We start from the raw sequence: 72,089 nt of genomic DNA on the forward strand, positions 1-72,089 counted from the left end.
ATTTTTCTCGTAGAAAAGCGATAATATTCCGACAGGGAATCTCCTTTTCGGCAAACAGAGGAAAAAATCCCAAAGGCGGGGGCGGTCGGGGTCACGAGCATAAGCCCAGTGTCCCTTGATCGGCCACTTGAGAAAGGCGATAATATGTTTCAGCCTGGGGCTGGAATGACGACATTCAGTTTTTTCCCGGGCTCTGAGCGGCTATGGACGACGTGGGAAGTGTCACGTTAGAGCAGAGATCCTTAATAAATGATAGAGATGGAAAAGAAGTTCAAGAAATGGTCAGACAGGCCACTTCCTGTAAAGGAATCTCTCAGGTTTTGACCTGCCATTTGAGTTCTGTTATACTCACAGACACCATTCAAACAGTTTTAGAAAATTTAGGGTGTTTTCTATCCATATGTAATAAGTATATGCATATTCTAGTTACTGGGTAGGAGTGGTAACCAGATTAAATCGGGTATGTTTTTTATCCAGCCGTGTCAATACTGCCCCCTATCCTAAACAGGTTAATCATATAATTTCCATTACAGTCCACCCTATTGGCTAAATATTTCACATACACTATAACACATCTATTATTATTGGATTCAGAAATTTCACACAAAATCAAACTAATTCAGAAATGTCACACAAAATCAAACTAATTCAGGACATCAAAGAAAACAAATGCATATACTGTCAACACAACTTATCAATGACTTTTCTAAGCCTATCTCCAATCATAACTCTTCGGATTAGGATGTTTGTTATGACCTTCATTTAAAGAAAAAGTCTTCCTAAACACTAAAGATGGTGTCATCTAACATGGGCTCCTCATAATTGAATGAATCCTCCACCAGGCTCAGCGGTAGATATTTGTCGTCCCACTGGTCTGAACTTGGAATCGGTCCGTATCTCACCATCTGCTCCGTCATCGATCTCTCCAGAGCCCTGGAAATGAGACCTCTCGCACAAGGGACCAAACAACCACACAATACTAACACACTCATACAGGTGAAAGCAGCCCACAACACAGTGATTACAAACCTGTCTGACAATTTCTTGCCCTTCTTGATTATCTCTATCCATTACAGAGGATCTCTGAGGTTACGTGACACTTCCTACGGCTCCCATGGGCTCTCAGAAGGCGGCAAAAAGCTGAATCGTGGCTTTGCAGGCTCTGTCTGAAAAAAAGTAGCGCAAACTTTTGTAATAGTAAATCGGAGTTTGGTCAGGGCTAAACTTGGTGGGTGTCTAAATAGCTAGCCGTGATGGCTGGGCTATCTACTCAGAATATTGCAAAATGTGCTTTCACCGAAAAGCTATTTTAAAATCGGACACCTCGATTGCACAAAGGAGTTCTGTATCTGTCATTCTTAAAATAATTGTTATGTTTTTTGTGAACGTTTATCGTGAGTAATTTAGTAAATTCACCGGAGGTTTGCAGGGGGTATGCTAGTTCTGAACGTCACATGCTAATGTAAAAAGCTGGTTTTTGATATAAATATGAACTTGATTGCTTGAAAAATGGGTGTCTGATTATTTCTGGCTTGGTACTCTGCTGACATAATCTAATGTTTTGCTTTCCCCAGCAGGCCAAACCCTCCCCTAACCCGGACGACGCTGGGCCAATTGTGCGCCGCCTCATGGGTCTCCTTGTCGCTGCCAGCTACGACACATCCTGGGATCGAACTCGGGCCTGTAGTGATGCCTCGAGCACTGCGATGCTGTGCCACTCGGGAGGCCAATTTTGCATTTCTATTAGGATATTGAATTTGAAAATAATATTTATTTATTTGTAACGCATGTCGTGACATGACTCATGTGATGACTGTTATTTATCAAATAATTACCAAATGGTCCTGTTTAATTGCTACTAATGTCACGTCCTGACCAGTACAAGGGGTATTTGTTATTGTAGTTTGGTCAGGACGTGGCAGGGGTGTGTTTGTTTAGAGTGTTTCGGGGTTTGTTGGGCTATGTTCTGTTTTGAGAGGGGTGTTTGTTTAAAGTGTTTCGGGGTTTGTTGGGCTATGTTCTAGTATGTCTATTTCTATGTGGTGTTTGTTGGGATGACCTTCAATTGGAAGCAGCTGCTCCTAGTTGCTTCTAATTGAAGGTCCTATTTAAGAGGGGTGTTTTTCTATGGGATTTTGTGGGTAGTTGTTCCTTGTTTAGTGTTTGTTGCACCTGACAGAACTGTTTCGTTTTGTTCTTTTTTGTATACGTATTTAGTTGTTTCTCCTTCTTCAAAATAAAAAGAAGATGAGTATACATATTGGTCCAATCAATATGACAACCGTTACAGACCTACCCACCACAAACGGACCAAGCAGCGGAGGAAGGAGAAACAGGAGAAATACAAGGAGTCATGGACTTGGGAAGAGATCCTAGCTGGAGAGGGACCATGGAGGAAGACTGGAGAGGACCGGGAACATGGGGATTGGAGCACCGGGGAGAAGGATGGACATGGGCGGATGAACAAAGATTTTGGGAGGACAAATGAAGGGAGCTGCAGGAAACTGAGAGGCAGCCCCAAAAATATTTTGGGGGGGGGGCACACGGGAAGATTGGCTAGGTCAGGCGGTAGACCTAAGCCAACTCCCCGTGCTTATTGTGGGGAGCGTATGGAGTGGAGAGCGCTGGTGTATGCGGAAGTGCGCACAATCTCGCCCATGCGCACGCACAGTCCGGTGCGAGCGATCCCAGCCCCTCACAAGTGCCGTGCTAGAGTGGGCATCCAGCCTGGAAGGAGGATGCTTGCGCAGCACATCTGGCCACCAGTGCGCCTCCAAGGCCCAGGCTACCCTACGCCTGCTCTACGCATGGCAGCCATCAGGCCTCTGCACAGCCTAGTTCGCCCTGTGCCAGCACTCCGCACGTGCAGGGCTACTATTACCATCCATCCAGGACGGGTTGTGCAGGAGGTGCACTCCAGACTTCCAGTGCCTACTTCACGGCCCGGTGTATCCAGTTCCTGCTTCTCGCACTGGCCCTGAGGTGCGTGTCTCTACTCTGGCGCCTCCAAAGCCAGCACCACGCACCAGGCCTCCAGTGCGTCAGCCCAGTCTAGTATGTCCTGTTCCCGCTCCTCGCACTAGCCTTGGGGTATGTGTCTCCAGTCTGGTACCTCCAGTACCAGCCCCACGCACCAGACCTCCAGTGCGTCAGCCCAGACCAACTCGTCCTTCTCCTGCTCCTCGCACTAGCCCTGTGGTGCGTGTCCCTAGTCTGGCACTTCTTAAGCCAGCCCCACGCATCAGGCCTTCAGTGCGCAGTCCCCGTCCAGAGCTTCCGGCAACAGTGCCCCGTCCAGAGTGTCCGGCAACAGTGCCCCATCCAGAGTGTCCGGCAACAGTGCCCCATCCAGAGTGTCCGGCAACAGTGCCCCGTCCAGAGTGTCCGGCAACAGTGCCCCGTCTAGAGACTGCCCACAGTCTAGAACCGACAGAGACGGCCCACAGTCCGGAACCGACAGAGTCGCCCTCCAGTCCGGAGCTCCTGGAGTCGCCCTCCAGTCCGGAGCTCCCAGAGTCGCCCTCCAGTCCGGAGCTCCCAGAGTCGCCCTCCAGTCCGGAGCTCCCAGAGTCGCCCTCCAGTCCGGAGCTCCCAGAGTCGGTCTCCAGGCCGGAGCTCCCAGAGTCACCCTCCAGTCCGGAGCTCCCAGAGTTGCGCATCAGCCCGAGGTCTCCAGAGACGCACATCAGCCCGAGGTCTCCAGCGATGCGCCTTAGTCCAGAGACTTCGGGAAGGGTAAAATATAATAAACAGTTAGCGGGGGTGGACAGGATAGGTTGGGGAGTAAGGCCGGAGCCTGAGCCACCTCCGTAGGCGGAGGTTGGGGAGGGGGGGGGGTGTAGCACAAGAACCGTCGGTGACGGTTGCCACCCTCACTTCCCCCCCTTTAGTTTGGGATTATTTTTGTTTTGGGTTTATTATTGTGTTTTTGATTAATAATCCATAGTTATGTGCAAATACCCCCGTTTTGTTCATGCGTTCAGGTCACTATCCAAAGGGTAATGCGCGAGCGTATTTCGAGACAAAAAATTCAAAATGTCCCATTATCGTACTTAGAAGTATGTCAAACGCTGTTTAAAATCAATTTTTATGGTATTTTTCTCATAAAATAGCGATAATATTCCAACCGGACAATAGTGTATTCATTCAAAGAGGAAAAGAAAAAACAGCGCGGTCTCGTGAATGCGCATATCCAACCTCTTAGTCACCAGGCAGACCACTGACAAACTGAGCTCCCATTTTCTGCCCAGAGACAGGAGATGCCTCAATCCGCTTTCTGAAGGCTTTAGAGAGCCAGTGGTAGCCATAGAAAGTGCTATGTAACAGCACAGATTCTGTAGTTTCGATAGAGAATCAAAAGAAGAAGTACTAATTCTCAGACAGGCTGCTTCTTGGTTGGAATTTTCTCAGGTTTTTGCCTGCCATATGAGTTCTGTTATACTCACAGACACCATTCAAACAGTTTTCGAAACTTCAGAGTATTTTCTATCCAAATCTACTAATCATATGCAGATATTTGACTCTGCCCCCGAGAAGTAGGCCGTTTAACCTGTTGGGGATCTTATCCCGATATCGGGATTCATTGTCAAGAGACCACGGCGGGAAATTCAAAAACTGCAAGAATCTAATAATTTCAATTTCTCAAACAATCAACTATTTCTCACAATTTGAAAGATAAACATCTCCTAAATCCAACCACATTGTCCGATTTCAAAGAGGCTTTACGGCGAAAGCATAAAGTTAGGTTATGTTAGGAGAGTACATTGAAAATAGCTGTGTGTAATGTTTTGTCAATTCAAACACAGGCGTCACCATAAGCGGATAACCAGCTAGAATTATACACCAACCTTTGACAATCTTCCTCAGATGACACTCCTAAGACATTATGTTACACAATACATGCATTTTTTGTTCCATCAAGTTGATATTTATATCCAAAAACAGCATTTTACCGAAGCGGTGAAAATCAGATTTTTTTTCTCTCAAATGCTTCCGGTGAACAACGTTACAAATCACAAAATTACTATTCGATAACATTGGTAAATTATATTATTGTCATTCAAATATTCATAGTTTAACATTTCGTAAATGCTACTGCAATGCCAGATTTCAAAATAACTTTACTGGGAAATCACAATTTGCAATAAACCGGGTGCTGTGCTAAGAACAATAGGCTAGGCTATACAGGTTAGCACCATATGTAACCATGTAATATCAAAATTACTATTGTCAATATTCCCTTACCTTTGATTATCTTCATCCATTGGCACTTCTAGAAATCCCAGGTCCACTACAAATGTGGTTTCTTTTGACAAAGTTCATAATTGATGTCCAAATAACTCCAAGTTGTTCCATGTTGTTAGCGCTTCGGTAGGCTACTAAAAAGTAGCGCGGGGGGAGTCACGGCGAAAAGTAAAAAAAAATAATCTATTTACATTGTTCAAACATGTCAAACGTTGTTTAGCATCAATCTTTAGAGCCATTTTTAACGTGAAACATCAGTAATGTTTCAACCCGACCTCTCCTGTGTCTTGAAAAACGTCTTTGAAAAATGTATCGCATCACATGATTGCGCAGGTGCAGCCAATAATGAAGTGACGACATCCCAGGGAGGTCAACTTCTCTTCATTGCCATCCGGTCTCTGTTCATCATAGACGCTTCAAACAACTTTATAAAGATCGTTGACATCTAGTGGAAGCCGTAGGAGTTGCGAAATGAATCCTTTCTCACTATGGTATCTATAAAACAATGACACTAAATAGTACAGTCACAAAATTCAAAATTTTTTTTATCTATTTTTCACAGGTTTTTGCCTGCAATATGAGTTTTGTTATACTTACAGACACCATTCAAACTGTTTTAGAAAATTCAGAGTGTTTTCTATCCGAATGTGTTAATAATATGCATATCCTAGCTTCTGAGTTGGTGTAGGAGGCAGTTAAAAATGGGCACATATTTTTTTCAAAATTTCTCAATACTGCCCCCGAGCCTCAACAGGTTAATTTGGGTACGTTTTTCATCCGGCCGTGAAAATACTGCCCCCTATAGCGAAGAGGTTAACCTGTTGGGGCTAGGGGGCAGTATTTTCACGGCTGGATAAAAAAACGTACCTGATTTAATCTGGTTACTAATCCTACCCAGTAACTAGAATATGCATAAACTTATTATATATGGATAGAAAACACCCTAAAGTTTCTAAAACTGTTTGAATGGTGTCTGTGAGTATAACAGAACTCATTTGGCAGGCAAAACCCTGAGACAGATTCTGACAGGAAGTGGATACCTGATGTGTTGAATTACCTTTAACTCAACCTTTTATACCCTCGGGTAAAATGGGGCCTTTCCGTCATGCTGACATGCTCTCTGAGCTCCCTGGGGCATGGCTAGTTATGAGGCAAAGTATCATCATCACTATGATCTCATTAGAAATCCAAAATCACATTCCCATCTTAACAAAGATATACTCTTCATCCTTGATATTTCCTACACAACGTAAAGGATGTAAACCTGATATACACAGTGTGAAACCTCTTCAAGTTACAATGTTTCCGTTATAACGTCTGTATCACAAAATAGACATACATTTTCCATATTCCATCTCTCATCATCCCCCCCATTCAAATGTTGAAATATTTTGTCCCAGAGTTCATTGTTGGATGTTGACGTTTTTGGGTAGCAAAACCTTCTGTAACAAAGGTATAGTTATTTCCCAATACTGTCCCCTCCTGCCTAATTTTCAACCGAGTGTTAAAACCTGTTGGAGCTACGGGGCAGTATTTTCACGGCCGGATAAAAAATGTACCCGATTTAAACTGGTTACTACTCTTACCCACAAACGAGAATGTGCATATAATTAGTAGATTTGGATAGAAAACACTCTAAAGTTTCTAAAACTGTTTGAATGGTGTCTGTGAGTATAACAGAACTCATATGGCATGCCAAAACCTGAGAGGATTCCATGAAGGAAGTGCCCTGTCTGACAATTTGTTGTCCTTCTAGGGCATCTCTATCAAAAATACAGCATCTCTGCTGTAACGTGACATTTTCTAAGGCTTCCATTGGCTCTAAGAAGGCACCAGAAAGTGGAATGAGAGCTCTGCAGTTTCTGGGCGAAAAACAGCAGGAGTGTTTGTGAGTGGTCAGGCAGGGAACACTGACACTGGAGCTCTCGTGCACAAGAGGACTCCATTTTTTTCTTTCTCTCTTTGAACGAATACAACTTTGCCCGGTTGGAATATTATCGCTATTTTATGAGAAAAATCACATAAAAATTGATTTTAAACAGCGTTTGACATGCTTCGAAGTACGGTAATGGAATATTTTGACATTTTTTGTCACGAAATGCACCCGCGCGTCACCCTTCGGATACTGACCTCAACGCATGAACAAAACGGAGGTATTTGGATATAACTATGGATTATTTCGAACCAAAACAACATTTGTTGTTGAAGTAGAAGTCCTGGAGTGCATTCTGACGAAGAACAGCAAAAGTAATCACATTTTTCTAATAGTAAGTCTGAGTTTGGTGAGGGCGAAACTTGGTGGGTGTCAAATTAGCTAGCTGTGATGGCCGGGCTATGTACTCAGAATATTGCAAAATGTGCTTTCACCGAAAAGCTATTTTAAAATCTGACACCGCGATTGCATAAAGGAGTTCTGTATCTATAATTCTTAAAATAATTGTTTTGTATTTTGTGAACGTTAATCGTGAGTAATTTAGTAAATTCACCGGAAGTTTGCGGTGGGTATGCTAGTTCTGAACATCACATGCTAATGTAAAAAGCTGGTTTTTGATATAAATATGAACTTGATTGAACAAAACATGCATGTATTGTAAAACATAATGTCCTAGGAGTGTCATCTGATGAAGATCATCAAAGGTTAGTGCTGCATTTAGCTGTGGTTTTGGTTTTTGTGACATATATGCATGCTTTGAAAATGGCTGTGTGATTTTTTTTGGCAGGGTTCTCTCCTGACATAATCGAATGTTTTGCTTTCGTTGTAAAGCCTTTTTGAAATTGGACAGTGTGGTTAGATTAACGAGAGTCTTGTCTTTAGCCTCTCTGGGCTAGGCGGGACGAATTCGTCCCACCTACGTAACAGCCACTTGAAGCCTGTGGCGCGATTTTCAAAACCTTAAAAATCCTATTACTTCAATTTCTCAAACATATGACTATTTTACAGCTATTTAAAGACAAGACTCTCGTTAATCTAACCACACTGTCCGATTTCAAAAAGGCTTTACAACGAAAGCAAAACATTAGATTATGTCAGCAGAGTACCAAGCCAGAAATAATCAGACACCCATTTTTCAAGCTAGCATATAATGTCACAAAAACCCAGAAGACAGCTAAATGCAGCACTATCCTTTGATGATCTTCATCAGATGACAACCCTAGGACATTATGTTATACAATACATTCATGTTTTGTTCAATCAAGTTCATATTTATATCAAAAAACAGCTTTTTACATTAGCATGTGACGTTCAGAACTAGCATACCCCCCGCAAACTTCCGGGGAATTCGCTAACATTTTACTAAATTACTCACGATAAACGTTCACAAAAAGCATAACAATTATTTTAAAAATTATAGATACAGACCTCCTCTATGCACTCGATATGTCCGATTTTAAAATAGCTTTTTGGTGAAAGCACATTTTGCAATATTCTAAGTACATAGCCCAGGCATCACGGGCTAGCTATTTAGACACCCGGCAAGTTTAGCACTCACCATAATCATATTTACTATTATAAAAGTTTGATTACCTTTTGTTGTCTTCGTCAGAATGCACTCCCAGGATTGCTACTTCAATAACAAATGTTGGTTTGGTCCAAAATAATCCATCGTTATATCCGAATAGCGGCGTTTTGTTCGTATGCGTTCCAGACACTATCCGAAATGGTAAAGAAGGGTCGGCGCATGGCGCAATTCTTGACAAAAAATTCTAAATATTCCATTACCGTACTTCGAAGCATGTCAACCGCTGTTTAAAATCAATTTTTATGCAATTTTTTTCGTAGAAAAGCGATAATATTCCGACCGGGAATCTCCTTTTCGGCAAACAGAGGAAAAAATCACAAAGACGGGGGCGGCCAGGTCACGCGCCTAAGCCCAGAGTCCCTTGATCGGCCACTTGAGAAAGGCGATAATGTGTTTCAGCCTGGGGCTGGGATGACGACATTCAGGTTTTTCCCGGGCTCTGAGCGCCTATGGACGACGTAGGAAGTGTCACATTAGAGCAGAGATCCTTAGTAAAAGATAGAGATGGCAAAGAAGTTCCAGAAATGGTCAGACAGGCCACTTCCTGTAAAGGAATCTCTCAGGTTTTGACCTGCCATTTGAGTTCTGTTATACTCACAGACACCATTCAAACAGTTTTAGAAACTTTAGGGTGTTTTCTATCCATATGTAATACGTATATGCATATTCTAGTTACTGGGTAGGAGTGGTAACCAGATTAAATCGGGTATGTTTTTTATCCAGCCGTGTCAATACTGCCCCCTAGCCCTAACAGGTTAAAATGGTGTAAAATAGTCATATGTTTGAGAAATTGAAGTTATAGCATTTATGAAGTATTTGTATTTCGCGCCACATGATTCCACTGGCTGCTGACTAGGTGGGACACAAACGTCCCACCTTGCCCAGGGAGGTTAACGTATCAAAACCGCCCCATCCTTCTCCTCTTCTGTGAGGAGAAGGAAGAGGGTCTGGTAGTTGTCAGCTTTTTACCAACCCGATGTGAGGCCTTTGATCCTCACCCAGGAGAGTCATGACAGTGCCCCTCTGGTGGGTTCAACCTTGGAAGGATTCTGCAAGTTGCAACCCACAATAAAAGTGACCACTGGATGTCCCGGTTGTGGATCATCGTTGCGGTCCCCCTCTGGTGGTTTACCCTGGTAGGATTTCTGCAGTGGTAGAAAAAGTACTAAATTGTCATACTTGAGTAAAAGTAAAGATACCTCAATCGAAAATGAGTCAAGTAAAAGTAATAGTCACCCTGTAAAATACTGCTTGAGTAAAAGTCTAAAAGTATTTGGTTTTAAAAATATTTAAGTATCAAAAGTAAATGTAATTGCTCAAATGTACTTAAGTATCAAAAGTAAAATTAAAAGAAAATATCTTATCAAATTCCTTATTTTAAGCAAACCAGACAGCACAATTGTATTTTTTATTTATTTACGGATAGCCAGGGGCACTCTCCAAAACTCAGACATTATTTACAAATGAAGCATTTGTGGATAGTGAGTCTGCCAGATCAGATGCAGTAGGGATGACCAGGGATGTTCTCTTGATAAGTGTGCGAATTGGAGAATTTTCCCATCAAAATGTAAAAGTACTTTTTGGTGTCAGGGAAAATGTATGCAGTAAAAAGTACATAATTTTATTTCAGAATGTAGAGAAGTAACAGCAAAAGTTGCAAAAATATGAATACTAAAGTAAAGTACAGATACCCCCCCAAAGTATTTTTACATAAGTACTTTACACCAATGGTATGTATAATGGTGTGTTTCCCTACAATAGCAGATGTTTTTTTATGGTATTTTGTGATGGATGATGAATAATGGTGTGCAAGGGAAGGGGATACCTAGTCAATAGCAAAACTTAATGGATTCAACCAAAAAGTGTCTTCTGCACGTTATGCGGAACCAAAGAGTTGGTGTCCTTAATCGACGTCCGGGGAGCAATTGTTGTTGGTACCCTGCATCGAAGAGCTGTTATTTAGCTAACAGATTAAATGGCTGATATTTAAAATGTAGAAATATAGAAACTTGTGCTTGCTTATTTAATTAAAATGCAACTTTCAAAAACCTATTCCCCTTGTTTGGCTTACTGTAGAAGTGCACAAACAACGTCTTTAAAAGATTAGCTTTAAAAAGATGTACCCCCTACTCTGTTATATCTGAAGAATCACTACTCTGTTCTATTTTAAGTATCACTGTTCTATCTGAAGTATCACTACTCTGTTCTATCTGAAGTAGAAATAGTCTGTTTTTTAAGTGTCATTGCTCTATCTGAAGTATCATTACTATATTTTATCTGAAGTAGTACTGCTCTGCTCTATCTGAAATATCACTACTCTATCTGAAGTATCACTGCTATGTTCTAACACAACAGACATCCTGTTAGTACAAGTATAGCTCTGAAATATGTCAGTGAATTATAATTGAGCTGAGCTTGACACCTCATCTTCTACTGCGTGACTGTGTAGTGTGTTCACCAAGAGCTGATGATGAATTGTAAATAAGTTGCTAAGTCAATATTTAGTCATGTCCTGTTAATGCTTCATTAGCGATCTGAGAACTTAGAAATGACGGAGCGGTTGAGTTGATGTAACAACATTCCCTCCAACCAAAAACAAATAATCTGTAGACACAACCCAACGCTTGAACAACTGTAGGACATCTATGATGCGTCCCAAGTGACACCCTTTTCCCTATATGGTGCACTACTTCTGACCAGAACACTATGGAGGCTAGTGCGTAGGGTGCTATTTGGGATTGATCCTACAACTTTGTGGTCCAGTAGTGAGGCTTGGCTGTGAAGCAGACTGTGTCCCTAATAAGAATAACACAAACTTTCATCCCTCTTTTCCGAGAACAGGCCATGAAACATGACAAATTAGTAAACCACAATTGAAGTTTTAAAGGTTTATTTGAACATCTTTGTACATATGCAGAACATACATAAAATGTGATGTCATACAATATATTAAAAAACCAGGTAAAACCTTAAAATCAGCATAAACAGATGGACAGCGCATCATCAATTAGTCATACAAAGGCCCGACTCCTTCATTTGAAAAATAACTAAACGGCAGCCCCGTCACTTGGTTTGCTATTAAAGCTGAGGGATAGGGCTGGAGAAATGTAGCCACTCAACCACGTCTATGGTATAAATGGCTGTAAATATCACAGACTGGCCCTTTAAAGATTAATGAAAGATTCTGTAGAATGTTGATGAGTCTGTCCATTCATCACAGTTTAGATAAGGGTTTACTGTAATCAATATGTGCCCAAATGGCACCCTATACCCTATACCATACACAAAGACTCTGTTCAAAGGTAGTGCACTAAACACTGAATGTACAAAACATTCCTAATATATAGTTGCACACCACCTTTTTGCTTTCAGAACAGCCTCAAATCGTCAGGCCATGTACTCTACAAGGTGTCGAAAGCGTTCCACAGGGATGCTGGCCCATGTCGACCCCAATGCTTCCCACAGTTGTGTCAAGTTGGCTGGATGTCTTTTGGGTGGTGGATTATTCTTGATACACACGGGAAACTGTTGAGTGTGAAAAACCCAGCAGCGTTGCAGTTCTTGACACAAGCCGGTGCCCTGGCACCTACTACCATACCCCGTTCAAAGGCACTTAAATCTTTTGTTTTGCCCATTCATCCTCTGAAAGACACACATACACAATCCATGTCTCAATTGTCTCAAGGCTTAAAAATCTTTCTTTAACCTGTCTCCTTCCCTTCATCTACACTGATGGAAGAGGATTTAACAGGTGACATCAATCAGGGATCATAGCTTTCACAAGGAGTCTTAATGTTCTGTACACTCATTGTATAGGGAACACTTTTGGGATGTACCCTACTTATCAGGAATATCGATAGTTACCTAGGGATTATTATGATTAATACATTACACAATGTCAATGACAGGTAATCCTACCTCTGACAGACAGACAAACAGAACAATGCTAACACCTAAAGTTTGATCAGTCCCCTCCTTAGATACAGAATCAACTATCCCAGCATCATCAAGGTACTTCCTTGAGTGTAGTAGTTTAAAAGCAGGCACCTGGTGCCTCACAGTATCAGTAGGAACAGGGAGAATATCTGTTCAGGTGGACCAGGAGGACTCGTTAGAAGAACCATCATGGCACTCCAATGGGTGAAGCCGTGGATCGCTCTCGTCTTCGGACTATCTGCTGCACATTCTAACACTGGTAAGAAAAGACAAGACAAGATATGATGAAATACAATTTAATATCACCTTTGGATAACCCATGTAGCATAGTTTAGGAACTAAAGAAGAGCTGGATTAGAAGCAAAATAAGACTTGTTCCCTGTCTATTTCCAGTTATGATTCCAGATATGACTTCCATTGGGAGTCTATATGATTCCAAACTGCAAATCTTATCAGGTAATTTGTGTTGTTGAATATATTTCACCTAATATTCAAATATCTATATTCTACTGTACTGTTATACTATACATCTTATATTCAGACATGGATGGTGCAACTATACTGTACATTTCCCCCCATGCAGCAGGAGTGAGTCCCACTCATAACGGGCAGGTCTGCAGCACATGGGGTAACTACCACTACAAAACCTACGATGGAGACTTCTTCCAGCTGCCCTACACCTGTAACTACGTGCTGTCGTCGTTGTGTAAGAGCAGCAGTGGCTACGAGGCCTTTAACATTCAGCTGCAGCGCGGGGAGGTAGATGGGCTGCCCACCATCACCAAGGTATTCCTTTGTGATCAGTCTTTTAATTATTTTTAAATTTCACTATTGATTAATTGTTTTAAATTTCACTATTGATTAATTGTTTTTAAATTGCACTATTGATTAATTGTGTTTATTGCTCTATGATCTTAATGTAAGGTGACCTTGAGGGTCCTGAAAGGCGTCTGTCAAATAAAATGTCCTACCGTTATTATTATTATTAAGGTTTCTTTGAAGCTGGATGGAACCTTCGTGGAGCTGGCCAACGGTAACGTCAGCGTCAACGGATTAAAGTGAGTTCCCAGTCTAGTCAACAATGGATCTCAGATGTGTAAAACCATTGGCTCTTAGATGTGTAAAATATATAGTAATACAGGAAGCAAATGATACGGGTATGTTATGTTATCACGTAACTACATCCAATGGGATTAATTTTATTCAGAGATCAAACTTTTTTTTGTTTCGTTCAATTGCATTTATCATATGTAGGAAAAAAAAGAATGGGAAGTATTTTATTTTTCACTTCACTTGCATTCAGTTGCTACTTTTGCATAAAGACTTGAGGTAAAATTCAGAATTTAAAAAAATGGATGCAGTGCTGCATCATCATTTAACTCTCCTTGAGATCAACTTTTTGCTGTATTAATAATCTACATAATGTCAGTTTCAACGAGCAACAGTGAGTTCATCAGCGATCTAAAATCATTCATTGTACAGCATTCAGAGGTAAAATTCATATTCTGAAGTTTAGTTGATGTGCATTTACAGATGAAAGTTATCAAGCTGAAATTCCATTTGATGAAATCCTACTGTATACAGACATGTTTACCTAGTACAGTCTCAATAGGGGAGGAAGAAAAATACAAAGAAAATACTTTAAAGGACAATTTCGACCCTTGTTGAAATACCGACTCTCCTCTCTGATGAACACTTTATTGTTTGTCCCCCTAGGGTCACCATACCATTTGGTCAGTTTAACATCTTCATTGAGAGGACTGTTTCCTATGTGAAGATCACAGCCAAGCTGGGGTTAGTCGTCATGTGGAATGAAGATGATTCCCTCTGGGTATGTGTTCAGTATGCTTACTCATTTCCATACGTCTTCTGTTAAACTACAGTGATATGTGGTTGTTTCACCTGCTTTGGTTCAATACACTGATTTTAAATCATTCTGGATGAGAGTGTCTGCTAAATGTCAAATGTAAATGTGATGCTTTGGTGCAATATTCTGGTCCTGATGAAAACGGTCTGTAGTTAGCTAGTGACTGTTGGGAACATCAGTGTTAGAGGAACTGTTGGGATAAGAGTGGGAACATCAGTGTTAGAGGAACTGTTGGGATAAGAGTGGGAACAGAGTGTTATTAACCACTGATGGGACAGGACAGACCAATAATCAATCTACCTCCTGGGTTATATTTCTGCACGGTGACATACAACATTCTTACATTAAAAGTTGTTTTATTCAGTCTAACGATCATACCAACAGTTGTGGTCTCTTTAGTAAGGCCACAGATTTGCAGGTAAAGTGATATTAGAATAGGCTTTGCTCCAATCAAGGATGTGGACCAATGTATTTCCTCCAACAACCCATCATCTAGGCTTCAGTGAAAAAAACTCAGAAAATTGTTGTCCTAAATGGCACCCTATTCCCTTTATAGTGCACTACTTTGGATTAGGGCACATAAGGCTCTTGTTGAAAGTCGTGTACTATATAGGGAATAGGGTGCCATTTGGTGGGGACAGTATGGAAGAACATATTATTTTAATCAGTTCCAGAGTGTGATTAGATCAGAAGTCACGATATTGTCTCAATATCTATTGACATTGCAGTGAGTAAATACTGTATGTATCATCGTTCCCCTTCGTGTGTACGTAAATAATCCCAGTGTACTCAAACATCCTAACCTCAGACTAAAACTAATTTGCAAAGCAGACAGACCAGTTTCCAGACAACTCACATTCAATTTAATGAGGAAAACATCATGAATATGATGCTTCATTTATTATTATTCTAAATGCACGCAGGAAAATACAAAACAACATGTTGAGAGTTTAAAAGGTTTTAACAGCATGATGAGATTTTAAAAGTTTTTAATAACATGATGAGAGTTTAAAAGGTTTTAAAGGGAAGAGTGCATGTGCAGGAGAGGTAAAAACAGAGTGGATTGTAAGACACCTCCCCCTTTCAGATGTTTATAGAACACAAACCAACAAAAAATAGAATCCTGATTATTAAAACGGAGAAACAAATAGTTGGGAAGATTCATACAGTGAATGTATTTGGTATTGATGTTCAGATCCTATCCATTTCATGTCAGACCAGAATAAAACTACATTGAAACAGGTTTCCTATTGTAGACATATTGTAGACGTGATCCCTAATCCACATAATTCACTTTAATGAACAACCACTTGGGTATACAATACATTAAACATTGAATAATATTAGCAAAGTCCTGGGCACACTTTTGTATTTGTTTTAGGTATCCTAATGCTCTGTATTGATCCTATCTGTACATACCTAACCTGAAACACAGTGCCTGTTTTGTGCTCACATTCCACTCCTTGTACTCAGCATCATATGCCAAACATAGGTATATCAAATCAAATTCTACTGGTCGCATACACATATTAAAAAGATGTTATTGCGGAAGTAGCGAAATGCTTGTAACACAGGTACAAGGAGTGGAATGTTAGCATAAACTGACTGGTACCCAGGCTAGAACAAGGAGTGGAATGTTAGCATAAACTGACTGGTACCCAGGCTAGAACAAGGAGTGGAATGTTAGCATAAACTGACTGGTACCCAGGCTAGAACAAGGAGTGGAATGTTAGCATAAACTGACTGGTACCCAGGCTAGAACAAAGAGTGGAATGTTAGCATAAGCAGACTGGTACCCAGGTTAGAACAAGGAGTGGAATGTTAGTATAAACAGACTGGTACCCAGGCTAGAACAAGGAGTGGAATGTTAGTATAAACAGACTGGTACCCAGGCTAGAACAAGGAGTGGAATGTTAGCATAAACAGACTGGTACCCAGGGTGGAACAGTTGATGCATGTGAAATGTCAGTACATATGAACTGCTGTAGCTGCATGGCCAGCTAGCTGTATGTGTAATCTACATATTTGCGATGCATTAACCCTCAGTTATCTTCCATTGGTATTATAGGTGGAGCTGGACTCAAAGTTCCAGAATCAGACTTGTGGGCTGTGTGGAGACTTCAACGGAGTCCAGATTTACGACGAGTTCATTAGTCATGGTAAACAAAATCACCAAATGTCTTAGAGGGGCGGATTACGCTCCTGTTCTGCTTATGAATGTATAGGTTCAATCTATGGGTTAGGAAGGGGTTATAAAGTATTTTTCTAGGTACCATTTTAAGAAAGGGTTATCAAAAACACAAAACACATGATGACAGAGACTGTTTGTTAGGGGAAATAAACAGCTAAGATAAAACTATGTTTATTTTCCTACAGGTGATCATCTGAAGACAATCGACTATGGTGATATTTGGAAGATGAATGGCCCAACAGAGACCTGTACAGAAATCCCTGGTCACACTGAACAGTGTGAAGAACAGGTATTTACAAGCCTAGATCTGAGCTGAACATTTAAGATTTCTAATTCATTACATTTAAACATGACTGTTAGTTTAAAATATCAATATCAACATCATCATGGCTGACATTTGATCAGTTCATTATCCCTCTATGTTGCCTCTAGTAATTCTTCTTCTTCTTCATCCTTTCAGACCGAACTTTGTGAGCAGCTTCTCACCAGTCTTGCCTTCAGTAGCTGTAAGGACCTGATTGCCACAGACTCCTTCATCAAGGCCTGTGCAGAAGACATGTGTCACTGTGGCAACAGCAGCAGCAGTTCCTGCGCCTGCCCCACCATGTCCGAGTACTCCCGCCAGTGTGCTCACGCAGGGGGGAAACCCCAAGAGTGGAAGACCGACCAGTTCTGCAGTAAGGGAATCTATTTTGCATATCCTTTTTGTTTTCATTTTGGATTGTTTGTTTGTATTTCTCTGTTGGTAGTTTTGATGTGGGATGGGAAAAAATTCCTCAGCCAGAGCTTTGTTGTAACTCAAAGTAAACACTTTTGACATGCAATAATGCTTTGCCTTAGGTAATCTATAGTGTCTTCTTCTTTGACATGCTAGTATTTACATTTATGTGACTGAAAACTGAGGAGCAAATCCCAATTTTCACTTAGTCTTCCAATGATTTCAATAGAAGAATATGTGAAAATGTGAAATAATGAAGACTCAGAAACAGATATGTGACCAGGGTTATTTGTCTGTGTTGAGCAGTGAAGACGTGTCCTTTAAGCATGCAGTACCAGGAGTGTGGTAGTCCCTGCACTGATACCTGCTCCAACCCAAAGAGGAACCAGCATTGTGAGGAACACTGCACCGACGGATGCTTCTGCCCTGCTGGTACATGCACTCATTTACTGAATACAACATCATATGTCAGCTATGTAACTATTTTAAAGTAGCTGAACAAAACATCATATGTCAGCTATGTAACTATTTTAAAGTAGCTGAACACAACATCACATGTCAGCTATGTAACTATTTTAAAGTAGCTGAATTCAACATTATATGTCAGCTGTGTAACTATTTTAAAGTAGCTGAGTACAACATCATATGTCAGCTATATAACTATTTTAAAGTAGCATTAAAAATAAACAAATGCAATCTCACCGACGGATGCTTCTGCTCTGCCGGTACTGCACACTCACTGATTTTAACAGAGATGAAACCAAGTCTCAATTTTCTCAAGTCCTAAGCAAGTCTCAAGTCTTATTTTTCGAGTTAAGAGTCAAGTCCCAAATAATAGTGGGTAAGTACCAAGTAAAGTTCAGTGATTTTGGCCCCACATTTTACAAACTGCACCCCCCCCTCCCAGACAGGTTTACATGCGCAAGATGACAAATCGAGTCATACAGCTCAAGTCCAAGTTAAATTACGAGTCATAGATGCTCAAGTCCAAGTCTACTGGGAAGTGTTTTACTTTTTGTCAAGTCTCAAGTTGCAACATGACTGGAGTCAACATCCCTGGATTTTAAACCAGGAAGACTGTATTAAAACTCATAATGGTTACGTGGCTATTTAAACCAGGAAGACTGTATAAAACCCTGATATCAGTTATGTGGCTATTTAAACCAGGAAGACTGTATAAACCCTGATATCAGTTATGTGGCTATTTAAACCAGGAAGACTGTATAAACCCTGATATCAGTTATGTGACTATTTAAACCAGGAAGACTGTATAAAACCCTGATATCAGTTATGTGGCTATTTAAACCAGGAAGACTGTATAAAACCCTGATATCAGTTATGTGGCTATTTAAACCAGGAAGACTGTATAAACCCTGATATCAGTTATGTGGCTATTTAAACCAGGAAGACTGTATAAAACCCTGATATCAGTTATGTGGCTATTTAAACCAGGAAGACTGTATAAAACCCTGATATCAGTTATGTGGCTATTTAAACCAGGAAGACTGTATAAACCCTGATATCAGTTATGTGGCTATTTAAACCAGGAAGACTGTATAAAACCCTGATATCAGTTATGTGGCTATTTAAACCAGGAAGACTGTATAAAACCCTGATATCAGTTATGTGGCTCTTTAAACCAGGAAGACTGTATAAAACCCTGATATCAGTTATGTGGCTATTTAAACCAGGAAGACTGTATAAACCCCTGATATCAGTTATGTGGCTATTTAAACCAGGAAGACTGTATAAACCCCTGATATCAGTTATGTGGCTCTTTAAACCAGTAACAGGTTAAAGGTTACATAGATTGGAAGAGTAGCCTTATTGTAGGACTGGAGATTTCATTATTTGACAAAAGTTCTGCAACAGATGTACCGTAGTAATTAAGATATTGAACTACATGGATCAATGTATTTTATGAGATAAGGAAGGACTAAATTCATTGAATGTCATTTATGGGATCAGGTGACTAAATATATTTAATGTAATTTATGGGATCAAATTACTAAATGTAATGTATTAAATGTAATTCATGGGATCAGCTGACTAAATGTAATGTATTGAATGTAATTCATGGGATCAGGTGACTAAATGTGTTGAATGCCTTTCTCATAGGAACCGTGTTTGATGACATCACTCAGACTGGCTGTGTAGCTGTGAACCAGTGCTCTTGTCTCCACAACGGACAAACTTACCAGCCTGGACAATCATTCTCAAGAACATGCCATGAATGGTAAGAGCTGCATTGTGTTTATATACACTGAATTATTGTGTGTGTTGAGGCGGATGTGTTGAGGCGGATGTGTTGAGCTGGATGTGTTGAGGCTAAAATGGATGTGTTGAGGCTAAACTGGATGTGTTGAGGCTAAACTGGATGTGTTGAGCCGGGTGTGTTGAGGCGGATATGTTGAGCTGGATGTGTTGAGCTGGATGTGTTGAGGCTAAACTGGATGTGTTGAGCCGGATGTGTTGAGGCTAAACTGACTGTCTCTCTATTAGTACCTGTAACCAAGGCCAGTGGAGTTGTGTGGATCTAGATTGCCCAGCTACCTGCTCCATAGTGGGAGGTTCCCACATCACCACCTACGATGAGAAAGCCTACACCTTCCATGGAGACTGCTCATATGTCCTGTCCAAGGTAAGGATCTAACCTACTGTATGGAGAAATACTGAATAAAAATGTGATTTTTTTTCATACAAATTCACAGTGATTCAATTCAGATTCCATGTCAGTTGGCAGTAATATGACTCCATGCTGACACGTACTGTATGTTTAGTAGATTTAACTCCTAACTCGCTAGCGAACATGTACTGGCCCACGAACGGGCCACATCAAGCATAGGTTGCGGCTGACAGCTGGCAGTCACTTGCATTGGAGGTGCTTATAGATACCATTGCTATCACTATCCATATTAATCTCATAAATAACATCAGACTTTTCAATCAAGTTGAATCATAATGTACAGTGCCTTCAGAAGGTATTCACACCCCTTGAAATTTTCCACATTTTGTTGTGTAACAAACACTAAACAAGGAACAACTACCCACAAATCCCATAGAAAAACACCCCTCTTAAATAGGACCTTCAATTAGAAGCAACGAGGAGCAGCTGCTTCCTATTGAAGGTCCACCCAATAAACATCACATAGAAATAGACATACTAGAACTAACATAGAAATAGACTAATAAAGAACATAGCCCAACAAACCCGGAAACACTCTAAACAAACACCCCTCTTAAATATGAACATAGCCCAACAAACCCCGAAACACTCTAAACAAACACCCCCTGCCATGTCCTGACCAAACTACATTAACAAATAACCCCTTATACTGGTCAGGACGTGACACAAATACAATACAAGACATTACTGAGTACCACTCTTCATATTTTCAAGCATTGTGGTGGCTGCATCATGTTATGGCTGCTTCATGTTATGAGTATGCTTGTAATCATTAAAGACTGGGGAGTTTTTCAGGATAAAAGATAAACAGAATGGAGTTAAGCACAGACAAAATCCTAGAGGAAACCTAGTTCAGTCTGCTTTCCATCAGACACTGGGAGACAAATTCACCATTCAGCTGGACGATAACCTAAAACACAAGGCCAAGTATACACTGGAGTTGCTTACCAAGATGATATTGAATGTTCCTGAGTGGCCTAGTTACAATTTGAACTTAAATCAGTTTTAAAATCTATGACAAGACTTGAAAATCGCTGTCTATCAATGATCAACATCTAACTTGACAGAGCTTGAAGAATGTACAAAAATAAATAATAGCAAATATTGTACAATCCAGGAGTGCAAATCTCTTAGAAACGTACCCAGAAACACACACAGCTGTAATCACCGCCAAAGGTGATTCTAACATGTATTGACTCAGGGGTGTGAATACTAATGTAAATAAGATATTTCTGTATTTCATTTTCAATAAATTAGCAAACGTTTCTAAAAACATGTTTTCACTTTGTCATTATTGGCTATTGTGTGAAAAAATATATGTTTAATCCATTTTAAATTCAGTCTGTAACACAACAAAATGTGGAATAAGTCAAGGGGTGTGAATACTTCCTGAAGGAACTGTAATTCCCTAGAACCGAAAGTAGGCAAGTAGTAAGTAGTGTGTTACAAAAAATTAGTTCCCTTAACTTTACTGTCATACCATAACTTAACTGTCATACCTTGTACCAATTGTCCCCAGCAAACCAACAAGACTGCTTTCACAGTCCTGGGTGACATAGTGAAATGTGGGAAGACGGACATTGAGACCTGCCTAAGATCTGTAACCCTGGTGACTCCAGAGTCCATGGTAAGTTAGCCTTTCTGCAGTGACACACCCACCTGATAGTGTCATATTAAAATATATCAACATCAAACCATGTTGTATATGTTCAGGGGAAAAAAGCTCAATGTTGAGACTTCTGCTGCTGTCAGTGACTCGTATCACCACTTCAGGGTTGGAGTAAATTCCATTTAAATTCCAGTCAATTCAGGCAGTCCACTGAAATTCCAATTCCAATGCTCTTCATTGTTTTTTCAGTGAGGAACATTTGGAATTGGAATTAGGTTTACTCTCTGAATTGACTGGAATTGACTCCAACCCTGTTCCACACTTCTTATCACCAGTGGAGTTGTTTTTACTCAAGTTGTAATTTGTCACTTGCAGATTATCGTCATCGAGGCCAGTGGAAAGGTCTTTGTCAACAAGATGTTTTCTCAGTTGCCGCTTTTCATGGGTGAGTGACTGATTGATGGCTGCTTGAGAAAAGGGATACAGAAATGTGATATCTGTCTATTTTTTTGTAGTTATTAATCAGTATAAACGTATGTTTGAAACCCTTCCCGTGCAGTACGTACCGTACCAGAAGTTGTCTCTTTTTATTGTCTTTCTTTCCTTGTCTAGCAGCATGTAACACCATAAGCATCCCACAATAGGGAAGTGGGAGCTAAAAGTTCATGGTAAACCAGATTGTGACTAGAACTTGTGTATATTTTCCACAGCGGATGTAAAGATCTTTCAGCCCTCTACGTTCTACATCGTTGTGCATACCTCTTATGGGCTCCGACTAGAGGTGCAGATAACACCTATAATGCAGGTCTACATCGTAGCTAGCAGTTCACACAAAGAAAAAACCCAGGGTATGTTTCTCTCTGTTCATTTAACGTCTTTGTGAAAAGATAAGCGTTTTTGGGTCTTTGAAAAGCGCTATATAAATCTCATGCATTATTATTATTATACAAGCTGATTGGTTATCAAACTATTGTTAATGTAATGTGTGTCACTATACCAGTTGTTTGAGGGGTTCGGTCAAACCTCACCTGAAACAATTATTAATAAACTAATGATACTTGATGTATTGCATCTTTAGTCAATTTTAGTTCAAACCACCTGTTATAATGTTTTGTACCTCTTATCCAGGTCTTTGCGGAGACTTTAACAGCATCCAAGCTGATGACTTCAGAACCATCAATGGACTCGTGGAAGGAACCGCTGAATCATTTGCCAACACGTGGAAGAACAAAGCAAGCTGTCCTGATGTGGCACAGAGCTTTGAGATCCCATGCAGTCTGAGTGTAGAGAATGGTACTCCTTCAACCTCTTTATAACCTCTCTGGGGTATGTGGGACGTGACCGTCCCACCTGCGGGACACACTATTCAACAGCCAGTGAAATAGCAGGGCGCCAAATTCAAAACAACAAAAATCTCATCATTCAATTTTCTCACACATACAAGTATTTTACACCATTTTAAAGATAATCTTCTCGTTAACCCAACCACATTGTCTGATTTCAAAAAAGGCTTTACGGCGAAAGCATAGCATCAGATTATGTTAGGACATCACCTTGACAAGAAAAACCACACAGCCATTTTCCAAGCAAGGAGAGGCGTCACAAAAACCAGAAAAACAGCTAGAATTAATCACTAACCTTTGATGATCTTCATCAGATGGCACTTATAGGACTTCATGTTACACAATACATGTATGTTTTGCTCGATAAAGTTCATATTTATATCGAAAAACCCCATTTTACATTGGCGTGTAATGTTCAGAAATGTTTTGCTTCCCAAAACTTCCGGTGAATTAGCACATCAATTTACAGAAATACTCATCATAAACGTTGATAAAATATTAAACTGTAATTCAAAGAATTATAGATACACTTCTCCTTTATGCAACCGCTGTGTCAGATTTAAAAAAAACTTTACAGCAAAAGCACACTTTGCAATAATCTGAGTACAGCGTTCAGACACAAAACCAAACTCGCCATTTTGTGGAGTCAATAAAACTCAGAAATAATATTATAAATATTGACTTACCTTTGATGATCTTCATCAGAATGCACTCCCAGGAATCCCATGTCCACAATAAATGTTTGTTTTGTTCGATAAAGTCCATAATTTATGTCCAAATACCTCCTTTTTGTTCGCGTGTTGACTACTCTAAATGCAGGAAACGCGCGATAATGTCACGACGAAAAGTCAAAAAAAGTTCTATTTAGATTCGTAGAAATATGTCAAACGATGTATAGCATCAATCTTTAGGACGTTTGTAACATAAATCTTTAGTAATATTCCAACCAGACAATTCCAATGTCAATTCCAATGTCACTCACGTGAGTGCGCGCCTCTGAGCTCATGTCATTTTCTCACTCATCTGACTCCAGGCCCTCTTGTTCGCTCCATATTCACAGTAGAAGCATGAAACAACGTTCTAAAGACTGTTGACATCTAGTGGAAGCCTTAGGAAGTGCAAAATGAACCCTAAGTCACTGTGTACTGGATAGGGAATCACTTGAAAAGGGTTAGGGTTAACCCTAACCCTAACCCACCCCACAGACACTGTAGCTTCGATAGAGAATCAAAAGAAGAACTTCAATTCTTAGACTTTGCACTTCCTGCTTGAATTTTTCTCAGGTTTTTGCCTGCCATATGAGTTATGTTATACTCACAGACATCATTCAAACAGTTTTAGAAACGTCAGAGTGTTTTCTATCCAAATAGTCGTAGAAAAAGGATCACTCTGTTCATAGATCAGAGTTTTTTTTCTAACTAACCATTTCAATTGTTTCATTATGTTTCGGCATAGAGAGCCTTTATCAGAACCTTGGAATACTTCTTGGGGCTTACACTTACATATGTCTACTGAGATGCCTAGATTTTTTTCTTTGTACTTTGTGAAATGTTGCTAAAATCTCATATGTTTTACAGAGAGATATGCCAAGCACTGGTGCTCGATGCTGTCAGATCGTGCAGGAATATTTTCCCAATGCCACACTGAGATCAACCCAAATTACTACAAGGAAGTAAGTGTGATGATGTTAATTAGTCAATTGCTCTTTAATTACAGAGTTATCCCAAAAGCTCTATGAATATATATTTAAACAATTATTTAAGAAGTTCTATATCAAAATGATATAATATTAATTTTATTTATCTCAAAACATCTAATCAGATTTGTATGATACTATTGTCCTGTGCTTGTGTGTGATTTCAGAAAACAGTAGTTTTCTTCATTAACACATCTTATAACTGAACCTTCTTCTTCTTCTGTTTCTTCTTCTCTCCCTATAGATCTGCCTATATGACAGCTGTAACTGTGAGAGGAGTGAGGAGTGCATGTGTGCTGCGGTCTCCTCCTACGTCCATGCATGTGCTGCTGCAGGCGTCCTGCTCAGTGGATGGAGAAACACCACCTGTGGTAAGATAAACATCAGATACTGAATTTAATTATTTATTTATTAATTAAAGAAGGGTTTCCCCTTTTATTAACCCACAGTCTCCAGGGTTTACCCTCCTATTTACCCACGGTGTCCAGGGTTTCCCCTCCTATTAACCCACGGTGTCCAGGGTTTACCCTCCTATTTACCCACGGTGTCCAGGCTTTGCCCTCCTATTTACCCACGGTGTCCAGGGTTTAACCTCCTATTTACCCACAGTGCCCAGGGTTTACCCTCCTATTTACCCACGGTGTCCAGGGTTTACCCTCCTATTTACCCACGGTGTCCAGTGTTTACCCTCCTATTAACCCACGGTGTCCAGGGTTTACCCTCCTATTTACCCACGGTGTTCAGGGTTTACCCTCCTATTTACCCACGGTGTTCAGGGTTTACCCTCTTATTTAAAAACAAAAAACCCAAAACATGTAATTAAATGTTGAATCACCATACTGTTTTCCACAGGGAAGTACTCCTCTAGCTGCCCTGACACGATGGTCTATGACTACACCATGACCAGCTGTGACCGCACCTGTCGTTCACTGAGCCAGCCAGACTTTACATGCCAGGTGCATTTACATGGACAACTCATTTCTATTAATGTAATTTATTTAATATTATTATTGTTATTATTATTCATTTTATTAATGTCTTGTTGTCGTTTTCTTGTTGTTGCTGTTTTGTTGTTGTTGTGTATGTTGTTGTTGTCTTGTTGTTGCTGTTGTTGTTGTCTTGTATCTTCTTGTTGTTGTGGATGTTGTTGTTGTTGGAGGCAAGCCCAAAGTAATTTCCCATCATGGATAAAACATTTTTTATTTAATTGAACAGTTAGACCATGTGTCTGTGGACGGCTGTGGCTGTGCCGAGGGAACCTACCTGAACGACCAGGGAGAGTGTGTCCCTGCCTCACGCTGCTCCTGCTACCATGGAGGCACAGTAGTACCCCCTGGAGAGGTCACCAGGATCTATGGGGTTACTTGGTGAGGACTTGGTTGGCATGTGAAAGAAAGTCTCTGAAACTCTGATGGTTTTCTATGTTGTGGGTCTACTAAAATATTTAGAAATCGAATGTCTTCTTCTGAAGTCTTGGTTTACTGCAAGAGGCATGTTAAACCATGCTTAACCCCCTCCTCTTGTATCCCTCTTAACCACCCAGCTCTTGCAGACAAGGGAAATTAAGCTGTGCTGGAGAACCAAAACAATTATGTGAGTACTCTGAAATTCAGAACACATCTTTATTTGCTAAATACAGCAAATCACTTCACCACTAAGACTCTGTACTTTAGTCCCTACTAACCTATAAAGCCTACTTTTGTTCCCTACAGCCTGTGAAAAACCAATGGGTTTCTTCAACTGTTCAAGTGCAGGGCCCGGAGCCAAGGGCTCAGAGTGTCAGAAGAGCTGTCAAACACTAGACAGTCACTGTGTAAGTCTACAATGGAACATGCCTTACAACATGTAAAAAATATGCCTTACAACACGTTAAAACATGCCTTACAACACGTTAATAAAAACATGCCTTACAACACGTTAATAAAAACATGCCTTACAACACGTTAATAAAAACATGCCTTACAACACGTTAATTAAAACATGCCTTACAACACGTTAATAAAAACATGCCTTAAAACACGTTTTAATAAAAACATGCCTTACAACACGTTAATTAAAACATGCCTTACAACACGTTAATAAAAACATGCCTTACAACACGTTAATAAAAACATGCCTTACAACACGTTAATTAAAATATGCCTTACAACACGTTTTAATAAAAACATGCCTTACAACACGTTTTAATAAAAACATGCCTTACAACACGTTAATAAAAACATGCCTTACAACACATTAATAAAAACATGCCTTACAACACGTTAGTTAAAACATGCCTTACAACACGTTAATAAAAACATGCATTACAACATGTTAATAAAACCATGCCTTACTACACGTTAATAAAAACATGCATTACAACACGTTTTAATAAAAACATGCCTTACAACACGTTAATAAAAACATGCATTACAACATGTTAATTAAAACATGCCTTACAACACGTTAGTTAAAACATGCCTTACAACACGTTTTAATAAAAACATGCATTACAACATGTTAATTAAAACATGCCTTACAACACGTTAGTTAAAACATGCCTTACTACACGTTAATTAAAACATGCCTTACAACACGTTTTAATAAAAACATGCCTTACAACTCGTTAATTAAAACATGCCTTACAACACGTTAACTAAAACATGCCTTACAACACGTTAATAAAAACATGCCTTATAACACGTTAATAAAAACATGCATTACAACATGTTAATTAAAACATGCCTTACAACACGTTTTAACTTCTATGGACTAGGTGGGACGCTAGTGTCCCACCTGCGGGACACAGGCAGTGAAATATCAGGGTGGCAAATTCAAAAACAACAAAATGTCATAATTCAACTTTCTCAAACATACAACTATTTTACACCATTTTAAAAATACACTTCTCCTTGATGTAACCACATTGTCCGATTTCAAAAAGGCTTTACAGTGAAAGCAAAACATTAGATTATGTTAGGAGAGTACATAGACAAAAAATAATCACACAGCCATTTTCCAAGCAAGGACATGTGTCAATAAAACCCAAAACACAGCTAAATGAAGCACTTACCTTTGACGATCTTCATCAGATGACACTCCTAGGACATTATGTTACACAATACATGTATGTTTTGTTCGATAAAGATCATATTTATATCCAACAACAGCATTTTACATTGGCGCGTGATGTTCAGAAAATGTATTCCCACCAAAACGTCCAGTGAATGTGCACATCAATTTACAAAAATACTCATCATAAACGTTGACAAAATATATAAAAATAATTTAAAGAATTATAGATGGACTACCCCTGAATGCAACCGGTGTGTCAGATTTATAAATAGCTTTACGGAGAAAGCACATTTTTCAATATTATGAGTACATAGCTCAGCCATCAAGGTGAGCTATTCAGACACCCGCCAAGTTCGGGTGCAACCTAAACTCAGAATTAGTATTAGAAATATTCTCTTACCTTTGCTGATCTTCGTCAGAATGCACTCCCAGGACTGCTACTTCCACAAGAAATGTTGTTTTTGTTCCAAATAATCCATATTTATGTACAAATACCTCCGTTTTGTTCGTGCGTACAGATCACTTATCCAAAGGCATAATGCGCGAGCGCTGAACGAGAGACGAAAAGTCAAAATGTTCCATTACCGTACTTAGAAGCATGTCAAACGCTGTTAAATATCAATCTTTATGGTACTTTTAACATAGAATTGCGATAATATTCCAACCGGACAACAGCATATTCATTCAAGAAGAAAAAGAAGGAACGGCGTGTTCACGTGACCGCGCATATCCATTCCCTTTGTTGCCAGGCAGACCACTCAGTGAATTAATTCCTATACTCTGCCCAGTGACAGGACAATGCTGAAACCACTTTCTGAAGGCTTTAGACAGCCAATGGAAGCCTTAGGAAGTGCAACGTCACCCCACAGACACTGTAGCTTCGATAGAGAATCAAAAGAAGAACTACAATTCTTAGACTTTGCACTTCCTGCTTGAATTTTTCTCAGCTTTTTGCCTGCCATATGAGTTCTGTTATACTCACAGACACCATTCAAACATTTTTAGAAACTTCAGATTGTTTTCTATCCAAATCTAATAATTATTTGCATATTCTAGTTTCTGGGCAGGAGTAGTAACCAGATTAAATCGGGTACGTTTTTTATCCAGCCGTGAAAATACTGCCCCATATACCACAACAGGTTAATTAAAGCATGCCTTACAACACGTTAAAAAAATGTCTTACAACACGGTAATAAAAACATGCCTTACAACACGTTAATTAAAACGTTGCCTTACAACACGTTAATAAAAACATGCCTTACAACACGTTAATAAAAACATGCTTTACAACACGTTAATAAAAACATACAAGGACAATGTTATGTTTAAACAGTGTCAGATTGATCAAATTGTTTATTACCTTAGACATAGCTAGGCCCAGGATCCAAACGATATCCTCCGATGAGATTTACTTTTTAGAGGGTTTCTGTTTGAGCAGACATCTGTAACGTTTACAGAGAACCTCATCTCCATGAACCTCAAGGAGATCATCCTTAAAAGTCATCCTTGTGTCTTTTCAAACACTTGATCAATTGATCCATTTGACAAATAATGTCCACATCTTATACCCTGGAGGGTGGAGGGACATAGAGGCACATAATGCCCACATCTTATACCCTGGAGGGTGGAGGAACATACAGGCACATAATATCCACATCTTATGCCCTGGAGGGTGGAGGAACATACAGGCCCATAATGCCCAACTTAAATTGATATCAGTCCTTCCCTATTTCATTGTGTGTTATAGATCAGTGCAGAGTGTGTGTCGGGCTGTGTATGTCCTGATGGTCTGCTGTCTGATGGAAACGGAGGATGCATCAAGGAAGACCTATGTCCCTGTTCTCACAATGGAGTCTACTACCAACCTGGACATGTGCTCAAAGTAGACTGCAATACCTGGTAAAATCAACTTCTATCACTCTTCTTCTTCTTCTTCTTTGGATATGTCAAATGCTTCCCTCTAAAATCTTGCCATGTGATTATGTTTGCGTCATTGTAGCACCTGCGAAGGGAGAAAATGGCAGTGTACCAATAAGGAGTGTGATGGGATGTGTGCCATATATGGAGATGGGCATTTCATCACTTTTGATGAGAAAAGGTTCACTTTCAATGGAGATTGTGAATACACTCTTGCTCAGGTAGGGAAATAATCATTTGTATTTATGATTTTTTTGTATTTTAATAAAACCCTTACTTTATGTATGATGCACACATTTTCTAATTATGATTAAGATGAAGTAGATATAATAACTAAGAGGCCAAGGTTTTCTGATTGTGTATTTTAATACATCCTGCAGGACTACTGCAGCAACAATGCAAACGGTACCTTCAGAGTGATCACAGAGAACATTCCCTGTGGAACCACTGGCACCACCTGTTCCAAGGCCATCAAGCTCTTCTTGGGGGTAGGAACTACTGTTCATAAACGGCTTCATAAATGCATTAAAGGTACAATAGACAAGTCTGGACATTTGATACAATGTCGACACCGGTGGCTGTGAGGGGAATTGCATGCTGACCTCTGGATGCACTTATCTCAACCCCTCATGCGTTTTGTTAGCAGATTGACAGGGCTGTCTGACGGAGTGTCTGCTTAGAATTCTTGTCGGGTAGATTTGATAGAAGCACAAACATCACCCCTCTTTATTAGGGTTAGCTATGTATTAGGGTTTGCTATGTATTAGGGTTAGGCTTAGTGTTAGCAATGTATTTGGGTTAGGGTTATCTTTGTATTGGGGTTAGGGTTAGCTATGTATTAGGGTTAGCTATGTATTAGGGTTAGGGTTAGCTATGTATTAGGGTTAGCTATGTATTAGGGTTAGCTATGTATTAGGGTTAGCTATGTTTTAGGGTTAGGGTTAGCTATGTATTAGGGTTAGCTATGTATTAGAGTTCGGGTTAGCTATGTATTAGGGTTAGCTATGTATTAGGGTTAGCTATGTATTAGGGTTAGGGTTAGCTATGTATTAGGGTTAGGGTTAGCTATGTATTAGGGTTAGGGTTAGCTATGTATTAGGGTAGCTATGTATTAGGGTTAGCTATGTATTAGGGTTAGGGTTACCTATGTATTAGGGTTAGGGTTAGCTATGTATTAGGGTAGCTATGTATTAGGGTTAGGGTTACCTATGTATTAGGGTTAGGGTTAGGGTTAGCTATGTATTTGGGTTAGGTTTAGCTATGTATTAGGGTTAGGGTTAGCTATGTATTAGGGTAGCTATGTATTAGGGTTAGGGTTACCTATGTATTAGGGTTAGGGTTAGGGTTAGCTATGTATTTGGGTTAGGGTTAGCTATGTATTAGGGTTAGTGTTAGCTATGTATTTGTGTTAGTGTTAGCTATGTATTAGGGTTAATGTTAGCTATGTATTTGGGTTAGGGTTAGCTATGTATTAAGGTTAGGGTTAGCTATGTATTTGGGTTAGGGTTAGGGTTAGCTATGTATTAGGGTTAGGGTTAGCTATGTATTAGGGTTAGGGTTAGCTATGTATTTGGGTTAGTGTTAGCTATGTATTGGGGTTAGGGTTAGCTATGTATTAAGGTTAGGGTTAGCTATGTATTAGGGTTAGGGTTAGCTATGTATTAGGGTTAGTGTTAGCTATGTATTTGGGTTAGGGTTAGGGTTAGCTATGTATTAGGGTTTGGGTTAGCTATGTATTTGGGTTAGTGTTAGCTAACCCAGCATCACCACAGTATAAACCCAGCACCACCACAGTATAAACCCAGCACCACCACAGTATAAACCCAGCAACACCGCAGTGTAAAACCCAGCACCACCACAGTATAAAACCCAGCACCACCACAATGTAAACCCAGCACCACCACAGTATAAACCTAGCACCACCACAGTATAAACCCAGCACCACCGCAGTGTAAAACCCAGCACCACCACAGTATAAACCCAGCACCACCACAGTGTAACACCCAGCACCACCACAGTGTAACACCCAGCACCACCACAGTATAAACCCAGCACCACCACAGTATAAACCCAGCACCACCACAGTGTAAAACCCAGCACCACCACAGTATAAACCCAGCACCACCACAGTGTAACACCCAGCACCACCACAGTGTAACACCCAGCACCACCACAGTGTAACACCCAGCACCACCACAGTATAAACCTAGCACCACCACAGTATAAACCCAGCACCACCGCAGTGTAAAACCCAGCACCACCACAGTATAAACCCAGCACCACCACAGTGTAACACCCAGCACCACCACAGTATAAACCCAGCACCACCACAGTGTAACACCCAGCACCACCACAGTGTAACACCCAGCACCACCACAGTGTAACACCCAGCACCACCACAGTGTAACACCCAGCACCACCACAGTGTAACACCCAGCACCACCACAGTATAAACCCAGCACCACCACAGTGTAACACCCAGCACCACCACAGTGTAACACCCAGCACCACCACAGTGTAACACCCAGCACCACCACAGTATAAACCCAGCACCACCACAGTGTAACACCCAGCACCACCACAGTATAAAACCTGTCTACTAGTACTACATTAGCAATGAACACTTTCTGTTTCTTTCTTTCAGAGCAATGAGATCATACTAGCAGATGAATCTGTAAAAGTGATCAAACAAGAGAACGGGGTAGACGTGCCATACCAGGTCCACTCTATCGGTCTCTATGTTGTTGTTGAGGCTGAAAATGGCCTGATACTCATGTGGGATAAGAAGAATAGCCTGTTCATCAAACTCAGCTCTACCTTCCAGGTGAGTGACTAGAATAGGACATTTTGAACCAGTGATTGAACTGTATCTTTGTTTAGCAATTGCATTGGCATACCATTTAAAAAAAAATGTTTTATTAGCTACTTCATGTTATTCTTTTTAAATGTTTAATTTCCTTCCAGGGCCAAGTGTGTGGTCTGTGTGGAAACTATGACGGTAATGGAAAGAACGACTTCACGTCCAGAAACCAGGAAGTGGTGGTTGAAGCTCTGGAGTTTGGAAACAGCTGGAAAGTGTCACCCAGTTGCCCCAACGCTGATGTCATAAAAAACCCATGCACTTTAAGATCATACAGGCAGTCCTGGTCTCTCAAACGCTGCAGCATCATCACCAGTAAGGTTTTCTCAGCCTGCCACTCACAGGTACAGTACACAGCAGATACTATTCAATATAGATTCAATACTTTATTGCCATACCAACCAAAGTTGTTAGGAAGTTGATGTAGTGCAGCTGATATAAACAAAGACAAAAAGACACACGTATAAATATTTTCATTTGCGTAACCTACACATTCAATAGAAAGTACAGCAGATACATTCAATAGAGACTACAGCAGATATATTCAATAGAAAGTACAGCAGATACATTCAATAGAGACTACAGCAGATGCATTCAATAGAAAGTACAGCAGATACATTCAATAGAGACTACAGCAGATACATTCAATAGACAGTACAGCAGATGCATTCAATAGAAAGTACAGCAGATACATTCAATAGAGACTACAGCAGATGCATTCAATAGAAAGTACAGCAGACACATTCAATAGACAGTACAGCAGATGCATTCAATAGACAGTACAGCAGATACATTCAATAGAGAGTACAGCAGATACATTCATTAGACAGTACAGCAGATACATTCATTAGACAGTACAGCAGATACATTCAATAGACAGTACAGCAGATGCATTCAATAGAAAGTACAGCAGATACATTCAATAGAAAGTACAGCAGACACATTCAATAGACAGTACAGCAGATGCATTCAATAGACAGTACAGCAGATACATTCAATAGAGAGTACAGCAGATACATTCATTAGACAGTACAGCAGATACATTCATTAGACAGTACAGCAGATACATTCAATAGAGACTACAGCCTATACATTCAATAGACAGTACAGCAGATACATTCAATAGACAGTACAGCAGATACATTCAATAGACAGTACAGCCAATACATTCAATAGACAGTACAGCAGGTACATTCAATAGACAGTACAGCAGATACATTCAATAGACAGTACAGCCAATACATTCAATAGACAGTACAGCCAATACATTCAATAGACAGTACAGCCAATACATTCAATAGACAGTACAGCAGGTACATTCAATAGACAGTACAGCAGGTACATTCAATAGACAGTACAGCAGGTACATTCAATAGACAGTACAGCAGACACATTCAATAGACAGTACAGCAGATGCATTCAATAGACAGTACAGCAGATACATTCAATAGAGAGTACAGCAGATACATTCATTAGACAGTACAGCAGATACATTCATTAGACAGTACAGCAGATACATTCAATAGAGACTACAGCCTATACATTCAATAGACAGTACAGCAGATACATTCAATAGACAGTACAGCAGATACATTCAATAGACAGTACAGCCAATACATTCAATAGACAGTACAGCAGATACATTCAATAGACAGTACAGCCAATACATTCAATAGACAGTACAGCCAATACATTCAATAGACAGTACAGCCAATACATTCAATAGACAGTACAGCAGGTACATTCAATAGACAGTACAGCAGGTACATTCAATAGACAGTACAGCAGGTACATTCAATAGACAGTACAGCAGGTACATTCAATAGACAGTACAGCAGGTACATTCAATAGACAGTACAGCAGGTACATTCAATAGACATTACAGCAGATACATGCAGTCGGCAGGTTAAAACAATCTGAACAGAGGCTATCGCTTGTGTATCTTGGCTACATTGGTATCTACATTTGGTGAAAATTTTTATTTTCTCTTAAAAGTCTAAGTAGTTGGGGGGTGGGGGGATTACATATGGAATTGTTTAAGATACCATTGATCATTTAAATATTTCATTTATAATTTTAGGACCCCTTTATGTTTCAAAAATACATATATGAGAAAGAAAAACATTTAAAATATTGAATTTGGCCTTTACAGGCTATAACAACATTCATAAATGGCAAAAAAGACAGTCAAAAATAAATCATAACGAATAAGATTCTAAAGTATCTGTCTTATATCTAGGAGATTTAAGAAAGCTCAGGAATAAACTTTTTTTTTTGGGGGGGGACATATTTAACCCCTTATTTTTGTTGCCATAAAGCTACCTCCATACTTCAATTACCACAGCTAAATGCAGCACTAACCTTTGATGATCTTCATCAGATGACAATCCTAGGACATTATGTTATACAATACATGCATGTCTTGTTCAATCAAGTTCATATTTATATCAAAAAACAGCTTTTTACATTAGCATGTGACTAGCATGTGACTAGCATTCCCACCGAACACTTCCGGTGAATTTACTAAATTACTCACGATAAACGTTCACAAAAAACATAACAATTATTTTAAGAATTATAGATACAGAACTCCTTTATGCACTCGCTATGTCCGATTTTAAAATAGCTTTTCGGTGAAAGCACATTTTGCAATATTCTGAGTAGATAGCCCGGACATCACAGGCTAGCTATTTTGACACCCACCAAGTGTGGTACTCACCAAACTCCGATTTACTATTAGAAAAGTTTGATTACCTTTGCTGTTCTTCGTCAGAATGCACTCCCAGGACTTCTACTTCAATAACAAATGTTGGTTTGGTTCCAAATAATCCATAGTTATATCCAAATAGCGGCGTTTTGTTCGTGCGTTCAAGACACTATCCGAAGGGTAAAGAAGGGTGACGCGCCCGACGCGTTTCGTGACAAAAAAATTCAAAATATTCCATTACCGTACTTCGAAGCATGTCAAACGCTGTTTAAAATCAATTTTTATGCTATTTTTCTCGCAAAAAAGCGATAATATTCCGTTAGAAAATGTCACGTTATGCCAGAGATCCCCTGTTTTGGTTAAAGATGATCAAGAAGGCCAAGAAAAAGTCAGAGAGAGCGCTTCCTCTTTGGAATCTTCTCAGGTTTTGGCCTGCCAAATGAGTTCTGTTATACTCACAGACACCATTCAAACAGTTTTAGAAACTTTAGGGTGTTTTCTATCCAAATCAAACAATTATATGCATATTGTAGTTACTGGGCAGGAGTAGTAACCAGATGAAATCGGGTACGTTTTTTATCCGGCCGTGCAAATACTGCCCCCTATCCCCAACAGGTTAAGGATTAATAGCCTAAATCCCTCTGGTTGTTGGAGCTTGTATGGGGAACTTGGCCTTCATCAAGGTTTATTTGTGAGTAAATCTGGCTTTGATAATAACCAGTTGTTAACCAGCCACTGACCCCTCTACACGTTACTGCAGTATAGGTAGTAGAAAAGTTAATCTGCAATATAAATATGGACCGGAGATGTGAGTCAGGAGACTGAGGGCTCAACTCTAAAAAGGCTAGATTCCCTTTTTGGCTATCCACCTTTAAAAACCTATATTTCCGTGTTCGTGGAGACCACATTCATGGTAAACGCTGCATTTGTTGGCTCAATCGCTCTATAACACGGATTGAATCTAGGCCTTAAAGGCCTTATTTACATTTCCTAACAACCTAATACTGATTTTCTTTTTATAGCCAATATTTTTTCTGACTGTCCACGCTTAGTTTTACATGTGGCCAATATCAGATTGGTTCATTCACACTCTTGTAGGGTCTGAAGAAGCATACCGATGGAAAGCTCATTTCCTGTCCTTTACATTTTGGGGTTGTTGTCATGGTAATTGCAGGTTGTCATGGTAATGGCAGGTCATGTGCAAAACAAACACATTAGAGCAAAAGCATCAGATCTGAGCGTCCAGACAGAGATCACATGGAGAATAGGATTTCAATCAGGATTGAGATCCACATATGGAAGTGGTATAAATCAGAGCTCAAAAGATCAGATTCCATGTGTTTTTTGTTTGCTGTTTACACATTAAGGACAAGATCAGATAGGTATTAAATATGAAAATTATTGGTAAAAGATCTGAATTGGACTGCCTGTGTAAACGCAGCCAAAGTGGAAGTGTGGAAGTACAAGAAAATTGGTTAAGGCAGCAACAAGAGTTAATTTACCTCAAAGCTTCAGGATCATAATAACAGTCATATGGTGGAATTTATAACAACCGATAATTTTATGGCACAAGTCTTGGGCTAACAGGTTTTCTATAAGGTCACACAATGACAAGCAGAGTTGCATGATGGAAAAATTACAATCTTTCTCAAAAAATTGGTTTGTCAATAATCATGTGGATGTCCATACAGTCACCATAAAAGACAACAACCAACATCAAAAGTAGTACTGAAACAGATAACAAAAACATAAAGTCAACCATCCAACCCAATAATAATCATCGTCAATAGTTCATCTGTAGTCTGTTTAACAAGCTGAGCAATGCATTGAATAAATAAATGATGGCTTAATGCATCTTCCTTAAAGGTGGACCCCACGCCATTCCATGATGCCTGTGTGAGGGACTCGTGTGCCTGTGACACTGGGGGAGACTGCGAGTGTTTCTGTACAGCTGTAGCAGCCTACGCCCAGGCCTGTAACGAGGCAGGGGCTTGTATCAAGTGGAGAACACCAGATATCTGCCGTGAGTCATTTGCTTTGAGTGGGACAATTGATTGATGGATAGGTGGGATTGTTTTGCTATAGGGACAAAATTCAAATTTATGATTTGTATGTGTAACTGTTCAATCAATCCTCTTTTGAGACCCTGGTTAAAATGTGACATGTTTTTAATTTCACCAGCTCTGTTCTGTGATTTCTACAACCCTATTGGTGAGTGTGAGTGGCATTATAATCCGTGTGGATATCCCTGTATGAAGACCTGCAAGAATCCCTCAGGAACATGCTCCAGTCAGATCCCTGCGCTGGAAGGTAACTAATAGCCCTTCATAACAGCTTGGCCGTTTGATTTTGACAATTTACATTCCAAGTTGTTAAACAAATGTACAGTATAAAATATGTAATGCCCTCCCTTGTCCATCTACACTGAAAACGAAATACAAATATTGAAATATCATATCCATTACAGCTTTGGTGAACTAGATACCATGAGGATGATCTAATCTGTGCAGGTGTCCTGGATTAAATGGACTGTTTATATCTTAAAGGTTGCTATCCAAAATGTCCTTCGGCCAAGCCTTATTTGGAAGAAAGTACCATGAAGTGTGTCAGTAAGGAGTACTGTGGTTGCTACGATGGAGATGGAACTCATTACAACGAGAGAGAGGTTATACCTTCCAAGGAGAACTGTCAGAAATGGTATGTTTTCAGATCAACATTTTGACATATACATAGATACTGTATTTACATTACATAGGATTTAATGTGGTTGGTATAAGCCTTAAGGTAGCCTGTATTTCTGGTGAGATAAGGCAATAGTCCCCCCTACAAAGAGGTTTTCCTACCATTCAATTGATTTTGCTTTTCAAAGATCGTGATTTGACCTGTTTATAGCTAATTGTGGTTTGACTTGTTAACCTTATTGTGGTTTGACCTGTTTTACCTTATTGTGGTTTGACCTGTTTTACCTTATTGGGATTTGACCTGTTAAAACCTTATTGGGATTTGACCTGTTTATACCTTATTGGGATTTGACCTGTTAAAACCTTATTGTGAATATAACATATAACATTGTTTTGTACTTCATAACAAATAGCTCTTAATATTTTATTTGACTTTGAAAGGTACTGTAACCTTCTTTCTTTTTCTAGTCGTTGCTCATCAACTGAGGTCAGATGCAGCTATGATGTCCAAGGTAAGGAAAACCACTACAAACTGAAACATTAGCCTACATTATTACCAAGATGGTAACATGACAAGATGATTACACGATAATAACTTGTGTTCCGTGTGAAAATCTTATTGCAGCTTGCTATTGTTTATACGGCGGCAGAACGTACCCGTATGGAGCGACCATATATCACACATCTGATGGTGATGAGACCTGTATTGCTGCCACCTGCAAAGAGAACGGAACCATTGTCCGGAATATGAATCCCTGTAGCACCACAACTCCACCAAGTGTTACAACAACACAGATATCCACTCAAGCACCGACCACAACTGTATTTGTTTTCTCAACTCCTACCGCTACCCCAACCACAACTCCTACCACTACCCCCACAACAACCCCTACCACCTACACAACCGCTACCACTACCCCCACAACAACCCCTACCACTACCCCCACAACAACCCCTACCACTACCCCCACAACAACCCCTACTTCACCAACAACCACTTCACCCACTACTACTCCACACTGCCTGACCAAGACTGTCTGTGATTGGTCAGGCTGGATTGACAGTCACTATCCTACTATAGAAACAGGAGGAGATTATGAAACCATAGAAAATATAAGGAAATCTGGTATTGATATTTGTAGCCAACCTAAGGAAGTAGAATGCAGAGCCAAAGACATCGATGCTTCTTTGGCCGAACTAGGTCAAAATGTTAAATGCAATCCCTCAGTTGGACTGATATGCCACAACAAGGATCAAGGCACCCCACCAATATGCTACAACTACGAGATCAGAGTCAGATGTTGTGTTGATGTTTGTAGCAATGAGACAACTACCACCTCAGAAAGGCCCACAACAACCATTACAACATCAACAACTATCCCAACAACAACAACAACAGAAAGTCCAACAACAACAACTACCCCAACAACAACAACAACAACAACAACAGAAAGTCCAACAACAACAACAACAACAACAACAGAAGGTCCAACAACAACAACAACAACAACAACAGAAGGTCCAACAACAACAACAGAAAGTCCATCAACCACAACTAAGTCAACAACTCCATCCACAACAACAACAGAAAGTCCAACAACCATAATTAAGTCAACAACTCCATCCACAACAACACAAGTAACAGAGGAAGTTACAACTGGTCCAGAATCAACAACACCTACCACCACTACCCCCACAACAACAACCACCACCACAGGAAGTCCATCAACCACAGTAACGGCTGAGACAACAACATATTCCACAACAAGAGAAACAACAGGGGAAATTACAACTGGTCCAGAATCAACAATACCCACAACAACCATTACAACAACAACAACAACAACAACAACAGAAAGTTCAACAACAACAACAGAAAGTCCAACAACAACAACTACCCCAACAACAACAACAACAACAACAACAACAGAACGTCCAACAACAACAACAGAAAGTCCAACATCAACCACAACAACTATGTCAACAACATATTCCACAACAAGAGAAACAACAGGGGAAATTACAACTGGTCCAGAAACAACAACAACGACAACAACCATTACACCCGCAACAACCCCTTCCACTACCCCCGCAACAACCCCTTCCACTACCCCCTCAACAACCCCTTCCACTACCCCCACAACAACCCCTTCCACTACCCCCTCAACAACCCCTTCCACTACCCCGCAACAACCCCTTCCACTACCCCCGCAACAACCCCTTCCACTACCCCCTCAACAACCCCTTCCACTACCCCCGCAACAACCCCTTCCACTACCCCCTCAACAACCCCTTCCACTACCCCCGCAACAACCCCTTCCACAACCCCCTCAACAACCCCTTCCACTACCCCCACAACAACCCCTTCCACTACCCCCACAACAACCCCTACCACTACCCCCACAACAACCCCTACTTCACCAACAACCACTTCACCCACTACTACTCCACACTGCCTGACCAAGACTGTCTGTGATTGGTCAGGCTGGATTGACAGTCACTATCCTACTATAGAAACAGGAGGAGATTATGAAACCATAGAAAATATAAGGAAATCTGGTATTGATATTTGTAGCCAACCTAAGGAAGTAGAATGCAGAGCCAAAGACATCGATGCTTCTTTGGCCGAACTAGGTCAAAATGTTAAATGCAATCCCTCAGTTGGACTGATATGCCACAACAAGGATCAAGGCACCCCACCAATATGCTACAACTACGAGATCAGAGTCAGATGTTGTGTTGATGTTTGTAACAATGAGACAACTACCACCTCAGAAAGGCCCACAACAATCATTACAACATCAACAACTATCCCAACAACAACAACAACAACAACAACAACAACAGAAAGTCCAACAACAACAACTACCCCAACAACAACAACAACAACAACAACAACAACAGAAAGTCCAACAACAACAACTACCCCAACAACAACAACAACAACAACAACAACAGAAAGTTCAACAACAACAACTACCCCAACAACAACAACAACAACAACAACAACAGAAAGTCCAACAACAACAACTACCCCAACAACAACAACAACAACAACAACAACAGAAAGTCCAACAACAACAACTACCCCAACAACAACAACAACAGAAAGTCCAACATCAACAACAACTACCCCAACAACAACAACAACAACAACAACAACAGAAAGTCCAACATCAACAACTACCCCAACAACAACAACAACAACAACAACAACAACAGAAAGTCCAACATCAACAACTACCCCAACAACAACAACAACAACAGAAAGTTCAACAACAACAACTACCCCAACAACAACAACAACAACAACAACAACAACAGAAAGTCCAACAACCATAATTAAGTCAACAACTCCATCCACAACAACACAAGTAACAGAGGAAGTTACAACTGGTCCAGAATCAACAACACCTACCACCACTACCCCCACAACAACAACCACCACCACAGGAAGTCCATCAACCACAGTAACGGCTGAGACAACAACATATTCCACAACAAGCGAAACAACAGGGGAAGTTACAACTGGTCCAGAATCAACAACACCCACAACAACCATTACAACAACAACAACAACAACAACAACAGAAAGTTCAACAACAACAACTACCCCAACAACAACAACAACAACAACAACAGAAAGTCCAACAACAACAACAGAAAGTCCAACATCAACCACAACAACTATGTCAACAACATATTCCACAACAAGCGAAACAACAGAGGAAATTACAACTGGTCCAGAAACAACAACAACGACAACAACAATTACACCCGCAACAACCCCTTCCACTACCCCCGCAACAACCCCTTCCACTACCCCCTCAACAACCCCTTCCACTACCCCGCAACAACCCCTTCCACTACCCCCACAACAACCCCTTCCACTACCCCCTCAACAACCCCTTCCACTACCCCTCAGAAATACACCAACCCAAACCATTACAACACCATTAACTACCCCACAACAACCAACAACTACGGATCAGGAGTCAGATTTGTTATTTTAACTACATAAACACATTAACAACAACAACAACAGAAAGTCCAACAACAACAACTACCCCAACAACAACAACAACAACAACAACAGAAAGTCCAACAACAACACCAACAACAACACCAACAACAACAACAACAACAACAACAGAAAGTCCAACAACAACAACAACAGAAGGTCCAACAACAACAACAACAACAACAACAGAAGGTCCAACAACAACAACAGAAAGTCCATCAACCACAACTAAGTCAACAACTCCATCCACAACAACAACAGAAAGTCCAACAACCACAACTAAGTCAACAACTCCATCCACAACAACACAAGTAACAGAGGAAGTTACAACTGGTCCAGAATCAACAACACCTACCACCACTACCCCCACAACAACAACCACCACCACAGGAAGTCCATCAACCACAGTAACGGCTGAGACAACAACATATTCCACAACAAGCGAAACAACAGGGGAAATTACAACTGGTCCAGAATCAACAATACCCACAACAACCATTACACCAACAACAACAACAACAACAACAGAAAGTTCAACAACAACAACTACCCCAACAACAACAACAACAACAACAACAACAGAACGTCCAACAACAACAACAGAAAGTCCAACATCAACCACAACAACTATGTCAACAACATATTCCACAACAAGAGAAACAACAGGGGAAATTACAACTGGTCCAGAAACAACAACAACGACAACAACCATTACACCCGCAACAACCCCTTCCACTACCCCCGCAACAACCCCTTCCACTACCCCCTCAACAACCCCTTCCACTACCCCCACAACAACCCCTTCCACTACCCCCTCAACAACCCCTTCCACTACCCCCACAACAACCCACTACCCCGACAACAACCCCTACCACTACCCCCACAACAACCCCTACCACTACCCCCACAACAACCCCTTCCACTACCCCCTCAACAACCCCTTCCACTACCCCCACAACAACCATTCACAACCCGACAACAACCCCTACCACTACCCCCACAACAACCCCTACCACTACCCCCACAACAACCCCTACCACTACCCCCACAACAACCCCTACTTCACCAACAACCACTTCACCCACTACTACTCCACACTGCCTGACCAAGACTGTCTGTGATTGGTCAGGCTGGATTGACAGTCACTATCCTACTATAGAAACAGGAGGAGATTATGAAACCATAGAAAATATAAGGAAATCTGGTATTGATATTTGTAGCCAACCTAAGGAAGTAGAATGCAGAGCCAAAGACATCGATGCTTCTTTGGCCGAACTAGGTCAAAATGTTAAATGCAATCCCTCAGTTGGACTGATATGCCACAACAAGGATCAAGGCACCCCACCAATATGCTACAACTACGAGATCAGAGTCAGATGTTGTGCTGATGTTTGTAGCAATGAGACAACTACCACCTCAGAAAGGCCCACAACAATCATTACAACATCAACAGCTATCCCAACAACAACAACAACAACAACAACAACAACAGAAAGTCCAACAACAACAACTACCCCCAACAACAACAACAACAACAACAACAGAAAGTCCAACAACAACACCAACAACAACACCAACAACAACAACAACAACAACAACAGAAAGTCCAACAACAACAACAACAGAAGGTCCAACAACAACAAGCAACAACAACAACAGAAAGTCCATCAACCACAACTAAGTCAACAACTCCATCCACAACAACAACAGAAAGTCCAACAACCATAATTAAGTCAACAACTCCATCCACAACAACACAAGTAACAGAGGAAGTTACAACTGGTCCAGAATCAACAACACCTACCACCACTACCCCCACAACAACAACCACCACCACAGGAAGTCCATCAACCACAGTAACGGCTGAGACAACAACATATTCCACAACAAGAGAAACAACAGGGGAAATTACAACTGGTCCAGAATCAACAATACCCACAACAACCATTACACCAACAACAACAACAACAACAACAGAAAGTTCAACAACAACAACAGAAAGTCCAACAACAACAACTACCCCAACAACAACAACAACAACAACAACAACAGAAAGTCCATCAACCACAACAACTATGTCAACAACATATTCCACAACAAGCGAAACAACAGGGGAAATTACAACTGTTCCAGAATCAACAATACCCACAACAACCCCTACCACTACTACCCCAACTACTACCACAACAACAACTCAGATGAGGACTACCTCTGAGGAAACGACAACAGCCACCACCAAAGTATCTACCACAACAACAGGCCTCACTGTAGTCACAAATCTACCATACACAATAGCAACTGGAAAGCAAATCTCAACTTTGACAATACAGACAGAAGAAACGACTACATCAAACCCAACCACAACCCCTTCCACTACCCCCACAACAACCCCTACCACTACCCCCACAACAACCCCTTCCACTACCCCTCAACAACCCCTTCCACTACCCCCACAACAACCCCTTCCACTACCCCCACAACAACCCCTTCCACTACCCCCGCAACAACCCCTTCCACTACCCCCTCAACAACCCCTTCCACTACCCCCACAACAACCCCTTCCACTACCCCTCAACAACCCCTTCCACTACCCCCCACAACAACCATTACACCGACAACAACCCCTACCACTACCCCCACAACAACCCCTTCCACTACACCCACAACAACCCCTTCCACTACCCCCACAACAACCCCTTCCACTACCCCCACAACAACCCCTACCACTACCCCAACGACAACCCCTATCATTACCCCAACGACAACCCCTACCACTACCAATACCCCTACCACCTCCACAACCCCTACCACATTATGTTTTTGCACATACAAAAATCTACATTTCCCCTGCCGGTAAGTGATAGTGATAGTTTCCTTCATTCAAATGATCAATTCTGACTACATAATGCATTCATACACTTCATTTAATATCTATTCATTACTAATAATATGTTTTTGTTTAGGTTCCTTGATATATAATGAGACTGACGGGGCAGGCTGGTGTTTCACCTCCTACTGTAACTCAAGTTGTATTGTTGAGAAACAAGCCAGACCATGTCCCTCTACGACCCCAGCTACAGTCAGCACTGTCTCAACTACAGTCAGCACTGTCTCAGCAACAACAGAAGCTACACATACTACACCATCTACATTGTCCCCGACTACACCTTACATGGGCTGTGAATATGTCATTCCACCAAGAAAGGTAATGAAATAAATTAAACGGAATATTTGTGTTTCTTAGTTCATAGTGTTGTGTAGTTCATAGTGTTGTGTAGTTTATAGTGTGTTTCTTAGCTCATAGTGTTGTGTAGTTTATAGTGGTGTGTAGTTCATAGTGTTGTGTAGTTCATAGTGTTGTGTAGTTCATAGTGTTGTGTAGTACATAGTGTTGTGTAGTTCATAGTGTTTTGTAGTTCATAGTGTTGTGTAGTTCATAGTGTTGTGTAGTTCATAGTGTTGTGTAGTTCATAGTGTTGTGCAGTTATAGTGTTGTGTAGTTCATAGTGTTTTGTAGTTCATAGTGTTGTGTAGTTTATAGTGTTGTGTAGTTTATAGTGTTGTGTAGTTTATAGTGTTGTGTAGTTTATAGTGTTGTGTAGTTCATAGTGTTGTGTAGTTCATAGTGTTGTGTAGTTCGTAGTGTTGTGTAGTTTATAGTGTTGTGTAGTTATAATGTTGTGGTGTTCATAGTGTTGTGTAGTTCATAGTGTTGTGTAGTACGTAGTGTGTTTACTTTCAGGACTAAAACATACATTTTCAACTTTAGGATGGAGAGACTTGGAAGACAGGCAACTGCACTACTCAAACTTGCCACAGCGGTGAAATTACCACAAAGTATGTGGTCTGTGAGTCTGCAGAAAAGCCTGTGTGTGAAAATGGATATCCACCAGCTAAAGTCTATGACGAATCAGGTTGCTGCTATCACTACGAATGTGAATGTAAGTTCAAAACTTAATGTTTTTAATTATCTTCTCTCCTTCTACAAATACTTATTACTCCAAGTTTACTTGTTTTAAAGACGTCCTCCAGTGATTTTTGAACATTTCCTGTTGGAAAGTGATATTCCAAGTGTAAATACAGTAAAGAAATACAATATGTTTTGAAAAAAATTGTGTTTTTTTTTGGACACAACTGCAAACTTCAAGGAGTTGGTCTGATCCAGTGGCGCAACTTTGGTTTTAGAAGTGGGGGGACATAAGTATTATTATTATTATTATTTTCATCCAGTTGGATAAACACACCAAACAGCCTACTCGACTACTCAGAGGCTTCCGCATGGTCCTAAAGCACAGTGTTGCCTTGTTTTGTATCACATTCCAATGATAAAACTGGGAGTGGAACAAAAATGCAATTTCAGAATGTGGGGCGACATGCTCCCTGTAAACCCACCGTCTCCCCATCCCCAGTGAACGTTGCACCCTTGGTCTGATCTGATGGTGACATTGTGATGTTATCAGCTTGTGCCATTTCATGAGGATACCTAGACCACCTGTGGTGTTCAGTAAATCAGGTGTTAAATGAGGTGAAAAGGAGACTGGAGTAGGACATTAAACTCTTGTATTGATGAGTGATCTATCTATTTGATACCTTTTTCTGTTCCATCTCTCAGGTATATGCTATGGATGGGGAGACCCTCACTACGTCACATTTGATGGCCAGTATTACAGTTTCCAGGAAAACTGCACCTACGTTTTGATGAAAGAAATAGTTCCTCGACAGAACTTCAGTGTCAACATCGACAACTATAACTGCGATCCGTCTGGACATGCGACCTGCCCTCAGTCTCTGATTGTCTATTACAAGTCCTATAAAATCGTTCTTACTCCGAAGAGATTAAACGTGACAACAAATATGGTAATTATAACTGTGCTATTGTACACATTTATACACATTTATAAAAGTGCACTTTGATACAGACATTCCTTGATACAGACATACTTTGATACAGACATTCTTTGAGATAGACATTCTTTGATACAGACATTCTTTGATACAGACATTCTTTGAGATAGACATTCTTTGATACAGACATTCTTTGATACAGACATTCTTTGATACAGACATTCTTTGAGATAGACATTCTTTGATACAGACATTCTTTGATACAGACATTCTTTGATACAAACATTCTTTGAGATAGACATTCTTTGATACAGACATTCTTTGATACAGGCATTCTTTGATACAGCCATTCTTTGATACAGACATTCTTTGAGACAGACATTCTTTGATACAGACATCCTTTGATACAGACATTCTTTGATACATACATTCTTTTAGATAGACATTCTTTGATACAGGCATTCTTTGATACAGGCATTCTTTGATACAGACATTCTTTGATACAGACATTATTTGAGAGAGATTCTCATACCACTTTAAGACTTAAAATAATCTAGCCTCATATTTTGACATGTATTATTTACTTTTTATAACGTGGGGGTATTGATTAATAGGAATATCTGATCTTGTCGACTATGACAAATGTAATTTGCAGTACTACACTTCAGTAGTTACAAATAGTTATTTAACAACATTACATATTGGTTAACCACTTTGATGATGCCATCACGTTAACTCAAAAACCATCATCAAGGTATCTGAAACAGTCCCATGACATTTCAAAGAATTTAATTTTATTGACAAAAGATTGACAGACTACCAACTCTTCTTGTGACTTCATTTAGTTCTGGAAACCGTTGAAATCTGATCTACAGTATTGTAATGTTATTCTGTTCTCTATTCTCATTCGTTATGTAATGTTTTTACTTATCATTCACAAGGTTTACATCAATGGAAATCAGATCTTCCCGACCTATTCTAATGAAGACCTCATGATCACCAGCACTGGCGTAGAGTTACTGTTGAAGATCCCTGCCATTAAAGCAACAGTGATATTTAAGTCCCTTATGTTCAGTGTAACCCTGCCAAACTCCCTATTCCACAACAACACAGAGGGGCAGTGTGGTAAGTATGTAGGCATTGTCTACATCCCAAATGGCACACTGTTCCCAATGTAGTGCACTCCTTTTAACCACCTTTTTACCAGGGAGAATAGGGTCCCAATGTAGTGCACTCCTTTTAACCACCTTTTAACCAGGGGGGAATAGGGTTCCATTGTAGTGCACTCCTTTTAACCAGGGGGAATAGGGTGCCAATGTAGTGCACTCCTTTTAACCAGGGGGGAATAGGGTTCCATTTGGAATGCACCCATTATGTAGACAATAAACACTTTAAGTATGAATCAGAAGAACAGCTTGTAGTACTCTGTGAGTAAACTGAACATTTGTTGCAATGATTTGATGTTATTTTGTTGAATGTTATTGTATTGTCATGGCATTAAACAGTTCACTGTACAGTTACAATGATAGCATAACCAATTAAAATATAGTGTAGGTAGGCTTAATGATATAAGCAGCTGTTTCTGACATCAAAGAACTTGTGTTTATTCTCATTCCCATATTTATTTTACCTTTATAAAGGTACCTGTGACAATAACAGGAAAAACGATTGCAGACTACCGAATGGACAGATTGATCCATCATGTCCTGGGATGGCTCATAAATGGAAGATTGATGATGATAAAAAACCCTACTGTGATCTGAAATCCCCTACCCCACCTACCCCTACGCCTATGCCTCCACCCTGCCCGTCAAGAAAGACATCAATCTGTGACATCATTCTTAGCCCGTAAGACGTGCAACCTTGTAATAACACAAAGAGACAGCTATATTACAAAGGGAATCTGATTGAGGTTGCTATGACACTGTATACATGAAAGTCTGTAAACTTTCCGTTAAAGGCATGGGTTGTTGTTCCAAAACTTAGAACCAAACTTATCTTACAGACTGTTTATGCCATATAAAATATGTCATATTCATAAGAACTTCATAGATGCTTCACAAATAATTTAACGTGTAAGGCATACAGTAATCAATATTTGTAAGAGATCTGTCGTGACATGTTATATGCTCCTTTTGGGTTCGGCCTATATAATAACATAAATGGGTTCTTTATTTTGAAAGGGTCTTTAAGCAATGCCATGATGTTATCCCACCACAACCCTTCTTCGAGGCCTGTAAGTTTGATGTTTGCCTCATGCCAAATATCTCAATCGGCTGCTCCAGCCTGGAAGCCTACGCCGTGAGGTGTGCAGCAGCTGAAGTCTGTATCGACTGGAGGAACTCAACTAATGGAAAATGTGGTATGGAAGGACTTTCATATCAAATAAGGGTTGTATTCCAAATGGGATCCTATTCCCTACATTGTGCACTGCTTTTGACCAGGCTCTGGTGAAAAATAGTGATTTATGTAGGGAATAGGATCCCATTTGGAATGCAGGCAAGATGTTAATAGGATTTTAAATAATTCTAATGACTTTACAATTTATCAATATTAATTGTATTTTGTCAACCTGCATTTACAAATTGAGTTCTTACTGTTTTGTCTTTCATTCCATCTTGACCATATTACAGAACTGACATGCCCTAAGACCAAAGTGTATAAGGCATGTGGCTCTACTATCCAGCCAACATGCAATTCAAGGTATCCATCTCATTCCCATCTCATCTCATTCTCATTCTCATCTCATTCCATTCTCATTCCCATCTTATTCCCATCTCATTCTCATTCGCATCTGATCTCATTCTCATTCCCATCTCATTCATATCTCATCTCATTCCCATCTCATCTCATTCCCATCTTATTCTCATGTGAATCCCATCTCATCTCATTCCCATCTCGTTCTCATCTCATTCCCATCTCGTTCTCATCTCATTCCCATCTCATTCCCATCTCATCTCATCTCATTCTCATCAAAATTCCCATCTCATTTCATTCTCGTCTCATTCCCATCTCATTCTCATTTCATACCCATCTCATCTCATTCTCATCTCATTCCCATCTCATCTCATTCTCATCTCATTCCCATCTCATCTCATCACATTCCCATCTCATCTCATTATCATAACATTCCCATCTCATCTCATTCTCATTCCCATCTCATCTCATCTCATTCTCATCTCATTCCTATCTCATCTCATTCTCAACTCATTTCCATCTCATTCCCATCTCATTTCATTCTCATCTCATTTCCATCTCATTCTCTTCTCATTCCCATCTAATTCCCATCTCATTCCCATCTCATTCTCATCTCATTCCTATCTCATCTTATTCTCAACTCAATTCCATCTCATTCCCATCTCATTTCATTCTCATCTCATTTCCATCTCATCTCATTCTCATCTCATTGCCATCTCATCTCATTCCCATCACATCTCATTCTCATTCCCATCTCATCTTTCCTCATCTCATTCAATCTCATCTCATTCATCTCATTCTCATCTCATTCCCATCTCATTCCCATCTCCTTCCCATTACATTCTCATTCCCATCTCATCTCATTCTCATTCGCATCTCATTTCCATCTCATCTCATTCTCATATCATTCCCATCTCATTCCCATCTCATTCTCATCTCATTCCCATCTCATTATTTTACACCACTACCTAGTGGACATGCATTCTTAAAGGTTTCCATTATATTCCAAAGTTTCTAAACTGTAATGAATTGTTTTCTCTTGTCATAGATACAATGAAAAATATGTGCATTCATGTCAGGGAGCACAAATGACCCGTGACTTTGTATGTGACTCATTCATGGAGGGCTGTTTCTGCCCTGAGGGTACCGTCTTGTTCAACACATTCTCTGACACCTGTGTTCGTGACTGTGGTAAGGATGTGTCAGTTTGAGGAATACATTGTTTAATTGTGTCTCAAAGTAACACCACGTATGACTTAAGATCTTATTTTCCATTCAAGGATGTACTGGACCTGATGGAAAACCCAAACAGGTAATAATGTGGATGTATACCACAATGAATCTGTCAGAAGAAATAGTTTAACAGCTCACTTCACATTATAGCCCACAAAAAGGTTCTGTATAGAAACCCAAATATTTTAAGCAGTTTACTAGTTTCATTGGGGCTTGTTAGTGGTCCAAGCCCTGAAGAGGCTGGAGCCCTATTGTTATTATCAATCAATCAAATGTATTTGATAAAGCCCTTTTTTCATCAGCAGTGGTCACAAAGTGCTTTACAGATAGCCAGCCTAAAACCTAAAAGAGCAGGCAATGCAGAGGCATAAAGACAGTGGCTAAGAAAAGCTCCCTAGAAGGAAGGAACCTAGGAATAAACCAAAAGAGGAACCCGGTTCTGAGGGGTTGCCAGTCCTCGTCTTAATAAGTTTCAAGTCTCTGCTAACAGTGTTTGTTTTGTCCCAACACAGTTTGGTGAGACTTGGAACAGTAACTGCCAGAAGTGCACGTGTAATGCTGACACACTGAGTGTCCAGTGTGAACCAGTGAAATGTCCGCCCCAAGAAATTGTTACCTGTAAGAAGTACGGTGAGGTGTTGGTCAACGAGACGGTGGACTGCTGTCAGATAAATAAATGCGGTGAGTAGAGACAGGATTTGAGTTTAGACCAGATATAGGAACCTTAACAAGTCTGTGTGTGCTAAATGTTTGGTACAAGGAGTGGAATGTTAGCTACTTCATAAAGCTTTCATAAGCACTGCATAAATGTGTTGCAAAGCATCTATAACATGCTTTATAAAGGGTTCATAAATGTCGCATAACTCTGTGACATAATCACCGGACTGTGAATAGTGTAGCTTGTCCCTGAGCTGGTGGACCAATGGTTTCTTACCTCTCTTTCTGCTGGAGGTACTGCATGTTGATTCCAACCTTAAAAGTAACAACAAAGAAATTTAGCAGGTGTGTTAGGAAATGCCTTTGTCACATCAATTCAATTAAATTTAAGGGCTTTATTGGCATGGGAAACATATGTTAACATTGCCAAAGCAAGTGAAGTAGATAATAAACAAAAGTGAAATTAACTATAAAAATGAACAGTAAACATTACACTCATAGAAGTTCCAGAAGAATAAAGACATTTCAAATGTCATATTGTGCCTATATACAGTACAGTGTTGTAAAGATGTGCAAATTATTTGAAATAACAATTGAGATAGCTACAATATGAAATCTAACTCAACACTTAACTACTATAAACTCATGTAAATTACATAAATATAGGTTAACTAACTTGTTTTTCGATCTCCAGTAGCAGCACAAGTTAAGAATTTGATTTGCGAAATCATTACATAATCAGCGTAGTACGTCTCATCAGCAACACTAAAAATAAGTACCTCCGGGTCAAGCAATATTGATACATTTCAAATTAAAAGTCCCCTACTTAATAGTTGAAAAGGGTCAATAACCATTCATGATATATGATACACTATTGTTTAAACATGAACAATGATTCATATTTGTTTATATTTAAGTGACATTTGTATAAAATTTCGGTTTAAAAAAAATGTCTAAGGTGAAAGAAAATACCCCCAAAGGAATATATATTGGCTTAAAGCAAGAACTAATCTGGGTGCAGCAGTAAAAATATTGTAGAGAATACTCAGTAGGGTCAGTAGTGTATGTAGAATGTAAAATATGGAGTCATTTCATGGGACTCTGAATAATTCTGAGTATTGCTGGCTTTTTACTCCACCCGTTTCATTGCGGCTGAATCACATCACATGTGCCTTACTGCACTACAGAAAACCCTCTAACCAATCAACAGTGCAGGGCATGCTCACTGAATTAAAGGGCAACTAAGCTAAAAAATTGAAGTTTCTTAGATTTTTCCCAGACCTCAAAAGTCATCCCCTGATGTGGTTTTAACATTATTGTGAACACAGAAAATCACATTTAGTCATGTTTCTATTAAAACGGTGAGAAAAAAAAACTGGGGTAAACCAGAATTTTTGGGGGGGAAATCCGATACCTGGAAAAACAAAACCAAGAATACAACTGCATTTTTGAGAAAAAAAAAACTGAAGTAAGCAAAAAATTAAAACTGCAGCATTGCATTTTGGGGGAATTTGAGGTCAGGTTCAATACTGACTATGCGAAGAGGGAAATAGTTTGGGCAATCCTAGAAATGTTTTAGAGTAATATAATATATACAATTTAGCAAATGCTTTTATCCAAAGCATGAATACATTTTTAAGTATGGGTGGTCCTGGGAATCGGACACAATATCCTGGTTTTGCAATACTCTATCTAGATGCATGACAGGGTAATACGTTGTCAGTTGAATTATTCATAAGGCCTTTATTAAGCAGTGTTGATGCCACCGTTTAGAAAGCACAGGTTTGACTAATTTGACACAGTGGGTTATGTCATACAGTTATGCCACATTTATGAACCCTTTATAGAGCATGACATATGGTTATAGATGATTTGTAACACATTTCGTTAGAGTTTATGAAGCCTTTATACTGACCATGTCATTGGACCATGTCATTGGACCATGATATTGGACCATGTTATTGGACCATGATATTGGACCATGTTATTGAACCATGATATTGGACCATGTCATTGGACCATGTCATTGGACCATCACGCACCATAATTTCAAAACTATGTGTATAGTGATAAAACAGTGACTTAATATTTCATGGTGCAGGTGTCGTGATGGTAACATGGTGCAGGAATTGTGACTAACTTAACTGTTCAACAACTGTAATGTCTCAACCATTGTCTGACCCTTTTATTGTGTGTTCTCTCAGTACCCAAACCTGTTTGTGTCTACAATAATACTGAATACATGGTGAGAAGTAACACTTTTTTGATATCACTCTGCACAAATATATTTTTGCAGGCAGAACAGAGCAGTATTACAATAAATCATTTGTAAATTGTGTATAAATTAAACCTAAATATTGATGTGTCAATCACAGATTGCCCCTTTAAGTAATCCTGAGAGCCACTGTGGCCCCAAGCTTAATTTTTGCTTCAGTACATGATACTAACTCTTGCTTGCATTCTCCAGCTTGGTGAAAATGTTCCCAGCGGCACCTGTGAGGAGTGCAAGTGTGGCCCTAATAAGGATCCAGTTTCCAAGCTGTATGTTGTAGACTGTGTCCAAATCAACTGTTCCACCACCTGCCAAACGGTACTGTACTCGGGATAATGGCAATCTCGGTTTAACATAAGTGAAACATTTTACATGGTAGGCTATACAGTATAATATTCCAGGTATATATGAAGGAAATCCACTAATGATGTCACCTTGTTGATTCTCCTCCAGGGTTATGAGTATGAAGTCGTACCTGAGAAATGTTGTGGAACGTGTGTCCAGAAGGACTGTGTTGTAGTTCTCCCAGATGCCACATCTCACATCATTCAGGTGACATTGATGAGATAATGCACCCAAATTAGATTCTTTTTAACATCAGATATCTTTGTGATATCTCAAAGGGACGAATTACATCACTAATGAGAACATTTAAATGCTTACAAATGTTCATAAATGCATCATAAATGATCATAAATGTTAAAGGTGTAAATGCTTAAGAATCTTACTACTTGTTTACATTTTCAAATAATGAAGTACTTATTCCTGAAAAGTTTATAAATTATTTATCAATGCTTATTTATTGAAGTTTTTATAATGTACAGTATTCATTTATCAACATTTATGTTTTGCTATTTGACAGCTTGGGAAGTTTTGGTCACCCCCTAGTGACCGCTGTGTGAAGTATGACTGCTCAAAAACAAACAAACAGCTCATCGTTGTGAAATCCAAATTGGAATGCCCAGTGTTCCGTCCAGAGGACTGCGTCCCTGTAAGTAGATGAGGAAACTGGTTGAATGTGTTTGTTTGAAGTAAATAACTATACACTGGTTGCTTCATTTGATAGTAACTTTTAGGTTATATTGAATTTACACCCGAGTAGCATATTTATAGATGATCATAGTTTTCTATTATAACATCTATACTGTGTTCTCTAGCTCAATAGACTGTAACTAGTCATATCCAAATTGTGCTGAACGCTATTATTTTTGACAGGGAACTGAGAAAACTGATGCAAATGGATGTTGCACAACCTGTAAGTTAAAACAATATACTGATTCATTTATAAATATTCATGATTGTGTGAAGTTGTATTTTTTATCCTGAACCTGACCTCTTATGAACCTCTTATGACTGACATAACAACTCTTATGAACATAACTCTTATGAACATAAGCTCTTATGAACATAACCTCTTATAAATATAACCTCTTATGAACATAACCTCTTATGAACATAACCTCTTATGAACATAACCTCTTATGAACCTAACCTCTTATGAACATAACCTCTACATAGACTTAATAAATCAATGTTGAGTTTCTGTGGATGAAACTGAATACAGATATGATGTGATATACTTTTTCAAGTTGCTCAAAGTCTGTGCACTTTACATAGTAAGGGGGAAACTCACCACTTTAAAATGCCCTCCTGAACTCTGTCTACCTAAACAGGCACTTTACGTAGTCACTGTGATGTGACTAACACCACCACCTACCTAGAGGTGAATAACTGCAGGTCTACTGTGCCGGTGGAAATCTCAGCCTGCGGGGATCCTGTGGAACGTCTTCTATGTGAGTACAAACTCTAAATAAGAACACACACACACACACACACATACACACACACACACACACACAGGCATTTTGGTCTTGCAGAAATTTGTACTTGGGGAATTGGATTGAAGGGTGAGAAATCAATGTGTCACGAGACGTCGTAGTAAGTGGACAAAGGCGTAGCGGGTTGAGTGCTCATTTCCACTTTTATTTTGAACACTTAAATAATCAAAACAATAAGAGCGAGCGAACTAACAGTCTTGCAGGCTAAACAGAGCAGTGCAAAGAACAACCTCCCAAAAATCCCACAATAAACATACTCCCCTAATTATAGGACCTTCAATCAACCTAGCGATAAACAGCTTGCCTTCAATTGAAGGCCCAATTCAATTACCTAAACATAGATCTAAACACCCTAGAACAGTCATGAAATATACAAACATCTAATATAGACCCAAAACCCCGGAATACATAAATCACACACACACACACACACACACACACACACGCCAAAAAACACATAGAAACAAACGCAACATGCATTTGGGTCTTGCAGAAATTTGTACTTGGGGAATTGGATTGAAGGGTGAGAAATCAATGGGAGTTGACCTATGGCAGAATAAATGTGGTACTGTTTCTAACAGTGATGTTTGTTGTGTCCTGTTTGCTAGGTACTCTGCAGAGAAAAACACCTTGATGCACTCCTGCTCCTGCTGTCAGGAGATGTCTACCAGTGAGAGGAAGGTGGAGATGCTCTGCCCTGACGGGAAGAAGATCATGCAGAACTACATTTACATTGATAAGTGCGGCTGCCATGACTCTGAGTGTGACAAGAAGAACCACGTAGATTAGGCCTTGAAGAATTAAGTCTTTTGAAATGTTCTTATTTACATTAACTGCATGGAATATTAAATACTTTTATCTAAAGGGGAAACCAATAGGGGCTGTCTAATTATCATATAGGCTACTTTCATGAACTGTATGTCCTTTCTCTCTACACTATCATAGACATTATGCAAACGTATTAAACTGATGAAGAAGCATGAAGTCATTATCTTTCTTGTTTTATTTCATATTGTCAAGCGCATCAATGTGTGACTAGGTAAAAAGTACACATAGTATTTAATAAAGAACACATTCATTACATAACTGATACTATTATAAGGGGCAATCTGCAATTCAAACAACAACAAAGTGGCCAACCTGCCACTGTTTTGGCAAAAACCTGAAGGATGGGGCTGGAGAAATGTAACCACTCTCAAATTCATAGAGAGGGCCTTCGATGCAAGGAATGACCGTCCATGATATCAACATTATAGTGGAAACTATGTTGAATGAACCAGTGTGTGCTCAGTGGGTAATATATTATTAGAAAAACAATTAGGGTACACAATATGCATGCAGTCACTGACAACTTACCATGAGCTGTTTTCTAAAGGGATGTGATTGAATGTAACAAACTGGCTACCTATCTGTCATTTCCAGAAATCCTCTCACTGATAGAAATAACATAAATCTGTCTTATGTTTAGCCAATTCTATATCAATGAATGTATCTGTCATTTCAAGATGTAGCTAATATTCACCTAAATATTTGTTTACTTATTGACATTTAGATGATATTTTTAGCCAGAGAGAAAGTTTATAGCAAGTTGAACATTTGATTTAACCTCTATGGTCCCACCCCTGGTACACCCTATCAACAGCAGGTGAAATATCAAGGGTGCCAAATTTGAAAACAATTAAAAGTCATAATTCAAATTTCTCAAACATACAACTATCTTACACCCTTTGAAAGATAAACATCTCCTTAACCTCTCTGGGCTAGGCGGGACGAACCACAGCTAAATGCAGCACTAACCTTTGATGATCTTCATCAGATGACAACCCTAGGACATTATGTTATACAATACATGCATGTTTTGTTCAATCAAGTTCATATTTATATCAAAAACCAGCTTTTTACATTAGCATGTGACGTTCAGAACTAGCAAACTTCAGGTGAATTTACTAAATTACTCACGATAAACGTTCACAAAAAACATAATTATTTTAAGAATTATAGATACAGAACTCCTCTATGCACTGGCTATGTCCGATTTTAAAATAGCTTTTCGGTGAAAGCACATTTTGCAATATTCTCAGTAGATAGCCCGGCATCACAGGGCTAGCTATTTAGACACCCATCAAGTTTAGCACTCACCAAAATCAGATTCACTATAAGAAAAATGTTATTACCTTTGCTGTCTTCGTCAGAATGCACTCCCAGGACTTCTACTTCAATAACAAATGTTGGTTTGGTTCAAAATAATCCATAGTTATATCCAAATATCCTCTGTTTTGTTCGTGCGTTCAAGACACTATCCGAATGGTAAAGAAGGGTGACGCGCACGATGCATTTCGTGACAAAAAAATTCTAAATATTCCATTACCGTACTTCGAAGCATGTCAACCGCTGTTTAAAATCAATTTTTATGCCATTTTTCTCGTAAAAAAGCGATGATATTCCGACCGGGAAAGCGTGTTTAGGTTCAAAGACGAAAGAAAATAAAACAGGGGGTCGACTCGTGCACGCACCTCAGCCCATTGTCCTCTGATAGAGCACTTGCCAAAAGCGCTAATGTTTTTCAGCCAGTGGCTGGAATTACATCATTCAGCTTTTTCCCGCCTTCTGAGAGCCTATGGGAGCCGTAGGAAGTGTCACGTTACAGCAAAGATCCTCAGTCTTCAATAAACAGAGTCAAGAAGCTCAAGGAATGGTCGGAGAGGGCACTTCCTGTACAGAGTCTTCTCAGGTTTTTGCCTGCCATATGAGTTCTGTTATACTCACAGACACCATTCAAACAGTTTTAGAAACTTTAGGGTGTTTTCTATCCCAAGCCAATAATTATATGCATATTCTAGTTTCTGGGCAGTAGTAATAACCAGATTAAATCGGGTACATTTTTTATCCGGCCGTGTAAATACTGCCCCCTATCCATATCAGGTTAATCTAACCACGTTGTCCGATTTCAAAAAGGCTTTACGGCGAAAGCATAAAGTTAGATTATGTTAGGACAGTACATTGAAAATAGCTGTGTGTAATGTTTTGTCAATGGAAAGACAGGCGTCACCAAAAGCAGAAAACCAGCTAAAATTATGCACTAACCTTTGACAATCTTCATCAGATGACACTCCTAGGACATTATGTTAGACAATACATGCATTTTTTGTTCTATCAAGTTCATATTTATATCCAAAAACAACGTTTTACTATGGCGTTGATGTTGAGGAAATATTTTCCCTCCAATACCGCCAGTCAATCAGCACAACAAATTAAATAATTACTTTTCGAAAACATTGGTAAAATATTATAATGTCATTCAAAGAATTATAGATTAACCTGTTAGGGCTAGGGGGCAGTATTGACACAGCTTGATAAAAAACGTATCCGATTTAATCTGGTTACTACTCCTGCCCAGTAACTAGAATATGCATATAATTATTGGCTTTGGATAGAAAACACCCTAAAGTTTCTAAAACTGTTTGAATGGTGTCTGTGAGTATAACATAACTCATATGGCAGTGTTTCCTAACCTGCAGTGATTCCCAACCTGTTCAATCACCTGCTCTACCATCCTTCCCCCCTGTTGATACATGGCTCTGCCTATGTATCAATATTGCTGCATATCTAAACAATGTCTTTGGTAAGATTAGTAAATTATCCTTATGTCAGACCTTATCTTTTAGGATTGCCCCTTTCATTTTCCACATGTCCAATTCTTCCTGGGGCATTCATTCTCGGCTATCCTGTAACAATTCTCTGTCAAGAGTCTTATCTTCTGTAACCTGTCTGGGCTAGGGGGCAGTATTTTCACGGCCGGATAAAAAACGTACCCGATTTAAACTGGTTACTACTCTTGCCTAGAAACGAGAATATGCATATTATTAGTAGATTTGGATAGAAAACACTCTGAAGTTTCTAAAACTGTTTAAATGGTGTCTGTGAGTATAACAGAACTCATATGGCAGGCAAAAACCGGAGAAGATTCCAGGCAGGAAGTGGCCTGTCTGAGAATTTGTAGTTCTTCTTTTGATTCTCTATCGAAACTACAGTATCTGTGGGGTTACGATGCACTTTCTAATCTTCCATTGGCTCTCTAAAGCCTTCAGAAAGTGGATTGAGACATCTTCTGTCTCTGGGCAGAGTATAGTAGCTCAGTTTCTCAGTGGTCTGCCTGGTGACAAAGAGATTGGATATGCGCTTTCACACGAGCACGCTGTTTTTTTCTTTTCCTCTTTGAATGAATACACTATTGTCCGGTTGGAATATTATCGCTATTTTACGAGAAAAATATCATAAAGATTGATTTTAAACAACGTTTGACATGCTTCTAAGTACGGTAATGGATTTTTTTTATTTTTTTGTCTCGAAATGCGCTCGCGCGTTACCCTTTGGATAGTGACCTGAACGCACAAACAAAACTGAGGTATTTGGACATAACTATGGATTATTTGGAACAAAAACAACATTTCTTGTGGAAGTAGCAGTCCTGGCAGTGCATTCTGACGAAGATCAGCAAAGGTAATACAATTTTTCTAATACTAATTCTGAGTTTAATGTGCACAAACTTGGTGGGTGTCAAAATAGCTAGCCTGTGATGGCTGAGCTATGTACTCAGAATATTGCAAAATATGCTTTTGCCTAAAAGCTATTTTAAAATCTAACATAGCGATTGTATAAAGGAGTTCTGTATTTATAATTCTTAAAATAATTGTTATGTATTTTGTCAACGTTTATCATGAGTAATTTAGTAAATTCACCGGAAGTTTTCGGTGGGTATGCTAGTTCTGAACATCACATGCTAATGTAAAAAGCTGGTTTTTGATATAAATATCAACTTGATTGAACAAAACATGCATGTATTGTATAACATAATGTCCTAGGAGTGTCATCTGATGAAGATCATCAAAGGTTAGTGCTTCATTGTCACGTCCTGACCAGCAGATGGAGCTAGTGTTTTAGTTTTGGTCAGGACGTGGCATGTTTGTGTAGGGTATGTTTGTATTGTTGATTGGGACTTCCAATTGAAGGCAGGTGTGTTGAGTTGCCTTTGATTGGAAGTCCTATATAGGGGTGTGTGTTTTTCTTTGGGGTTGTGGGTGGTTGTTTTGCACTGCTTTTTTAGCCTGCAAACTGTTGCTGCTGTCACGTTTATTGTTTCCTGTGGATGCTTTACTCCTTTTGTTGGGTAATTAAAAAATGAGTATTCACATACCTGCTGCGCCTTGGTTCATTTCAGAAGACAGTCGTTACATTCATTTAGCTGTGTTTTGGGTTTTTGTGACATATATGCTTGCTTGGAAAATGGCTGTGTGATTATTTTGGTCTATGTACTCTGCTAACATAATCTAATGTTTTGCTTTCGCTGTAAAGCCTTTTTGAAATCGGACTATGTGGATAGATTAACCTCTATGGGCTAGGTGGGACGCTTGCGTCCCACCTAGCCCATAGAGGTTAGAAGCATGTCAAACGCTGTTTAAAATCAAATTTTCTGCTTTTCTTTCTCGTAAAATAGCGATAACATTCCATCTGGACAACTTTGTATTCATTCAAAGAGGGAAAGAAAAAAATGGTGAGGTCTCGTGAACGCGCATCTCCAGTCTCTCTGTCCCCAGGCAGACCACTGACAATCTCTGTTCCTGTTATCTGCCCAGAGACAGGAGAGGCGTCAATCCACTTTCTGAAGGCTTTAGAGAGCCAATGGAAGCCTTAGAAAGTGTCACGTAACCGCTCAGATGCTGTAATTTCGATAGAGAAGCAACAGAAGGACTACAAATTGTCAGACAGGCCACTTCCTGCATGGAATCTTCTCAGGTTTTTGCCTACCATATGAGTTCTGTTATACTCACAGACACCATTCAAACAGTTTTAGAAACTATCGAGTGTTTTCTATCCAAATCGCCTAATAATATGCATATTCCCATTTCTGGGCAAGAGTAGTAACCAGTTTAAATTGGGTAGGTTTTTTTATCCAGCGAAAAATCATATCGCCATTAGCTTAACAAAATTTAATAATAAATAAAACATTTAAAAAAATCTAATTATATCGTTTTATAGACACACCTCTCCTGAATCAAACCACGTTGTCCGATTTCAAAAAGGCTTTACAGCAAAAGCAAAACATTAGATTATGTTGGAGGAGTATATCGTAAAAGTAGCCACATAGCCATTTTCCGACCAACCACATGCATCACAAATAACCAAAAAACAGCTAAATGCAGCACTAACCTTTGACAATCTTCATCAGATGACACACCTAGGACATCATGTTACACAATACATGCATTCTTTTGTTCGATAAAGTTCATATTTATATATAAAAACAGCATTTTACATCGGTGCGTAACGTTGACTAACTATTTTCCCTCAAATGCATCCGATGAAACAGAGCTACAATTTACTAAATTACTATTCAAAAACATTTTTAAAATGTAATATTGTCATTCTAAGATTTATAGATGAATATCTCTTGAAAGCACCTGTAATGCCAGATTTAAAAATAACTTTACTGGGTAATCACACTTTGCGATAAAAGGGGATGCGATACTCAGAACAATAGGCTAGCAATAGCAATAGGCTAGCCATCTTGGAACAATCGCATATCAAATTTCAAATCAAATTTATTTTTATATAGCCCTTCGTACATCAGCTGATATTCTCAAAGTGCTGTACAGAAACCCAGCCTAAAACCCCAAACAGCAAGCAAAGCATGTGAAAGAAGCACGGTGGCTAGGAAAAACTCCCTAGGAAAAACTCCCTAGAAAGGCCAAAAACCTAGGAAGAAACCTAGAGAGGAACCAGGCTATGATGGGTGGCCAGTCCTCTTCTGGCTGTGCAGGGTGGATATTATAACAGAACATGGTCAAAATGTTAAAATGTTAAAATGTTCATAAATGACCTGGCATATCACATCTAGTCTTGTATACTATTGTCAATAATCCCTTACCTTTGGTTGTCTTCATCAGAAAGCACTTCCAGGATTCCCAGGTCCACAATAAATGTATTTTTGTTCGAAAAAATGACTCCTTTATGTTCCAAGAGCTTGTTCTTGTTAGCGCGTCTGAAGGCTGATCCAAATGCTTCGTCGGCCACGGGACAGCCATTTCGAGAAAATGCATTTTTTTCCCCATTTAGGTTCGTTCAAACATGTCAAACGTTGTATAACATAAATCTTCAGGGCGTTTTTCAACAAGAGAGCCAATAAGATTCGAGGGGGACGATTGCATTGTGTTTCAAAACGTTTCGAAAGGGGAGGGTAACCAGGGGCGCCAGCATCATAATGGTGATGGCCCTCTCCGTGTGACCATGTTCCACAGAGTCTCATTCATTGAATTTTAACAGTAGAAGGCTGAAACCAATTTGTGAAGACTGGGGACATCTAGTGGAAGCAATAGGAAGTGCTCAATGAACCATAGCTCACGGTGTGGTTAATAGGCAACGTGATGAGGTTGAGTTCGCAATTCAGAATTCCACTTCCTGTTTCCATCTGTCTCGGGGTTTTGACTGCCATATGAGTTCTGTTGTACTCACAGACACCATTCAAACAGTTTTAGAAACTTTGGGGTGTTTTCTATCCACAAGTATTAATTATATGCATATCCTAGCTTCTGAGTTTGAGTAGGAGGCCGTTTAAAATGGGCACAAATCTTTTTCAAAAATCGCTTTAGCGCCCCCTATCCTAGGGGAACGCCAAGAGGTTAACAGAACCTGGTATGGGCCTTCCCAATGGGGCTGCTTCCAGTCTTTTGTCCTCAGGGAATGGATCCACACCCAGTCTCCTGTTTGGATTGAGTGAATCACTTTCTCCTGTAATTCACCTGTTGTACACAAAATCTTGGACATACGGATTTGGTTAATAAACAGTCTTCTCATGTGCTCTGCTCGTATTTCTTCAACTTCTATGTCTACCTGTTCTGGTCTCTCTAACTCTGGCCTTCTATTTGTTCAACCTGATTGGCTAAAATGTCATCCATCATTTAAAGAGTTAGATCCTAGTAAACCAACTCCAGGGATAATATCATGACCTAATATTTTAGCTACCATAATCATGTCCACCAAGTAAGTTGGGAACACTTCTACCCATTTGCTATACTTATCTATTATTGTTAAACACCCCTTCTTCCCCTCTCTTCGGAGTAGTTCAATAAGGACCATTTCCAAATGTTGGAGTGGATATTCAAATTTTTTTTAAAGTAATTATCCTCTATGCCATTAAGTAGTTATCCTCTAGGCCAATAACCTCTAGGCCACCACTCTTTCCTAACCTGCAGTGTTTCCCAACCTGTTCAATCACCTGCTCTACCATCCTTCCCCCCTGTTGATACATGGCTCTGCCTATGTATCAATGTTGCTGCATATCTAAACAATGTCTTTGGTAAGATTAGTATATTATCCTTATGTCAGACCTTATCTTGTAGGATTGCCCCTTTCATTTTCCACATGTCTAATTCTTCCTGGGGCATTCATTCTCGGCTATCCTGTAACAATTCTCTGTCAAGAGTCTTATCTTCTGTAACCTGTCTGGACTAGGGGGCAGCATTTTCACGGCCGGATACAAAACGTACCCGATTTAAACTGGTTACTACTCTTGCCTAGAAACGAGAATATGTATATTATTAGTAGATTTGGATAGAAAACACTCTGAAGTTTCTAAAACTGTTTAAATGGTGTCTGTGAGTATAACAGAACTCATATGGCAGGCAAAAACCTGAGAAAATTCCAAGCAGGAAGTGGCCTGTCTGAGAATTTGTAGTTCTTCTTTTGATTCTCTATCGAAACTACAGTATATGTGGGGTTATGTTGCACTTTCCAAGGCTTCCATTGGCTCTCTAAAGCCTTCAGAAAGTGGATTGAGACATCTTCTGTCTCTGGGCAGAGTATGGTAGCTCAGTTTCTCAGTGGTCTGCCTGGTGACAAAGAGATTGGATATGTGCGGTCACGTGAGCACGCTGTTTTTTCTTTTCCTCTTTGAATGAATACACTATTGTCCGGTTGGAATATTATTGCTATTTTACGAGAAAAATACCATAAAAATTGATTTTAAACAGCGTTTGACATGCTTCTAAGTATGGTAATGGAACATTTTATATTTCTTTGTCTCAAAATGCGCTCGCGTGTTACCCTTTGGATATTGACCTGAACGCACATACAAAACGGAGGTATTTGGACATAACTATGGATTATTTGGAACAAAAACAACATTTCTCGTGGAAGTAGCAGTCCTGGGAGTGCATTCTGGCGAAGATCAGCAAAGGTAATACAATTTGTCTAATACTAATTCTGAGTTTAGTGTGCTCCGAACTTGGCGGGTGTCAAAATAGCTAGCCGTAATGGCTGAGCTATGTACTCAGAATATTGCAAAATATGCTTTCGCCGAAAAGCTATTTTAAAATCTAACATAGCAATTGCATAAAGGAGTTCTGTATCTATAATACTTAAAATAATTGTTATGTATTTTGTCAACGTTTATGATGAGTAATTTAGTAAATTCACAGGAAGTTTTCGGTGGGAATATATTTCTGAACATCACACACCAATGTAAAAAGCTGTTTTTTGATGTAAATATGAACTTGATTGAACAAAACATGCATGTATTGTATAACATAATGTCCTAGGAGTGTCATCTGATGAGGATCATCAAAGGTTAGTGCTTCATTTAGCTGTGTTTTGTGTTTTGTGACATATATGCTTGCTTGGAAAATGGCTGTGTGATTTTTGGTCTATTTACTCTGCTAACATAATCTAATGTTTTGCTTTCGCTGTAAAGCCTTTTTGAAATCGGACAATGTGGTTAGATTAACGAGAGTCTAATCTTTAAAATGGTGTAATGTAGTCGTATGTTTGAAAAATTTTAATTATTGCATTTTTGTATTTCGCGACGCTGTTCCATTGGATATTGGCTAGCGTTCGCTAACGGACGTCCACAACAGGTTTTAAAACATTATTATAGCCTTATAATTTCTAATACATTTCAACAGGTTATATGGTTTCCGGAGTGAAATCATTTAGTCAAACCTTTAATCTGTATAATTCCATTACAGTCCCACCTACGTAACAGCCACTTGAAGCCTGTGGCGCGATTTTCAAAACCTTAAAAATCCTATTACTTCAATTTCTCAAACATATGACTATTTTACAGCTATTTAAAGACAAGACACTCGTTAATCTAACCACACTGTCCGATTTCAAAAAGGCTTTACAACGAAAGCAAAACATTAGATTATGTCAGCAGAGTACCAAGCCAGAAATAATCAGACACCCATTTTTCAAGCTAGCATATAATGTCACAAAAACCCAGAAGACAGCTAAATGCAGCACTATCCTTTGATGATCTTCATCAGATGACAACCCTAGGACATTATGTTATACAATACATTCATGTTTTGTTCAATCAAGTTCATATTTATATCAAAAACAGCTTTTACATTAGCATGTGACGTTCAGAACTAGCATACCCCGCAAACTTCCGGGGAATTCGCTAACATTTTACTAAATTACTCACGATAAACGTTCACAAAAGCATAACAATTATTTTAAAAATTATAGATACAGACCTCCTCTATGCACTCGATATGTCCGATTTTAAAATAGCTTTTGGTGAAAGCACATTTTGCAATATTCTAAGTACATAGCCCAGGCATCACGGGCTAGCTATTTAGACACCCGGCAAGTTTAGCACTCACCATAATCATATTTACTATTATAAAAGTTTGATTACCTTTTGTTGTCTTCGTCTTTAGAATGCACTCCCAGGATTGCTACTTCAATAACAAATGTTGGTTTGGTCCAAAATAATCCATCGTTATATCCGAATAGCGGCGTTTTGTTCGTGCGTTCCAGACTACAATAAAAGCTGGAGTACAAAAGTAAAAATAAATTATTTAATTGTTAAAAATGTAAATAAGGATCACAGAGAACATTTCCTGTGGGAACCACTGGCACCACTTGTCTCGTAAGCTATCAAGCTCTTTGTAGGAACTACTGTTCATAAACGCTTCATAAATGCACAAAGGTAATTTGAGGGAGCATTTGATACAATGTGACATTGGTGGCTGTGAGGGGGAATTCATGCTGACGGATGCCGACAAACCCTCATGCGAGTTGTTAGCAGATTGACAGGGCTGTTGATTTGAGTGTCTGCTTAAAATTTTGTGGTAGATTTGATAGAAGCACAAATATCAACCCCTTATTAGGGTTAATTATGTATTAGTTTATATGTATTAGGTTAGGCTTAGTGTATGTTAAAAATGTATTTGGGTTAGGGTTATCTTTGTATTGGGGTTAGGGTTAATTGGGTGTATTAGGTTAGCTATGTATTAGGGGTTAGCTATGTATTAGGTTAGCTGGTGTATTAGGTTAGTTAGTATTAGGTTAATTATGTTTTAGGTTAGGGTTAGCTATGTATTAGTAAGATGGGAGTTGGGTTAGCTATGTATTAGGTTAGTTATGTATTAGGTTAGCTATGTAATAGGGTTGAGGTTAGCTGTTATGTAATAGGTTAGGGGGGGCTATGTATTGGGGTTAGGGTTAGTAAGTGTATTAGGAGCTATGTAATAGGGTTAGTTATGTATTAGGTTAGGGTTAACTATGTATTAGGTAGGTTAGCTATGTATAATGTTTGGTTGGGGTTATTATGGTAATGGGTTGAGGGTAAGAATTTGGTTAGGTTTAGCTGATGCATTAGGTTAGGGAATGGATTAGGGAGGAGTTAAGTGATTAGTAGTTGGTATTATGTATTAGGGAGGTGATGTATTTGTGTTAGGTTGCTATGTAATAGGTTAAGGTTAGCTATGTATTTGGGTTAGGTAGCTAATGTTTAGTGGGTTATTGGGTAGTAGGAGAGGTATTAGGTTAAGATTAGAGGTTTAGTGGTTAGTGTAGTATATGGGTTAATTCAAGGTTAGGGATAGTTATGTGAATAGGGTAGGTTAGTATGTATTAGGGTTAGTGTTAGTATGCATTTGAAATATGCATTAATTATAGATTTGGATAGTGTATAGCCAGCATCACCACAGTATAAACCCAGCACCTGTAATCAGTATAAATCCAGCACCACCACAGTATAAAATTAAAAAAAGGCAGGTAAAACCCAGCACCACCACAGTATAAAACCCAGCACCAATTTAAGTAAACCAGACACAAAGACCGGTGTATAAACTCAGCACCACCGCAGTGTAAACCCAGCACCACCACAGTATAAACCTTAGCACCACCACAGTGTAACACCCAGCACCACCACAGTGTAGACACCAGCACCACCACAGTAAACCAGCATAACAATAAAACCAGCACCTACCACAAAAACCCACACCACCATAAACCCAGTACTACCACAGTGTGTAATGCCCAGCACCACCACAGTGTAACACCAGCACTACCACAGTGTAACACCCAGCACCAACGACAGTATAAAAGACACAAAAATATAAACTCAGCACCACCGCAGAGTAAAAACACCACCACAGTATAAACCAGCACCACCACAGATGGTATTCCAGTACCACCACAGTATAAAAAGCACCCACCTACAGTGTAATTCCAGACACCATAGTGTTAAAACACAAGGAAAGCACCAAAAAAGACCACCACAGTGTAACCAGCACCACCACAGACACACCACCACATATAAACCCACACCACCATACAGTGTAACACCCAGCACCCAACGACAGTGTAACACCCAGCACCACCACAGTGTGCAACACACCCAGCACCACCACAGTATAAAACCCAGCAACACTGGTAACACCCAGATCATCCTACAGAGTAAAACCTTTGTAGTACTACATTAGCAATGAACACTTTGTTTTTTTTTTAGAGCAATGAGATTGGATATAAAGATGAATCTGTAAAAGTGATCAAACAAGAGAACGGGGTAGACGTGCCATACCAGGTCCACTCTATCGGTCTCTATGTTGTTGTTGAGGCTGAAAATGGCCTGATACCATGTGGGATAAGAAGAATAGCCTGTTCATCAAACTCAGCTCTACCTTCCAGGTGAGTGACTAGAATAGGACATTTTGAACCAGTGATTGAACTGTATCTTTGTTTAGCATTTTAACGCATTGGCATACCATTTTAAAAAAAAATGTTTTATTAGCTACTTCAGTGTTATTCTTTTTAAATGTTTAATTTCCTTCCAGGGCCAAGTGTGTGGTCTGTGTGGAAACTATGACGGTAATGGAAAGAACGACTTCACGTCCAGAAACCGGGAAGTGGTGGTGTGAAGCTCTGGAGTTTGGAAACAGCTGGAAAGTGTCACCCAGTTGCCCCAACGCTGATGTCATAAAACCCATGCACTTTAAGATCATACAGGCAGTCCTGGTCTCTCAAACGCTGCAGCATCATCACCAGTAAGGTTTTCTCAGCCTGCCACCACAGGTACAGTACACAGCAGATACTATTCAATATAGATTCAGATACGCTATTGCCAGTACCAACCAAAGTTGTTAGGAAGTTGATGTAGTGCAGCTGATATAAACAAAGACAAAAAAGACAGCACGTATAAATATTTCATTACGTAGCCTACACATTCAATAGAAAGTACAGCAGATACATTCAATAGAGACTACGGCAGATATATTCAATAGAAAGTACAGCAGATACATTCAATAGAGACTACAGCAGATGCATTCAATAGAAAGTACAGCAGATACATTCAATAGAGACTACAGCAGATACATTCAATAGACAGTACAGCAGATGCATTCAATAGAAAGTACAGCAGATACATTCAATAGAGACTACAGCAGATGAATTCAATAGAAAGTACAGCAGACACATTCAATAGACAGTACAGCAGATGCATCCAATAGACAGTACAGCAGATACATTCAATAGAGAGTACAGCAGATACATTCATTAGACAGTACAGCAGATACATTCATTAGACGGTACAGCAGATACATTCAATAGACAGTACAGCAGATGCATTCAATAGAAAGTACAGCAGATACATTCAATAGAAAGTACAGCAGACACATTCAATAGACAGTACAGCAGATGCATTCAATAGACAGTACAGCAGATACATTCAATAGAGAGTACAGCAGATACATTCATTAGACAGTACAGCAGATACATTCATTAGACAGTACAGCAGATACATTCAATAGAGACTACAGCCTATACATTCAATAGACAGTACAGCAGATACATTCAATAGACAGTACAGCAGATACATTCAATAGACAGTACAGCCAATACATTCAATAGACAGTACAGCAGGTACATTCAATAGACAGTACAGCAGATACATTCAATAGACAGTACAGCCAATACATTCAATAGACAGTACAGCCAATACATTCAATAGACAGTACAGCCAATACATTCAATAGACAGTACAGCAGGTACATTCAATAGACAGTACAGCAGGTACATTCAATAGACAGTACAGCAGGTACATTCAATAGACAGTACAGCAGACACATTCAATAGACAGTACAGCAGATGCATTCAATAGACAGTACAGCAGATACATTCAATAGAGAGTACAGCAGATACATTCATTAGACAGTACAGCAGATACATTCATTAGACAGTACAGCAGATACATTCAATAGAGACTACAGCCTATACATTCAATAGACAGTACAGCAGATACATTCAATAGACAGTACAGCAGATACATTCAATAGACAGTACAGCCAATACATTCAATAGACAGTACAGCAGATACATTCAATAGACAGTACAGCCAATACATTCAATAGACAGTACAGCCAATACATTCAATAGACAGTACAGCCAATACATTCAATAGACAGTACAGCAGGTACATTCAATAGACAGTACAGCAGGTACATTCAATAGACAGTACAGCAGGTACATTCAATAGACAGTACAGCAGGTACATTCAATGACAGTACAGCAGGTACATTCAATAGACAGTACAGCAGGTACATTCAATAGACATTACAGCAGATACATGCAGTCGGCAGGTTAAAACAATCTGAACAGAGGCTATCGCTTGTGTATCTTGGCTACATTGGTATCTACATTTGGTGAAAATTTTTATTTTCTCTTAAAAGTCTAAGTAGTTGGGGGTGGGGGATTACATATGGAATTGTTTAAGATACCATTGATCATTTAAATATTTCATTTATAATTTTAGGACCCCTTTATGTTTCAAAAATACATATATGAGAAAGAAAAACATTTAAAATATTGAATTTGGCCTTTACAGGCTATAACAACATTCATAAATGGCAAAAAAGACAGTCAAAAATAAATCATAACGAATAAGATTCTAAAGTATCTGTCTTATATCTAGGAGATTTAAGAAAGCTCAGGAATAAACTTTTTTTGGGGGGGACATATTTAACCCCTTATTTTTGTTGCCATAAAGCTACCTCCATACTTCAATTACCACAGCTAAATGCAGCACTAACCTTTGATGATCTTCATCAGATGACAATCCTAGGACATTATGTTATACAATACATGCATGTCTTGTTCAATCAAGTTCATATTTATATCAAAAAACAGCTTTTTACATTAGCATGTGACTAGCATGTGACTAGCATTCCCACCGAACACTTCCGGTGAATTTACTAAATTACTCACGATAAACGTTCACAAAAAACATAACAATTATTTTAAGAATTATAGATACAGAACTCCTTTATGCACTCGCTATGTCCGATTTTAAAATAGCTTTTCGGTGAAAGCACATTTTGCAATATTCTGAGTAGATAGCCCGGACATCACAGGCTAGCTATTTTGACACCCACCAAGTGTGGTACTCACCAAACTCCGATTTACTATTAGAAAAGTTTGATTACCTTTGCTGTTCTTCGTCAGAATGCACTCCCAGGACTTCTACTTCAATAACAAATGTTGGTTTGGTTCCAAATAATCCATAGTTATATCCAAATAGCGGCGTTTTGTTCGTGCGTTCAAGACACTATCCGAAGGGTAAAGAAGGGTGACGCGCCCGACGCGTTTCGTGACAAAAAAATTCAAAATATTCCATTACCGTACTCCAAGCATGTCAAACGCTGTTTTAAAATCAATTTTTATGCTATTTTTCTCGCAACTAAAGCGATAATATTCCGTTAGAAAATGTCACGTTATGCCAGAGATCCCCTGTTTTGGTTAAAGATGATCAAGAAGGCCAAGAAAAAGTCAGAGAGAGCGCTTCCTCTTTGGAATCTTCTCAGGTTTTGGCCTGCCAAATGAGTTCTGTTATACTCACAGACACCATTCAAACAGTTTTAGAAACTTTAGGGTGTTTTCTATCCAAATCAAACAATTATATGCATATTGTAGTTACTGGGCAGGAGTAGTAACCAGATGAAATCGGGTACGTTTTTTATCCGGCCGTGCAAATACTGCCCCCTATCCCCAACAGGTTAAGGATTAATAGCCTAAATCCCTCTGGTTGTTGGAGCTTGTATGGGGAACTTGGCCTTCATCAAGGTTTATTTGTGAGTAAATCTGGCTTTGATAATAACCAGTTGTTAACCAGCCACTGACCCCTCTACACGTTACTGCAGTATAGGTAGTAGAAAAGT

General features: G+C 39.5%; 2 protein-coding genes across 2 annotated transcripts; both read left to right on the forward strand.

The window, feature by feature from the left end:
* Positions 1–12,699: 12,699 nt before the first annotated feature.
* LOC106592222 (mucin-2) lies at positions 12,700–44,474 on the forward strand (the record flags this gene model as incomplete). Its single annotated transcript, XM_045688771.1, is given in 35 exon segments — positions 12,700–12,960; positions 13,095–13,157; positions 13,285–13,487; positions 13,692–13,759; positions 14,418–14,532; positions 16,637–16,727; positions 16,945–17,048; positions 17,220–17,436; positions 17,784–17,909; positions 19,596–19,713; positions 19,980–20,118; positions 21,683–21,790; positions 22,148–22,217; positions 22,483–22,620; positions 22,901–23,065; positions 24,693–24,787; positions 25,056–25,182; positions 25,664–25,767; positions 26,027–26,178; positions 26,355–26,404; positions 26,524–26,624; positions 29,613–29,764; positions 29,865–30,003; positions 30,163–30,270; positions 32,427–32,606; positions 32,747–32,986; positions 37,216–37,372; positions 37,531–37,659; positions 37,896–38,046; positions 38,499–38,542; positions 38,656–40,217; positions 40,220–41,011; positions 43,030–43,563; positions 43,565–43,696; positions 43,698–44,474. Coding segments are annotated over 35 exon segments (7,521 nt in total), but the record flags the coding sequence as incomplete, so codon positions are not given.
* Positions 44,475–45,208: 734 nt separating this feature from the next.
* Positions 45,209–56,577, forward strand: LOC106561817 (intestinal mucin-like protein). The gene is given in 18 exon segments (XM_045688658.1): positions 45,209–45,256; positions 45,821–45,992; positions 46,664–46,908; positions 47,838–48,021; positions 48,537–48,744; positions 49,080–49,258; positions 49,530–49,599; positions 50,642–50,784; positions 50,874–50,905; positions 51,339–51,507; positions 53,688–53,728; positions 53,951–54,073; positions 54,209–54,307; positions 54,618–54,746; positions 54,971–55,010; positions 55,429–55,521; positions 55,524–55,548; positions 56,202–56,577. Coding segments are annotated over 18 exon segments (2,166 nt in total). The 5' UTR covers positions 45,209–45,223; the 3' UTR covers positions 56,383–56,577.
* The last annotated feature ends 15,512 nt before the right edge of the window (positions 56,578–72,089 follow it).

This window comes from Salmo salar, chromosome ssa10 (assembly GCF_905237065.1).
Source record: "Salmo salar chromosome ssa10, Ssal_v3.1, whole genome shotgun sequence".
Taxonomy (NCBI): Eukaryota; Metazoa; Chordata; class Actinopteri; order Salmoniformes; family Salmonidae; genus Salmo; species Salmo salar.